The sequence below is a fragment of the Mauremys reevesii genome, linkage group 2 (assembly GCF_016161935.1).
Source record: "Mauremys reevesii isolate NIE-2019 linkage group 2, ASM1616193v1, whole genome shotgun sequence".
NCBI lineage: Eukaryota > Metazoa > Chordata > Testudines > Geoemydidae > Mauremys > Mauremys reevesii.
This window is the reverse complement of record NC_052624.1, coordinates 84872716-84944804: the sequence shown is the minus strand read 5'-3', so window position 1 is coordinate 84944804 and position 72089 is coordinate 84872716. Positions and strand designations below refer to the sequence as shown.

Genomic DNA, 72089 nt, shown 5'->3' with positions numbered 1-72089 from the left:
GCTTGGAAAAAAAACAGATGAACTGGTTACCCAGGGGTCTGTTCTAGCCTCAACCTTGTTCAACCTATACATCAATGACCCGTCACCAACCCAGTGACAGAAGTTTATCTATGCAGATGACTTCTGTTGTGGGCTACAGGCTCAGACTTTCTTTGGGCTGGAGAAGACCCTGAGTGATGATGAAGCAAAGCTGGCTGACTACTGCAAGACATGGTGCCTTCAGCCTAGCACCAGCAAAACAGTCTCTAGCACATTCCAACTCCAGCATGCTAACACTAAGAGGGAACTAAACACCATAACAAATGGCCAGAGGCTGAAGCATACCCAGTTTACTTAGGCGTCACCCTCGACCAACCATTGACATACAAGAGTCACCTGAGCTAGACAGCCTCAAAGGTCAAGACATACAACAACCTTCTCAGCAAACTGGCAGGTTCTTTATGGGGAGTGGATGCTCCAACCCTAAGGACCTCAGCCCTCACCACCTCATACTGAATAGCAGAGCACTGCAACTCAACAATGCGCATCATCACAGGAACTCTCCAACCAACTCATCTTCTGTGGCTTTCAGTTCTGAGCCACATTGCTCCCCCTTACATCAGGTGGGAGATTGCAGCTGGCAAGCTGTTTGAGAAAATACATGCCAACCCACGCCTGCCCTTGTTCAATGACTTTTTTAGCCCATCAGCTACATGTCTTTCATGATGATATCCACTGTGATCGAGGCTGCCACACCAAGATGTGACAGCTGAGTCCCTGTGGCAGGAAGACTGGTGCTTAACATCAACCACCAATCAGTTCCTCGTCACAGACTCTACTGCTCACCTACCCAGCTTCGACCTACCACGTTGTCAGGCCCTTCCTAACTGATTCTGAACTAGGCAAGGCCTCTGTGCAGCCAGCCAGCACCATTGGGGTCTTCAAGACAGTCCATCTGCACCTGCAGTGCAGGTTGAACAATGATACGCTTTGTCGAGGAGTGCCTGCTAACCAAATTCAGCGGTGGGCTCCGAGATCTCCACTTGGCCACTGAGAATGCTATTGTTTGGCTCGGTTAATGCGCAGACACCAATTAATTTGGCACACAATTTGGTCCCAAGACCAATCCTTGAGGAACTCTACTGGTAACCTCTCTCCAGCCTGATAATCCATCTTTCAGCACAACCCATTGCCTTCTCCCCATGAGCCAATTTCTTATCTAACTTACAATGCTTGTACTGAACCCCATCTTCCCTAATTTAACTAATAATTTCCCATGTGGTACTGTGTCAAATGTTTTAGTGAAGTCCAAATATATTAGATCTTGTTAGTTAAAGTCTCCCATTATGACACAATTTCTCAAAGTACTTATTTTTCTAATAATATTAAAAAAGATCCCTGTCCACATCCAAGTCTGACCAACTGGGTCCCCCAGGGATCTGTACTGGGACATGCTGGCTGCCACTTTCCACAGCTCCCATTGGCCGGGAACAGCGAACAATGGCCACTCGGAGCTGCAGGGGGCCGTGCCTGCGGACGGTCAATATAAACAAAATGTCTCGTGGCCACCAGTGGATTACCCTGATGGGCCACGTGCTGAAGGTTGCCAACCCCTGGTCTAGATTAGTGAGTAGCTGCATCACCTCTGCCCTCTAACCTTTACATTGCTTTGCTATTGTTGCCTCCACTCCTGGACTACTCACAATCAGCCTCCAGCATGTAAGTCTCTCCCAGTTATGTCTGTGTGCACTTGCAGCCTGACAGTCACACCCAGGCTTTTACTAGCCTGGATTATACTGCAGAGTGACTCCAGCACACTCCCGGTCCCAGATTTTCCCAGAAATGTACATCTTGTACTGCCTAGCCCTCTCCTGGACAATACAAATTTATACAAGTTCATTATTTCATCAGTGGAAATAATACACAGAGATTTTGTTGCCTCAAATGGAGTTTTCCACACACTTCAATTCAAACACACTGGATTAGATAAAATAAAAAAAATAAAGAACAAGTTAATTAACAGCAAAGAGAGAGGTTTCAAGTGAGTACAAATAAAAGTAAAAGTAAAAGTCAGAAATTGTTACAAGAAAAATAAAGTTAAAAACACAACTAATGCTTAACTTAAACTGTTAAATTCAGAGTAAAATGTTTCTCATCACATGTTTTCAACAGTCTTACTGGCCAAACTTGTTAGGCCAGGACCCCTTCTTCTATGTAAAGGCTGTTTCATTTGTTCCTTCTGGTGTAGTGAATCAATGGACAGAGAGATAGTTAGGAGGAGGGATGCCTTGGGGTGTTTGTCCATCATTTTTATATTTTTAGGACAAACAAGTTGGACAAACACCTGTCAGGGATGATGTAGGTGTACTTGGGCCTTCCTCAGCACAGAAGGCTGGACTTGATAACTTCTCCAGGTGTCTTCCAGCCCTGCATTTCTATGATTCTATGGTTCTATATAAATACCTTAGCTAGATACAGATAGATTGTCAGAGCTCAGTTTAACCATTGTGCTCTCAAATCATTACAGCATGGCTTTTGTAAAGAGAACTCAAGCCTCACAATCTATTAGAATTATATGAGGGAGTCAAAAGCATGTGGATAAGGATGATCCAGTCAACATTGTGTGCAAAAATAAAGGGACCTGCTCCTTAGACCATTAAAGTCAATAGAAAAAGCTCTCATTGACCTCAAGGGCTTTGGATCATGCACTGGATTTTAGATATATATATTCAGAATTCTATGATCTGGAAAACAGGTTATAAAGCTCTAAGATCAGACTTTCTAATGAGATTTCTACTATTTCTGGAATTCAACTGGTCTGGAAAAAGAATAAAAGTATTATAACTTACACTAAATATTCATAGATTCTATTTTGTATCTGAAGATACTGTTTTAATAAACTTTAAAACAATATATTCCTCAGCCCAAGTGCTGATCTACTAAAAACATCTCTAATATGAAATCTCAAATACCCTGAATAAACAATAAATTGGGTGATAAATAATCAGTAAAACAATAAAATCCTAGCAAAAATCTAAGACAAAGGATCAGATTGGTGGGCAGGGAGGATGACTGTACCATTACCCATCTGTGTCTTGACACAGGCATAATGAAAACAAAATGCTAAATTACAAGTTTGAGTGACAGATGAAAATTAGAATATGAAAGTGATCACAAATCATATACCTTACATCAGGGGATAGGGAAACATTCATAATATCACATTCAGGTACTAAACTGCCAAATGGAAAACTTATTTAGAAACAGTTCAATAAAGATGGTAATTAAAGACAATCATGTTTGCAAGTATATTTTCTGAACTGTTGTAACAAAAAGAGTATAATGTACTTGCACTGATTTTTTTTGCAATCTTATTTTAAGATTCATGCCACACTGAATTTATTCACTACTCTTTTAAAAAACAGATTTATACATTTTCCATGAAGACAATTTATTTAAACACCACCCAAAGATGCAAAGTTTGCTTTGCAACTGCAAAGCTTCTTGAAAAAGTGTGAAATAATGTATTAACATATGTATGAGCGAGAAAAATAACTCCAAATTTCCAATGAAACCCCAGGATAAATATCACAATAGCTAAGTTCCCACAAAAAGTTGCTAAACCCCCAGAATGTGATCATTACAGCATCACTGGGACTCCTGTCAAGATAGAGCCCACTCTGATACCACTCAGCCCTATGCTGAGGAAAGGAAACCATCTCTTCAACAAAAACTTTGGCCTGAAGAGGACCAAAAAGGCAAAGGAGAAATAGAGAGCAAGAGCAGGAAAGGAAATGCTAGAAAAATGGGCCTTTTCTCTGTAAAGGCACTCAGTGCAGATTTACACTATAGCCTAAGTCGATATAACTTGCGTTGCTCAGGGGCATGAAAAAGCCCCCCTGCCCCCAAGCAATGCAATTTTAACTCTCCCAATGACATAGCTGCCGCTTCTCACTAAGGTGTTGTAATTATGCTGCCAGGAGAGCGCTCTCCCGTTGGCATAGCGCATCTTCACCAGATGCGCTACAGCAGTGCAGCTGCACCAATGTAGCACTGTAGTGTAGACTTGCCCTCAGAGTCAGAGAAAGTGAGATACCACTTGTAGTGATATGATTCCTTGCAGAATATTATTCAGTCAAAAGATGACTATTTGCTATAAGGAGTTCTAGACAGGGAATAAAGTCCCTGGTAAACGAGAGAGAGAGCTGGAACTTGAGCTGTGTAGAAAACTGTTTGCAAGTTGTTTCTTTTAATAAATGCCTCCTGTTTAATGGACTGAGATTGCATTCATCATGAGACATCACTAAATTTTCCTCTGAACAGCAAACCTAGATGCTGGCTGATAGGTTGCAGATTACTTGGCTTTCCCCACAAGACAGACTTGCTATCCAGGTTAAGACTGGGGAGGAGAATGGTGGGAGTAATGACTATCTTGTGACCTACCTAATCTATCCATGAGCCTTAGCTAAGCTTTCCCATACTCAGAAAAGATTGGAGTTCATTTTAGTTAAAGGAATGGGCAAGGACTTGTTATGAGGTTGTTCATCCTATTTTTTACAGTTCTGTCTCTTGACTAGGTTGTTGTTGTTTTTTATTTTAAGATGACTATTCCCCCCTTCTTACAGCAAACATAAACTCCCCTCCCTTTTAAGCACTCTTGCTTGCCATGTTGACACATTCTCTTTTTACTCAGGATTGTATATGTGCCTTGACTTTGTCTACATGTTCTCACATTGGCTACTACTTAAGGTTCTCTTTTTTTTTTAAGTCCTATTAAAAAGTTGTAAAAATGCATTTTAAAACTTTTCACTGATATAATGGAGCAGCAGTGACATTATAACAACTTTATATAAAATAGCTTCATTAAAAATGTAACAACCCTTTTAAGCCAATTGGATCAGGGTCACAGATCTTTGGAAGCCATTAGGATGTCAACACATGTGTAAGAGACTTCAGCTGATATCATCTTGGGTCACTAGCAGAGTGTCAATGGAACAACTATCTCATTTTGGTGTGTCATGTTTGCCCTCTCAACAATGCATCTTTCCTATGAATGAAGTAGCAACTGTGCACTTACTTCAGGCATCTTTTCCTCTTTGAGAGATGTCCTTTGTTTTAGGTTTAAACTTACCACTGCCCCAGACAAACTAGTGTTCACATTTTCCTAATCGGGAGCCCTGTTTTCAAACCGCCGGGACAGAATTTACAAAAGAGGATGTGCATTCCAATTCCTGAATGTCCACAATGAACTAATTTTCTCCTATTTTATATTGATTTACATGTCACCCTTAATTCTGTATTTACATTTTGTTAATAATTTGGGCCCCGCTCCCATTCTCACTGGCTGATGGCAAAACTCCCATGGCCTTCAGTGGAAGCAGGACAAGGCCCTTGCAATTTAAAGAGTTACAAGATTAAAAAAAAACCCTACCAACTTCTCATTTCACCCAAAACATCTGTGATTGTCAAAAGTGCTCAGTGTTGGTTTAATTTTGTTCCCACTGAAATCAGTGGGAGTTTTACTATTGACCTCAATGGCAATAGAGATAGACTCCTACTGAGCACTTTGGAAAATACCACGCTCAAGCCATGACATACTAAGCAACTCAATTCCCACCGACACCAAGAGTTAAAGATACTCAGCATCTCACAGGATGACTGGTATAAAAATCTCCTATTTATCATTCCTCTAACCCAGAGATCGGCAACCTTTGGAATGCGGCCTGACAAGGTAAGCCCCCTGGTGGGCCGGGCCAGTTTGTTTACCTGCCGCGTCTGCAGGTTTGGCCGATTGCAGCTTCCACTGGCCGTGGTTCGCTGCTCCAGGCCAATGGGGGCTGCAGGAAGCGGTTCAGGCCAAGGGATGTGCTGGCCACCCTTCCCGCAGCTCCCATTGGCCTGGAGCGGTGAACCGCGGCCAGTGGGAACCGCGATCGACCGAACCTGTGGACACGGCAGGTAAACAAACCGGCCTGGCCCGCCAGGGGGCTTACTCTGGCGAGCTGCATGCCAAAGGTTGCCGATCCCTGCTCTAACCTCAGTCTACTTGTCTATGTGCTTAGACTGTGAGCACCTTAGACAAGGGGCAGTCCTTTCTTAAATGCCTGGGAAGCTCTTAGCACATGGTGAGTGCTATCATAGAAGATGATGATGATTATAATAATAGGCTCTTATTGATAGAAACTCAAAAAGATGCTGGCATGGTGACTTCCAAAGCTGCTTTCTTATTTTTATTAATATTGTCTTCACAGAGCACTCAACGTGTTTTAGCGCTGCAGAAGATTAGAAGACCTGTGGTTGTTATTTTGCAGCAGACAGGACTGCTAAGCGTTTTTTTTTCCCTTTCCTTTTTGGAAGAGAGATATTTTTGGACATATCATCCTCAGTGTGGATCAATGCCATTAGTTAAAGCTAAGAGACATCTCTCAGGCACTGTGGAAGAATCAGCTGGGTTTTAATCAATAAGTTACCTCTGACATTTATAAACACCCTTTAGAATCAGAACATTATTTTAAAACATTTAATATCATTTTGTGAGGATGGCTCATCCTTTAAAATCTCTCTTTGCCCCTCTTGAGAACTCATTCAACATAATAGACTGCAGTTTCGGCTAGATCATTCAAGAGGGGGAAAAAAAATTTTAATGACTGATTTAACCTCACTGTAAATATTCGAATTGTTATTGGTTCTATTGACCTTTTTTCCCCTTCTCTCTTTCCCATAATGACACATAAAAGGCTCCTTTTTCAATGCAGAAATTGCTTTGCTAATGAAAGCAACTGCTCAAGGCTAAAAATAGACCTAGAGAAAGAAGAGTGTAGGTTCATGGATTTTAAAGCCAGACGGGACCATTGTGATCCCTTGCATAACACAGGCCAGTAAACCTCACCCAGTAATTCCTGCATCAAGGTGTCGGTATTGCTTTCAGCACAGTGAGTGTGGAGCAGAAGAGTAGAACATATCAGCAAAGGCTATCTGCATGCACAAAAAAAGCTGTGGAGACCCATCAGCCCCATCTTATAGAGAGGTGGCATTTAGTGGGCATAGAGTGACGCAACTATTGAGCTATATGCCAATTAGAAAGATCAGCCATAGAACTGAGAAAAACTTCTTGTAAAACTTGGCACTAGCTTATTGCTCTAAAAGTAGTAGGGGCTTATTGTCTTTCCCCAAATTAGAACAATGCTTCAACCTTTTGGACACTGCAGATGTACACTGCACAGGAATCCTCCTAAATGTTTGTATGTCTTCGACTCTGGCCAGAGAGGAAGGATGGTCCAGTGGTAGGATACTAGCCTGGGATTTTGGAGAGTATTCAGTACTACTAAGAGTCTGTATCTCTGTACACTGCAATCAAAGGTGTGATTTGTATCTCAGGTCGGCATTCCCACACTCGCTTTAATCTACCTAGCACTCTAAAAATAAAAATGAAGCCACAGCATCACAGGGTTCAGCATGGCCTGTACAAGGCCACTGGTCCCCCTGAGGATGTACGTGCATTGCTAACCCACAATGAAACCTGTGCCACCATATCGTTACCACTATTTTGGCCGTGCTAGCTAGATTAAATCTAACACAGGTGTTCCCTCAAGGCTGCAAATGTACCTCCAATTGCAGTGCAGACATACTTTAAGTAGAAGTCTATAAAGTCTACCATGGAGATGCCATCAATAATTGGATATATTAGTGTTACAATAAAGTAGAATTTGAAAGGTATAAGGCAGAGTTTAATACACCTCCCTCACATTATCAGCACTTTTTAGACAGCTAGGGCCTTATGTGTTCTGGATTTGTCATGCAGAGCTAGCTATCCGGTGCAGTCAAACTTTTCTTAAGAAGCACAATAAAACTATCCTAGTCCAAACTATATTTGCCAGTGTCCATCTGATGCCTTCATGGACAGCACTGTATGCTGTTGCCATGCAAAAGACTAGGGTTTGAGATTCTCTCTGCTCTGGGAGCACCATAGTAGTGATGCCTTCTGTCTGTGCTGGAGGGTGAGCCAGTGCCCTACAAAGAACTTCTTTGCTTTACACCAGGAGGCACAGACTCACTGACGCTATTAAGCAAGCGTTCCTAACACATGGAATGAAAATGTGTTTGCTTTTTGCTGAGAATCCCAAACCAATCTCTTATTTACTTTGATAATAAATCTGGCCATCATCTGCTTGAGAAGATCCAAGATGAAAAATGTATCTGATGATGTGAACTCTGTAATAGATCCAGCAGCATGAATGAGTAAACTTGCCTTTCTGAAACACAGGGTGACAAAGCCAAGTGACTCACTTCCCTGGCAAGAAGGAATCGGATGTTAAATTTCCTTGCTCCCTCTGTGGTGTAATAAGGCAAGCAAAATATTTCCATTGCTTCTGATATTAGAATGCTAAGTGGATGTTCTAGGATGGCTATGAAGGCCCATAATTTGTTTAAAGGGATGCTTAGGGGAGACCCGAGAACCCCCTCGTTATACAAAAGCCAAATAGTTCAAGGACTGTTGCTGTCAAATCTTTGTATATTTGATAGCGTAATAGTTTCATCCTTCCCATTTTGGGTTCTTTTCTATGGAGGTTTATAATATCACAACTGTTTACTGATTGCGTTCTAAAATCAAGCAAATGAGCACTTCTTTTCTTCCTCCTCCATCTACATAGAGGATGGAATAGATTCATAAACTGCAAGGCCAGAAGGGACCATTTTGATCATCTAATCTGACTTCCTCTATAACACATGCCATAGAACTTCCCCAAAATCCTTCCTAAAAGAGCAGCTCTTGTAGAAAAAACATCCATTCTTGATTTTAAAATGGCAAGTGATGGAGACCATACTAAGAGCCTTGGTAAATTGTTCCAGTGGCTAATAACCCTCACTGTTAGAAAAAAATATACCTTCTTTTCAGTCAGAATTTGTCTAGTTTCAATTTCCAGCCATTGGTTTGTGTTATGCCTTTCTGTAATAGACTGAAGAGCTCATTATCAAATATTTGTTGCCCTTGTAGGTACTTGGAGATTGTGATCAAGTCACTTCTTTACCTTCTCTTTATCTACACCAGCAACACCATCACAGGACCTAACCAGATCAGCCACACCATCACCGGTTCATTCACCTGCACGTCCACCAATGTAATATATGCCATCATATGCCAGCAATGCCCCTCTGCTATGTACATCTGCCAAACTGGACAGTCTCTAAGGAAAAGGATAAATGGACACAAATCAGACATTAGGAATGGCAATATACAAAAACCTGTAGGAGAACACTTCAACCTCCCTGGCCACACAATAGCAGATTTTAAGGTGGCCATCCTACAGCAAAAAAACTTTAGGACCAGACTCCAAAGAGAAACTGCAGAGCTCCAGTTCATCTGCAAATTTAACACCATCAGTTTAGGACTAAACAAAGACTGTGAATGGCTTGCCAATTACAGAACCAGTTTCTCCTCCCTTGGTTTTCACACCTCAGCTGCTGGAACAGGGCCCCATCCTCCCTGATTGATCTAACCTCGTTATCTCTAGCTTGCTTCTTGCTTGCTTATATATACACACCTGCCCCTGGAAATTTCCACTGCTTGCATCCGAAGAAGTGGGTATTCACCCACGAAAGCTCATGCTGCAAAACGTCTGTTAGTCTATAAGGTGCCACAGGATTCTTTGCTGCTTCTACAGAACCAGACTAACACGGCTACCCCTCTGATACTAGGTAATAATCAAGTGATCCATCCCCTGGCAAACAAAGGCCAGGGACACCATCACTGCCCATCCTAGCTAATACCCATTGATGGACCTATCCTCCATAAATTTATCTAGTTCTTTTTTTACCCCTATTATAGTCTTGGCCTTCATAACATTGCTCCATATGGCAGAATCTATAAAAGGCACTGGAAACATCTCCATTTTGCCTCTTTCCTGCTCCAGCCTCTGGACTATGGATTTACACCAATGGGAGCAGTCTAACCAAGGGACTGAGAACCTTCCAATGATTTGGAAACAACTGGAGACTTGAGTTAAGCCAGCAGTTTATTCCATCACAGCTACAAGCCTGATCCAAGCACTTTGCAATTATTGTATGCATTTGATTCCTTTAACCAATTATAACTCTCATTTTTCTTTCTTTCGTTTGATAAATAAACCTTTAGATTTTAAATACTAAAGGATTGGCAACAGCGTAATTATTGGGTACGATCTGAGTTATATATTAACCTGGGTGTGTGGCTGATCCTTTGGAATCAGAAGAACCTTAAATTTGATTAAATTGATTGCAAAGAACCACTCATCTTAAAGTCTAGTGTTTTTTGTGGCAATACAAGGACTGGAATGCCTAAGAAAACTCCAGTTCTGAGGTGAAACAGAAGTTTACTTTTGTTGCTGGTTTGGTATATCTCATGGGAGAATAACCATCAGTCTTGGGGTTTTGTCTGCCCTATTTCTCAGCAGTTTGTTCTGAACTTGGTATTCTCAGTTGTGACCCACTCAGGCACGGTTACAGAAGTAAAATAACCTCTCTACTCCTACTTCAGAATCTCCTGTTTATGCATCCAAGGATTGAATTAGCCCTTTTGGTCACAGCATCACACTGGGAGCTCATGTTCAGCTGATTATCCACCACTACCCAAATCTTTTTCAGAGTCAATAATTGTGTCTAGAAGGGGTACAAAGCAGAAATATTCCTGTAATTATTTTAGGTACCAATTACTTACAAGATGCTATTAAAAATGTAATTGTGATGTCACTATTTGCTAATATATATTCATAATATATTAATATGTAATATATTTAGGCTTGGAAGGGTTAGATTTTTATCAGTAAATGTCAATTTCACCATATACACACAAACCACTGAAGAAATATTTCCATCGATAATAGATAACCAAAGAAAGAAAAATGCTGCTTGAGAACTTTTTAGTTTGATTTAAAGAAGTTTACTTTGTATATTTTGACATGTGAGGTTGACAATTTGTGTTTTAGTGCTGTAACTCAATGAATACAAACGTCTTCTCATTAAATAATTATTGTCTGGCATCTCTCCCCCTAATCTACCACAACAGTGAAAAAGTGATTGATAAAAATAGAAAAAATGCTTAAAACATTATTTTTGCAACTGTGAACATTTAAATTTATAAAAAAAAAAGTTTAAAAACATATCCATTAAAATCGTAAAAAAATCTGCCAAGTCTAAATATATTCAAAGTTCTGAGCAAGGCTTATGGAGTAAAGCAATAAAAATCAATTAGCAATAACCAAGAGAGAGACAGACAGACAGACAAGGTCAACAACTATTTACTGTAATGTTCATTCAATATCGGGCTCCAAAAAGGGAGTGCTAATGCACTAAAATGGGTAGTTTAAGGAGGAAGTTAATGTCTGAGAGAGGCCTATTACAAGTGTATAGACTGGCTGTTAGAACAGAAGACTGTGAAGCAGGAGATTCTGAGCGTAGCTCTGACAACATGGCCTTAACAAGTCACTTAAGAATTCAATTTGTTAGAACATGGGACTGATTCAGATGAGCAAGGCTTGCTGTATTGGGTCCTGAGACCCACTGTTTCAGATTCCAACAGACGATAAAATAAGGATAATTAAGCTTACGTACTTCCCAGGGATGTTGTGAATATTAATTAGCTAATGTATTTAAAGTGTTTTGAAGATGAGAAGTTTTCAGTGTTACTGCTTACCACTGTCTTTATACATACTGAAAAAAAAACCAATAATGATTAATTTTTAAAGCTATAGGAGGAAAATACACTAAAATGTGGAATCCCAAGGAAATAAACTTTCCCCTAATGCAGCTTTTCGGAATGACCATCAAGAAGTTAGGGGTACAACAATTGTGTATTATTGATGCATTTATTATGAAGAACTGCAATGCTGTAAATCTGAAATGATGTATAGGTAGGGTTGCCAAGCATCCAGTTTTCGACCGGAACACCCAGTCGAAAAGGGATCCTGGCAGCTCCGGTTGGCACCATCAACAGGGCCGTTCAAAGTCCAGTTGGCAGCTCCGCATGGCTCCTGGAAGCGGCCACCAGCTCCTAGCAACCCCTAGGTGCATGGGCGGCCAGGGAGGCTCTGCGCGCTGCCCCTGCCCTGAGTGCTGACTCTGCAGCTCCCATTGGCCAGGAACCGTGGTAAGCGCTGCCGGGACCCTGCACCCCAACCCCCTGCCCCAGCCCAGAGTGTCCTCCCATACCCAAATTCCCTCCTGGAGCCCACACCCTGAACCCCCCAACAACACCCAAACCCCTGCCCCAGCATGAAGCCCCCTCCTTCACTCTAAACCTCTCATCCCTGGCCCCACCCCAGATCCCCTAGCCCCAGCCAGAGCCTGCACTGCCTCCTGCACTCTGAACCCCTCGGCCCTCATCCAGAGCCCTCTTCTGTATCCCAAACCCCTCATCCCCAGCCCCACCCCAGAGCCTGCACCCCCAGCCAGAGTCCTCACTGCCCACACCCCAATCCCCTGCCCCAGCCCAGAGAAAGTGGGGGGGGGGGAGAGAGTGCACGATGAAGGGAGGGGGGGGATGGAGCGAGCGGGGGCAGGGCCTCAGAGAAAGCCCTATTGTGAACCAATAGCTAAGCCAGAATTACAGCTCAGGAGTTCCTGATTCCCAATCCAATATGAAAACTCACCCAACCACACTGCCTTCCTTCAAAGGTCTCTACTGCCTCTTGGCCCTGAAACAGTATTGCACCGACAGAAATCATTACTTAATCTGACCTGCATAATACAGAACAAAGAACCTTATACAGTAATTTCTGCATCAAGCCCATAACTTCAGTTTGAGCTACAGTATATCTTGTATAAAGACATCGAACCTTGATTTAAAGACTCAAGTGATTGAGACTCCACCATGTTCCTAGGTAAGCTGTTCAATGGTTAATTACTCTCATATTCTATATTATTCTCAATAACATGTCAATAACATTAAGATTTGTATGCATCTGAACACCTCATTCAGGGCACTGAATGACTGCAGCTCTTATGGAATTCAATGAGCATTGAGGGGGCTCAGCTTTTTGTAGAATTGGACCTAGGGGGCCCTCTGCTTGACTTGAAGCACAACCTGAAGCAGTTGGAAATAATTTCATTCAGTGAGACCAATGTTAATCCATCACTATAGGCCATTCCTGTACAAAACAGCCAGAAACCTATAAATGCCTGATTGAAACAAGTCATTCTGAAAGGGTTTTATGATTCACGGCATCAAAGGCCTTATTAAGGTCCGTAAATAGTCCAAGCAGAGTTTAAAAAAAAAAATCTTTATCTGCTGCTAAAGAAAAATATCATTATGAGCGTTAGTAATGTCAGCAGCAGCATTGTGCGCTTAGTAGGAGCCTGATTGGAGAAGGCTCCAAGAAGAAAGCCAGGTTGATTTAATCCTTGTATGCCAGGTGTCAGATTTTCCCAGCACAATGTACCCTGTGGGTAACTGCCACAACGACACTGCCAGCCTCACAGAATTCAATACATTTCAAGTTGTTTTTGTGTCAAAAGGCTGCATTTATACAAGCTGAGTTGACTCAAAATTGGGAAGCTTGAATTGTGTTTTTGAGACACTGGAAATTTCTAAATGGATTTTTTTAAAGCAATGACCCTTCCTTGAAATGGGATATTCATGAAGCTTCATTAAACTGTCTTTATGTCTGGGTGGATGGAGGGGGGGAGCATGGATGTGGACGGGTGTCAGTGGTGCTGTCTTCATATTAACTTTTCATTATATAAACAATGTTCTAAAATGTTTAAGTGTCTTTAGAACACTGATCAGGTTGGACTTCTCGCCCAGAAATCTTTTTGATATAATGGTAGCATTTAGAGATCCCAACAGAGATTGGGGCCCCACTGTGCGAGGCACCATACAAATACATTAGCGAGAGACATTATGAGAGACAGTCCAAACTCTGAAGAGCTTACACTCTAAACAGACAATAATGGCAACAGGTGGGATGAGAAACAGAGGCACAGGCAAGTGAACGAACTTGCCCATGGTCACACAGCGGGTCAGAGGCAGATCCAGGAATAGAATCCAAAACTACAAGGCCCCTTCCCTCGGATCATGGAGATTCCCAATTTTAACTCCCATATCCTGGGTGTTAGAACATGAGGCATTCCCACATAGCCTTACCCTTATCTCCTATCTTAAGAGATGAAAATGCAATAAGCTCAATTAAGCCATTATTAATGTGGACTTCATACCAACAGATGTTTTCTGGTACTTTGCAAATTGCCTGATTTGTCTTGTGTCTTAATGTGAAATTTACAATGTTGCTGGCATCAGCTAGTATGGTTGGAACAATAGAGGTGATGACTGCATAGAATTAAGCTATATATTCTGGCTATGGCCCTGATAAGTTATTTGTCTAGCAGGACCAAGCCCATAGTAGACCAACAGAGCTGCTTTGCCTAACAGCTGCACAATAGCCAGTCTTAATTTACTTTTATAGAATAAGGTTTCCTCTGAAAATGATGCTCAAAATAGAGTTCTGCAGATCATAGAATAGAATCATAGAATATTAGGGTTTGAAGAGCTCTCAGGAGGTCATCTAATCCAATCCCCTGCTCAACGCAGGACCAACATCAACTGAAGCATCCCAGCCACAGCTTTGTGAAGCCGGGCCTTAAAAACCTCTAAGGATGGAGGATGTAGTCTCAGGGAATGTTTGAGATTAATATTGTAACTGTTACCACCAATTTATAACCTGTTTCTCTCATCACAGGCTTGTCTTGCAGGACACATGTATCCTTTGTTAATAAAAAGGCAAAATATGCATAAAGAATGTGTACCTTAAATTCTGACAAATTTTAATTTGGAAGAGGTGAAAGTTATTAAAATTCCAGATCTGGAGTGGTACTGAGCCATGTCCAATTTCTCCTGGGTGACACACACATATAGTTCCAACAATTCCAACCAACTCTCCATTCCGTGCAGCCAAATCATAGCATCACTAGTCCCCAACATCCACATACCAGAGTCAGTCCTCTAAAAATCAGGAGATTGTCTTAAAAATCAGGAGCTTTCAATTTTTTAAAATTTTTTTGAGACTTTAAGGTTGTGTTTTCAAGCTTTTCTTCACAACTATGAGGACTAGAAACTTACATTTTTTTAAATAAAACCTAAGAATCTCAAAGAATGATGACTTCAGGGGCTGGAAGTTAAAAAAAATGGTAATTGGTAACACAGAAATGGTGAGGGGAAGAGGGGTCAGAATTCATGTAGTTCCAATTAGCAGCTTTTTAAGGGTTTCCTCAGTTCCCTTTCCAGTCTAAATATGGAACCCTTCAATGTTGTTTTTTTACATTCACTTTTCAGGACATGACTACAATAAGTTCTGCCAATATGTGAACAGGCACAGAGATACAGAACTAAAACGCAAACCATTTTAGATTCAGAAAACTATATAAAACTGATCTATCCCAGATTTAGGCCCTGATCCTGCAAGTGGATTCATTTGGGCACAGGGCCATCCAGGCCTTAGAAACCGTAAACCACTCCACAAGACTGCACCTTTCACTAACCCAAAGTAAAACCACTCTGCTCAGTTGAGAGGTGTACGTTAGAACCCAATTTGCAGAACCTTCACAGAGGCTCTCTTGTAATTTTATCACCAATAATGTGTTAAATGAAAACAAAATATTAGAAAAAAAAAGTTAATTTCCTTAATGTTTGCATCTCTGATATGGAAGACTGGGGGTGCCCAGAGGCTCTGCAATGTGCTAGATTTATGAGCTGCTAAAAAGGTTTCTTAGCAGGGGTTTTTTTTAGCCTCTTTTTCTCACCACAAGTCTCAGTATATTTTAGAGAAAGTCTGTTACAAAGAAAGCTCTAATGGATTAGTTTGTTTCCTGAAGCCATTAGGCACTTTATTAATATTAAAGGTTGGCTGGTTCAATAGGAGTCTGTTTATAAAACTCAGATACATTCCCAGGTTAAAAAAAAAAACTTTAAGGTTATGCACGTGTACCATCAAGTTTTTAAAGAGGCATAAACAAGTGTTATAACAGGGGTAGGCAACCTATGGCACGCGTGCCAGAGGCGGCACATGAGCTGATTTTCACTGGCACTCACACTACCCAGGTCCTGGCCACTGGTCCGGGGGGCTCTGCATTTTAGTTTAATTTTAAATGAAGCTTTTTAAACATTTTAAAAACCTTATTTACTTTACATACAACAATAGTTTAGTTATATATCATAGACTTATAGAAAGAGACCTTCTAAAAACGTTAAAATGTATTGCTGGCACATGACACCTTAAATTAGAGGGAACAAATGAAGACTCGGCACACCACTTCTGAAAGGTTGCCGACCCCTGTGTTATAATTTCCTTTGAAATCCTACACTCTTTAAAAGGATGGAAAGTCAAAGCGACGGTTCTACTTATAAAAACAAAACAAAACTGCAACCTCTGAACATTATGGAAAAGCAAAGTTTGGTCCACAATAATTTCCATGTGCACTCAATGTCACATACATACACACTTACATGCTCAATCATTTGCATACTTGAATGCACAGATTCACATTCATATACATAGCTATGCTTATTTATTTTACATGGAAGGTACTCAGATACCACATGATGGGCAAAAGTATAAAACCCTAATATAGATACATATTCACTGACACACACACACAGGCTTATACAAGGGCACCCTCACATAACTTTTATACATGCAAGTAATTTGCCCCAACAGCAATTGTTGGAATGAGACATGAGTTTGGATGCTTTGTGCATTTGTTTTATTGCATTTTTAGCATTTGAAGTGTGGCTAGTGAAAGTTGTCCTGTTAGGAACGGGGGTGGCGGGCAACCCTTTGTTGTACTGTGTTAGAGACAAAGACCTGTGTGTAGAAGATTTTGCTTGCGTGTCCAGAGAGTGGAAGACTCTGCCTGTGTCAGATGCAAATGGGTCAGAACTTGGTTTGATAAACTTAACTGTCCATGAAGCAAGCCTCATTCTTGAAGAAGCAACATTAGCACTGCACTTTTGAGGGACTGGATGCCTCGGGGCATTGTTCATGAGCTCCAGAGTTTTTTACCTGTAGATCACCAGCTTGACTCCAGCCCAGCTCAGGGCTTGCCTACACACAAAGATTGTACTGTTTAACTATAACAAAACAGGTAAAGCAGTACAACTCCCTAGTGTGGACTTAGTTATACAGGTAAAGTGCTTAGACCAGTAGAACTTATTCCCATATAGAAAGGGGAAGAAGATATAACAATAATGGCACTTTTATATTGGTATAACTGCATCCACACTAGGGGATACACCAATATATGTATGCCAGAAAAATTGACACGTTTAACCAACATACTTATACAGGCATAAAAACTGCCTACAGACCAGGCACAGTAGAGACTAAATATTGTTTCCAGCAAATGCATGTTGGGTAAGCCCTACATTAGGTGACTTCGTCAGTCCCAGTTCCCACTCCCATGTTTCATTGACATACCATACTTTGCACTAGAATGCAAGTCCTTTGGGGCAGGAAATGTCTCTTAATGTAAGTTTGCAGAGTGCATAGTATAGCCATGATCTCAGCTGGGCCTTCTACCGAGAGCTCTGACAGCACAGAGCAGTTTCATAGAATCATAGAAATGTAGGGTTGGAAGGAACCTTGAGAGGTCATCTTGTCCAACTCCCAAAATGAGGCAGGATTAAGTATATCTAGACCACCCCTGAGAGGTGTTTTTGTCTAATCTGTTCTTTTAAATTTCCACAGATAGAGATTCCACAGCCTCCCTTGATAACCTATTCCACTACTTAATTATCCATATAGTTAGAAAGTTTTTTCCTAATAACTGAAATCTCCCTTGCTTCAGATTAAACTGATTACTTCATGTCCTCTCCTCGGTGGTGATGGAGAACAATTGATTACGGTCCTCTTGATAACAGCCCTTGACATATCTGAAGACTTAACAGGTTCCTCTCTCCTCCCCCCCCCCCGCCCCCCCATCTTCTTTTTCTCAAGACTAAACATGCCCAGTTTTTTTAACCTTTGCACATTGGTGAGGTTTTCTAAACCTCTTATTTTTATTGCTCTCCTCTGGACTGTCTCCAGTTTATCCACATCTTTCTTAAAGTGTGGCACCCCAAACTGGACACAGAACTCCAGCTGAGGCCTCACCAGTGCCAAATAGAGCGGGACAATTATCTCCAGTGACTTACACACAACACTCCTGTTAATACACCCCAGTCTTAAGTTGGGCACCCAAAAGATAAGAAACTCACAATCAGGGACCACCTGTCAAAAGTCTGGTACAAATGATTTACCTAGCATCACATAGAAACTCTGTGGAAGAAGCAGGGATAGAATCCAGTTCTCCAGGGCAGCGTTCAGCTGCCACAACATGAGATCATCCTTTATTTTCCTGCAATCCCCTTCCTCATTCACTACACACCTTCCAACTTCTGCAACAATAAGGCAGTGGTCTCACAGACAAGAGTATCCTTCATTACACAACCCTGATTCATTCCCAGAGCAAGGTGGAAGTAATACTATTTGACTACATAACTAAAGACTAACATAATTGGGCTTGGAAGGATTAGATATCTACTGATAAATGTAGATAAACATCAGTTTCACTGCACACACTCAAACTGACTAAAAATATTTCTATCAATAATCAAAAAATTTACAGACAGTAAAAGAAGAAAGATGCTACTTGAGAATGTATGAATTTTTATTAGAGTTTGATTTAAGGGTATTTACTTTGTATATTTTGATATATGATGTTGACAATTTGTGTTTTAACAGTTAGAAAGCTTTAACTTTTTGAATCTCAACATCTACTGTCATTAAATAACTATTGTCTGACCCCCCCATAATTTCCCCCAATGGTGAAAATTTAAATAGAGAAAAGTCAAAAAATGCTTAAGAGTAAACATTGATAGTCTCCTTTGAGATGATTAAAAAAAATAAAAATCAATTTCTGCCAAGCCTAATCATGATGCATATGGACAAGGGGACCAACTGAGGTACTAGACCCTCACATTTATTTAAAAACAGAAGGAATGTGGTTTATGTGAAAAATATTTTCCAAATAGGCACACTAGCTCATTCAATAATTTGCATAAGATTATCACCCCTGGAGCTGCACAAAGCTTGGCAGCTATGTAAACAAGCTGGTGGAGCTGCTGTTTCAGGCTTCAAGCTGTGGCTGAGTTGGCCTGTTGCAGTGCACTGCCTTCTGTGGTTCAGCCCAGCACATCAGCCATGGCTGCTGCAGCAGCCTAGAGCCCTCAGCTCTGCACTAATGTGATCTTCATCTGTTTGGATAACACAGAATCTCCGCTGGCTTTGTTGACAGAGATTTGCGCAGATTTTTTTATTCAACGTAAATAGCTTAAAGATTTTACTACTGCTGCCTTCGAAAACTAGCTCTTGCAATAGCCAAAGCAAAGATCTACTCCATGTTGTAAAACATGAAACTACCACAGACAACTCGGAAGAAACCAAAATAAAACAAATAGAAGCCACCCAAGAAGATTGGCTGGAACACACCCACAAATCATACTTATCTGGGCATCAGCACCATTATTTTTTGTGGGGTTGGGGTGGGGTTTCAAATGGCATTATTTAAGCACAGGTTGCAGTGCGTCTGGGATCAGAAGGACTCGCATAAGGAGTGTCTAAAATCCAGAGTGATAAAACATGGGAAATAGTTTTGATGCATGGGGTTCCAGGCAGGTTTACTCAGCCAGTGTAATCAAGACTCTGTCACTACAAATGAAATGCTTTGTCCGTTCTTATGTTTGAAGTTAATTTAGCAATTACGAAACACTGTGAAAATCATTTGGGTCCATTACCCCTGCCCAGAGATCGCAATGGATCCCCAGCACAAACAGTTGGAGGTTGTTTTTAAAAGTTGCAGAAAACAGGGTCAGGCATAGTCATCATTTGGCTCAGAGGTTTCCAAGGAAGACTCAGAAGGCATAATTCTGCGCTGCACCTCTGAAAGGCACGGGATAGAATTCACACCCCAGGGAAAAGTAGGCTAAGGCATTTTACCAGCTTTGTGCTTTCCCAATCCTGGGCTGCTCCAGGGGTTGCCAAGGCCATAGTGCTGCCCAGAATTTCTGCGAAGCTATAGGCTTCAGCCACACCTTGAAATGCCTTCACCATCCAGGATGTTCCCTATGCTAGGGCTCGTGAGAGGCGCCCCAGAATGACTGCCTTACAACTTTCCTCCCCAGTACCTGTGGCTTGGGGAATCCTCCTCCAGACGGAACTGGGGCTTTTAGGACCCCTTTAACCCAGCATAAAGGGGAATGCGTGGGGGTGAGGCTCTCATCCCGGACACTGAAGAAAGAGATGGTGGTAATTCACCAGGACGCACTCTTCCCTCTGAGTCAGTGCTGCAAAGGCACAAGACAGTCAGTGGCAATGCAGGACCTACAGCACAGAGTGGGAGACTCCCTTCTGTGGATCAGTCCTGTACCCCTGAGAAGCCCCATTGCCTATGATGGAGGTCTGCTTGTGCCTACAGGATCAGATTTATAGGATCAAACCATGAATCGGGGACTTTGTGGTGCAGAAGAGAAGTGAGTATATGACAACCCGGTGAGCAAGGGGTTAAATGAACAGAAAATACAATTAAGCTGAAACATTGTTCCAGGAGGCTAAAATACTTATTCTAAAGTCCTTCATGTTATTCTGTAGCCGCACATCAAAGAGTCACCTTTTCTTTTCTTTTTTTAGTTAGAGATGACAGACAATTAGTTTAACAGATGCTTAAAGTGATGCCTTCAAAGCTTCATTTAATTCTCTATGTCTGAACAGTTTCATTGCCCACTTTTTAATTGCTGCTTCTAATGGAGGTGGGAAGGTAAATCAAAAATTCTAAGCTGTATGAGACATTAAAGGCTGCACAGATAAGTAATTTCTATTGTTTTTCCATTTATTTCCATACTGTGGAAAATTCCATAATTTGTTCTACACCTTTCTGCTACCTGCATTTGGAACCATTTTCTTTAACTGTACTATTGTAATGCCACTAAGAGGACACACACATATTACATTTTTAAATATTTTGCTCACTGTTGCTTATGATAATAAATCTTGGAATAGTCTGAGACTGAAATCTTTCCCTTCAAATTAGGTCCCAAACCTGAAAACTGTGGACTTCTGAGCTCACACTGAACCCCGCTAAAGCCAACGGACAACCTAAACATACTGGCCCATTTGCAGGACTGGGGCCTTTTATTTCCCATTATGATATACATCTACTGGTTTGCTCATGACTTTTGATGGCCAGCACTGGTTTTCTTGGAACTGCATGCTGGTTATGTTAACAAAATTAAAAACAAACAAACAAACAGAGTAGTGACAAACATACATTAGGTTAGGGGAATAGCTCTAAAGAATTTTGGGGTTGATAAAAAAAAAAAGATTTTTCACATGTGGGTGTTTAAACTAGGAATACATGGAGTTGGATTTTCCAAAAGTGCCTAGATGATCTGGGAACCACACGCCATGGCACTTTTGGAAAATCCCCTCTATCAATTTACAATGAGACTTGGGCTTTTAAGTCACTTAGGGGACTTGGAATTCCACACCCATATTAGGCACCTAAATAAGTGACAAGAGTTTTCAAGTGAGGAGTATCTGGCAGTTTCCATTGACTTCTGTATAACCCAGGATTTGACCCTGGGATAATTATGGCTCTAATGGCCCCCTAAATTGGATGATGCTTCCAACCACTGGACTTTAGCTTCAGGCAGATACCAATATATAAAGCTCCACAGCCACAAATCCTTCTGTTTATTCAACAGCATTGTCTGTTTAGATTATTTATTGATTGTTGCTACTTACCAGGTATTAGGAAAGGAAGGATTCCCAGGAAGCTGCACAGTTAAGGCAATGGCTGAGAGGCCCATCTTTCCATATGCTTGACTTTTGTTTGGTCAGGGAACCCATGAAAGGAAACTCCATTTTTTCTCCTCTTCAAGAGACTGAGGCTATATCCTTTTACATTTTTTAGTTCCAACACTGCAATGAACATTTATTTTTTCATGGTGTGTGTGCTATGGGTGCTTTATGAAAGATAATTAAAGCTCTTTTGCTCTTTCTTTCCCCCTCACCCCCCATCAGCTGTGACATTCTATTTTTCCATCCTCTCTCAGTACAGGAGAGAGTCCAATTGCCTTTATTTTTCACTTGAACAGATTAAGGGTAGAACAGCATGGCTGCAACGCCACAACAGTTCAGAAAAAAAATACTAGGTATAAAAAGCAATCCCTTAATCCAGTTTAGCTTGTTTCTCCTTTTCTTCCACAGCACATGATGAAAGCTCTCACCTTGGGGAGAGAATAATAGTTTAATAATCCCAGTTTATTCCTAGGAAGGAGAATGAGTCTGTAAGCAGCTTCCTGTCAACTGGATGCTATTAGGCCACAGGCAACCAACCTGTGACTAATGTAAAGAATCACAGGTGTAGCAATCAGCCAGCAGGCACTGAGGCAGTATGGGTATTCTGCTCCATAAAAGTCCTGTTGTAGATACTTGAATCACTTCAGGTAGTTGCTTTTAAAGAGGCAGGATGGTGGAAAGAAAGTTCCACAGAAACAAACCAAACCTTCGCAGTTATCTCTCACTTACGTCTGGCTGTCTTCTGGTCTCTGGGGAGACTACTCTATGTTTACAGTACACCTCTACCCCGATATAACGTGACCCGATATAACATGAATTCGGATATAACGCGGTAAAGCAGCACTCCGAGGGGGCAGGGCTGCACACTCCGGCGGATCAAAGCAAGTTCGATATAACGCGGTTTCAGCCTATAACATGGTAAGATTTTTTGGCTCCCGAGGACAGTGTTATATCGGGGTAGAAGTGTACTCTCTTTTTTCTTTTAATAAATTCTGCTCTTTCACACGTTTGATTTTTTCTGGTCCACCGTTATTGTTTGGAATGCCTACTCCTGTCACTCAGTGGCTGATGTGCAGTCTTAAGCCTTGATCCTACCACTGCCTCTGCAGGCTTTACCCACAGTGGAGTCAGTGGGGTTCCATGTGGGTGCATGGGCCCACATCTGCAGAGGAAGCAGAGGGCTCCTGCAGTACCTGATTGAATCATGTCTGCTGAAGTGTTTAGACAAAACCAGACCTGTATACTAGTATCAGACTTTGAGTATTGTGCCAAAGCCATGAAGGAACACTCTCCAGTCCTCTTACAGTTTTTAATGTGTGCGTTTTGCCTTCCACCATTTGCAACACCTTTTATGGAACATGAGAATATTTCTCCCTTATTAGTTTCCCCACCCCCTTTCATTTGACAAACACTATTCCAAACCTGCAACCCTCCCGCACAATACACATCACCATCACCCGTTCCTCATTCAGAACAAGCCAAATAGTAGTGCTGGCCCCACGTGTTCAAAAAGAAAAAATCCCAAGACTGGCTTAAAATTCATGACATTTTAAAAATTATCAATAAGGCAGGGGTTCCCAGGCTTATTGCCAGCACAACCCCATTTTAATGAATTATTTCCTTGCAGAACCCCAGACAGCATGTCATTTTGTAGAGCAAAATGGAGTCCCTTGTACAGCATGACCTTGCACACATGGTATCTATGCTACAGGGAGGAAGCCATTTTGGTCTAAAAATGGCTTCCTTCACACAGTGTGACCTTGTACATATGATGTGTGTGAGATCATGCTGTGCGGCGGACACAATTTTGTAGAGCAAAATGGCATCCTTCATGCGTTGTGACAATGAAGGCACCATACATGCGAGGGTCACGCTGTGTGGAGTGAAACGGTGTCCTCCGCACACTAGGGATCGCTTTTACCCCATCTGCTGATGGTGTGACCCTATTTGAGGCCATGACCCAGAGTTTGGGAATCACTGATATGGGGCAGTTCTTGTTATTTGCTTCCTGGGTTTTGAGACTCTAGGGTTTACATTTTCAAGTTTTTCTCTGCAACTGCAAGAGCTAGGAATTTTTTTTTTCAATAATCCTTTTGCTCTAGGAGCAGAACTTTTAAGAAAAACATTATCATGAGATTTGTGATGAAAATCACAAGCTGACAACATGGCTCCGCCTCTCTTTGTTTTCATCAGCATCACTAATGAGACTATGGAGTTGGGAGTTACCATCTGTGCAGGCTGGCTTTGCAGATTCTAAGTAAAAACATTAGAGTCATGAAGAAACAATGACTGCTGTTTGGAGGAGATTATGGGGTTTCAAGTTTCTTAATGAGAGAACGATACATGTAGGAAAGAAAAAGCCCTTAGGATATTTTCTGCCAATTTATAACAAATTCACATTTAATCAAATTGTGTACCTAAGTTACTTGACAGTGTCTCTTTAGCATTATTTAAATGTAGTTATTTTAGCATTTCGTGTATTAATAGTTTGATTTCTCACCAATTATCTCTATGTAGAAAATTTGCATGTAAATGCTCACACTAGAGTACCAAAAGTGATTTTTTTAAAAAAATTCACTTAAAGGCATAGTAGAGGGATGTAATTCAAATTGTTGAAAAAGACTGAAAAAGTATTATTCTCCTTACCCACAAATAAGTAAGTATACATTCATTTTATTGACTAAAAGGTGTAGTTCGACTACATTAAAGTTCACTCTTAAAAATATTTAAGAAACCAAATAACTAAACTTAGCCAAATATATTTTCTAAAGACAAAGCAGTACAGTACATATTTACATACCCTCCTTCCAGGAAGCAATTCTTATCTTGCAGCACGTTCACCTTACACAGAAGGCATGCTTCAAAGATACACCAGTGCTATTTATAATATGATTTTGCAAGTTACAAAACTTTCTACATCACTACAATCCACCCCACCAATTCATAACAGTTCCTTAATTTGTTTTGTTTTTACTTTTCTCATTTCCATTTTGGATACTACATTCCAAGCCAGTTGGTCATAGAGGTACATCCCATTCATGTGTCTTGGCTTTGACAAGTTTCCTATTTTCTAATGCCAAATCTGCTTTCAGCTTTGCAAAGTGTTGTGGGATACTTGAAATGGGCCAAAAGAATTGTGGGGAGAGCATTATATATTCTGTTAACATAACTTCCTAACACATACATTATATATGTAATGTATATTTTATTAACATAATACCCATTAATGCTGTATGCCTAACATATAGGTATTGGCTAACAGTTTTCTGACAAAAATTGATGCCTTTTTCAAGTTTTATGCAAAAGTCAGTTTAGGAAAGTGAAACAGTGTTGTCTACTAATTACAGCAGGAGGTCTGCTAGGTTTGCTTCCTCAGCTTTTCTGGTTCCAAGCTCTTACAGGTGAGCCCAATATAGGGTCAGAGATGTCATTTTTTTCTTTTCTTTTTTTAAGTTCTGAAAATGTCTCTTGGGAGACAGGCCAGTCCTCGCTTATAGACAGCCTCCCAACCTGAAGCAAATACTCACCAGCAACCGCACACCATACAACATAAACACTAACCCAGGAACATATCCTTGCAACAAAGCCCGATGCCACCTCTGTCCACATATCCATTCAAGTGACACCATCATAGGACCTAATCACATCAGACACGCCATCAGGGGCTCGTACACCTGCACATCTACCAATGTGATATATGCCATCATGTGCCAGCAATGCCCCTCTGCCATGTACATTGGCCAAACCGGACAGTCTCTACGCAAAATAATAAATGGACACAAATCTGACATCAGGAATCATAACATTCAAAAACCAGTGGGAGAACACTTCAACCTCTCTAACCACTCAGTGACAGACTTGAAAGTGGCAATTTTGCAACAAAAAAACTTCAAAAACAGACTCCAAAGAGAAACTGCTGAACTCAAATTAATATGCAAATTAGATACAATTAACACTGGCCTAAACAGAGACTGGGAATGGTTGGGTCATTACACTAATTGAATCTATTTCCCTATGTTAAGTTTTCCTCACACCTTCTATGGGCCATCTTAATTATCACTTCAAAAAGTTTTTTTTCCTCCTGCTGATGATAGCTCATCTCAATTGATTAGACTTTTCCTGTTGGTATGCATACTTCCACCTTTTCATGTTCTCTGTATGTATAAATATCTCCTGTCTGTGTGTTCCATTCTATGCATCCAAAGAAGTGATCTGTAGCTCACGAAAGCTCATGCTAAAATAAATTTGTTAGTCTTTAAGGTGCCACAAGTACTCCTGTTCTCTCTACCTTGTGTCCAACATACCCACTGCTGGGGAAAGGAGCTGAAACTATAACAATAAAGAGAGACAAAGCCCATCATTCTCTTTTTGGGGGGTTGACCACCACAGATTATGCCTTTTAGTCCTTAGAAAGCAAGTTGAAGCCTTCATCACCATGGTCTCATCATCACAAAGCCCAACTGTTCTTTCAAACTGAAATGCACTACAAATGTCATGTGCTCAGGACCCAACTTAACTCCCATTGACTTCAATGGGAGCTAGATCAGGCCCTTTACGTTACTGTGTTTTTGTGGGGATGAGAGAGAGTAAGTGCATTAGCTAAATTGAAATGTTCTTTAGGGCAAGGTCCCATCTATTCTCTGTTTGTACAGCACCTAGCACAGTTGGATCCTGGTCCATGACTGGGGCCCAATAGGCACTTCATTCATGCAAATAAGAAATAAGAAGAAGATTTATGGATAGCAGGAAGCAAAAGCGTGAACTTTCAGCTCCACTTGTTTCTGTGACAGAATGTGTAAATTACAATAGGTGACACCAGCCTGAATTTAAAAAAAGGATAATTAGTTTAATTACACTGATATTTTTAAATCCTGCTTGAGAACAATTTCACACAATTACTATCATGACTACAGTATTACTTCATCTCCCCTACAACCATAAATCAGGGTAAAGAATAGCGTAAGACAAAAATGTCAAGATTTCCTTAACTCTATTGTTTTCCAAGCTTCTAATTATATTGGTCCTTTTGCTGACCATTTGTTATAAAATTGGAATAAAGAAAATCTTTAATTTTATATTTCCACTTCAGATATCTTTTTATTCTTCTTTTGTGACTTCTTGAAGGAGAGTAAAATATGTTGCTACCTTCTTGAACAAGGGAATGAGACGTTTTCTGTGTAGACCCTCGTCTCTCCTAATAAAATTTCATGCGTAAAGATCTTTAAAGTGCTTTACACCAGCTATGCCACACAGAAGTCTCTGAGGCAAGTATTGGCTCTGTTATTACATGAACAAACTGCAGAGCGGGCACATTAAAGGCCAACATTTTCAAAAGAGGCCTCTGACTTGAAATGCCTTAGTTCTGAGACAACTTGGCCCTATTTTCAGTGGTGTTCAGCACCAAAAATCCAGCTGCAGTAAGCTGGAACTGTGGGTGTTCCCTGGAAATCAGGTCTGTGGGCTCTCATCTCAAGATGAGCACTCAAAACCTGAAGTCACAAAGTGACTAGCCACTATGAAAAATGTGGTTCAGCTAAGATATCACAATTGGTAGCAGAGATGGAAACAGAACCCATTTAATCAGTGCAGTATACAGAAAGACTCTGAAATTTCTAGTATCTGAAAACCAATGTTCAGCTGAGATCAGCCATTTTGGCTTAAGACTAATATGAGATAAGGCAATTGGAAAGGCTGGAAAGATTCAGTGACAGTCCCGTGCTAGGAGACAGTGCAAATATTCTGGCTGGGTGGGGAAATAGACAACTGCATTTGGTTTGCTAGACAACACTCATGCATCCCTGCTCGTACACAGAGGCAGGATGAGGCGCTCACTGCGTCAGTAGCCAGACCACCAAAGGGCAGCTGCCTCAGCCTTCACTGAGGTAGCAGCACCTCGACATTCAGAGGCTGGAATCAATGAACACCTCAAAGACTTGTGGTGTAGTGAGGCCTCTGTTGGAATTACAAGCTATTATTTTAAGGGGTGGGGGGAGTTTCCCTGGCTTTGCTTGAAGGGTAGAGGGCACTGTAGCAAAGAGTGCCAGTGCTGCCAGAAGTTGTCAGTCAGTTGTTGTTGCCTTGTTGTTGTAGGAACCAGCCTGTCTCCCCCACCCCTGTTTCGAGGTTCTTGTTCTGCATTCTAAAAAATAAAGCAGCGTTATGTTGCAACTTTCCAGCAAGAGTTTTTATCTAATTTCTCTGTGTGTATGCTGTGAGCATATGCAGTTCTCAGTCCTGCTGCTGGAATAACAGCTGCTGCCTTGGAAGCAGGGTTCGGTGAATGCTTCAGGTCAGAATCTAAACCTGCTGAAACCAACAGTGTTGTAGATGCCAAATCAAATCCAAACCCCTTCAAGTTCCAGTGGCGGCCTAGCAGATCAGCCTAGATAGCTCAGCCAGTTTTTAAGGAATGTTGGAAAGGGCTTTAAATGCAGAACAGAAGCTGAACTCAAGCTCAAGTCTGTAAAGTTCTGGTTGGCTGCCAAACTTGAAGCCAGAACTACACACATCTCTAGGTCAGCCAGCTGCATGAAAAAAGCCTACAGGAGTAGGAAAGAGGAGTAAAGAGAGCTGGACATCGGCTTTCCTTGGTAAAGATAACTATCTAATGTTAAAGTGCTATGTTAATTTATTATTCACCTTAGGCAAAGAGCTTTTGCCTTTTTAAAAGTCTCCAGTGTATCTGTATTAAACAAAAGCTTTGCTTTTTGATCTGCCCCTTTTTGTTAGTCAGCAGTGGCCAAACTGCAGCCCTCCAGGTCTTCTAATGTGCCCTTGGCAATTGCTCGGCTCTGCAGTAGAAACACTCACCTACGGCTCCCTCTCCACAACAGCTGTTCCACCATGTGGCAGCCAAGCAGGAAACTGCACCAGCTTCCGTTGGTTTCTGCTTTTGCCATGGGTTAATAGGGACAGAGAGTGGAGAAAAGCCCAGATCAAAGTGGAATTAATGGAGTGTGTTATGCCAAAAAGGATTACAAGACAAAACTATGGAGGTTGGGCAAGCAAAAGATTCAGCAGGTAAGGTGTCGAGAGAGCTTGCTTAGAGGCTGAATTAATCTCCGAGCTAAAACATAATCTTCAATCATTTTGATAGGGGAACTAGAAACCCGGAGGGGGAAGGGGCAATTGAGAGAGGAATCTGGCTTTTCTGAGCTATTAGTCTTCTGTCTTTTCATGAGCCAAGGGGCCAGATCCTCAGCTAGTGTAAATTGGACTAGCTCCACGAGAGTCAAGGGAGCTATACCAATTTACACCAGGCAAAGAACTGGCCTCTCAGTTGTTTCCAGCCTGCCACATCTCTGCCTACAGTAGAGCATTTATTATGTTCATGATGAATGCACATCGCTGTGATATGGGCAGGAATCCATACATCACCAGCAACACTGGGCAAGGTGGGGGTGGGAAGGAACATTTCAATTCCTCTTATGCCCATTGGTTTTGAAAACATTTGTACTGAAATAATTATTGTTTTATTTAATAACGCACTTAGATAATTACAACTTTGAAAACAATGCATTTATCCTCCAGTGAGTCAGAAAAATGTGTATAAATCCATGTAATATCCAGACATGTCTCCAAAGGGACCGAAGAAAGCAGAAGAGGGAAATATCAATGGATTTTTTAACCACTTTGCAAAGGGAGAACAACAACAAAAATCTCTGATGCACAATGAACAGCAATAAAAGTCAGCTCTTGTGGAATGCAACACAATGCCCCTGGATGAGTTATTGGCAATAGGAATTAAACCCAGGCTCTCTGACTCTGAAAGCATGTGTCCCTACTACCTGAAATAAAGAACCTTGGCCCCATAGCTTAAAGGCTGTAGCCAACTCATAAATCTCTCTGTGGGGACTAGCCAATGGAGGTACACAATGAGCCATCACATGGGAGCAGTTTATATATTCAAAGAACCGGAATTAATTCATATACACTATGGTAGTCATGTATTATTAGCCCACTTTATATGTCGTGAAACAAAGAAGTGCAAGGAGTCGTCTTGGGTAACTCAGGCTAGGTCTACATTAGAGAGCTTACAGGGGCACAGCTGCACCAATGCATCTGCACCTCTGTAAGCTCGCTAGTGTAGCTGCTGTAAGCCAATGAGAGAGAGCTCTCCTATCAACTTAATCCACCCCCAACAAGCCGACGATGTGGCGCTGTCCACACTGGTGCATAGGTCAGTGTAACTCATGTCACTCCGCTAAGTGTCCCTCACTATCTCCTTTCATTAGTGACTTCCACTTTGAAGTCCAGCTGAGGTATTTCTGCTTCCCTCAACTCCAGCCCCCCCCAAAGGGAAGTATAAACAAGTCTCTGTTCCTTCCCACTCCTTGCCACTTTTTCACCCCACTCTCCCTCCCTGAGTCCAGTTGGGCTTTTCCTTTCTACATATTATTTGAGTGAAGGAGAAGCATTTCTTGTCCTCACACTTTCCCATTCAACCATGAGGAGCTATAAGGTATGTCTACATTACAACTAAAACCCATGGCTGGCCCATGCCAGCTTACTCGGGCTCATAGGGCTGTTTAATTGTAGACGTTCGGGCTCAGACTAGAGCCTGGACTCTAGGATCCTGTGAGGTAGGAGAGTCCCAGAGCTCAGGCTCCAGCCTGAGCCCAAACATCTACTCCACAATTAAACAGCCCCTTAGCCCAAACCCCACAAGCCTGAGTCAAATGGCACAGGCCAGCCATAGGTGTCTAACTGCAGTGTAGACATACCCATAGAGGCCTGTCTCTCCCTCCCCTCTTCAGACAAAAGGTTGTAACTGTTTAGTCTGGCAACCACACTTGGCACAGCTGGGCTAGGCCTGGAAGCAAAAGCACAAATTCATGCTCTACTAACTATGCCTGGCCTTTGGCTGGACGATGTTAGTGGAGTGCGTGTCAGTTATTCCATGCACTCTCAACAGCAGTAGATTCTTGATATAACACTGAGGCTGGTGTTGTCAGCTGTGGTTGGGGGCCTGCTCCTAAGTTCACCTCTGAGGGTTAAGCAGTGCTGGAAAACTTGAACCAGCTTCATTCCCTCCAGGTATTGTGTCAGATAACAAGAATTGACTTACTCTACTATTGCTATTTCCATCATTATTGTAAATACATACGGTCCAGTGACAACACATTCAGTGAACAGACCGATCTTTTCCTTGGATGATTGTGTATAATTGATTCCCTAGTTCAACACCTGTGCCCATGCATCAGCCCAGCACTCCCAACTCTGAAGGCAAAAGAATATGTGCATGGAGTGGTTATTTAGTCTAGTGTCTGAGGCACCCCAGCTGCTGGGGGAGGGGAGAGTTGTGCATTGGGAGGTGGTGTTCCGGACTAACTGAAAGCAATCTGATAGTCAGTGAACCACAGTACATTGTCTGCCAGCTCATGCATACCATAGGTGGTGTCTCAAATTATCCACTACATCTATCCATGGCATCTCTCATTTATACCATCACATCGCATTATGTCAGGTTACATCGTGTCAAGACACTTCATTTTCTCTAAAGGAAACTCATGTCAGACAGACTCGCAGAAGATAAATAAAACACCATAGAAATTATATTTAATATGAATAGCCTGTCTGCTGTGGGATTCCTGCAATAGTATCAGTGATCCCAAAGATCTCTCTTATTTCAAATACTGGATTCAAATGTCTAATTCTTATGTTAAATGTATGTTGCTGGTTTAATAAGGGCCCCATTATCTAGTCCCACAGAAAAGGCTGTTTACTTTCAAATCAATAACAATATTTTCTATTCTACAGTGTGTTTCATCCAAATCTCAAAAGACTTCTTTGCAAACATTAACCATTTAAGCAATCAATTCCCATATAGAATCAGAATTGTAGGACTGGAAGGACCTCAAGAGGTCAGTTAGTCCAATTCCCTGCATTCATGGCAAGATTAAGTATTATCAAACACAAACACCCTGACAGATGTTTGTCTAACCCACTGTTAAAAATCTCCAATGATGGAGATTCCACAACCTCCCTAGGCAATTTATTGCAGTGCTTAACTACCCTGACAGTTAGGAAATTTTTCCTAAAGTCCAACTTAAACAGCCCTTACCATGATTTAAGCCCATTGCTTCTTGTCCTATCCTCAGAGGTTAATGAGAACATTTTTTCTCCCTCCTCCTTGTAACAACCTTTTATGTACTTGAAAACCGTTATGTCCCATCTCAGTCTTCTCTTCTCCAGACTAAACAAACCCAGTTTTTTCAACCTTCCCACATACATCATGTTTTCTAGACCTTTAATCATTTACTATGCATTTGTCCTAATTGAATTTCATCCCATTTACTTCAGACCATTTCTCCAGTTTGTCCAGATCATTTTGAATTTTAATCCTATCCTCCAAAGCACTTGCATCCTCTCCCAGCTTGGTATTGTCCGCAAACTTTATAGGTGTACTCTCTATGCCATTATCTAAATCATTGATAAAGATAATGAATAGAACCGGACCCAGAACTGATCCCTGTGGGAACCCACTTGATATGCCCTTCCAGCTTGACTGTGAACCACTGATAACCAGGGCCGCCCAGAGGGTGGGGCAAGTGGGGCAATTTGCCCAGGCGCTGGCCCTGCAGGGGCCCCCATGAGAATGTCAGAGGCTCCCCCTGGCCCCGGCCCCACCTCCACCTTCCCCCGGCGCCTCAGTGCACTGCGTCCAGGAGCGGCCCTGGAGAGAGCTAAAGTGGTGTGGCTTGGGCGGGGCCTGAGCTCCTCCTGCTCAGAGCCGCATGGTAAGGAGGCGGGGCTGTGAGCTCAGGTCACACCGGAGCCAGCGCTGTCCAGGGCCGCTCCTGGATGCGGCATGCTGAGGCTCTGGGAGAGGGGAGAGGTGGGGGTAAGCAGCATGGTCAGGGGGCTGGGGCTGGGACTGTTGGATAAGGGGCAGTCAGGGGACGGGGGGGGCAGTCAGAGGATAGGGAACAGGGGGTTGGATCATGGGCATTCCGGGGGTCTGTCAGGACTCGGCGGGGGGGGGGGGGAATAGAGGTCGGGGCAGTCAGGGGACCGGGAGCAGGGGGGGTTTGTGGGGGGTGGTCAGGGGACAAGGAGCAGGATGGGTTGGGGATTCTGATGGGAGCAGTCGGGGGGCACAAGAGCCAAGCTGTTATCTTTTCCCTTAGGGCTACCATCCCTTTCACTTCTCAAATGCCAAATTATAGTCTACATTTAATTTCAGTGCCACAGGGAGAGTCATGTCAGGGGAGAGTAGCTTCATTAAAATTAGCCACTTTAGATTAACAGTGATAGAGCCAAGAGAGCCATGGGGGGAGGGATCACATGAGAAGAGCAATATCCTACACCACCTACCTCCTTCCCAACCCTACCAAGGGAGGCCCCCACCCTCCCCTGCATTCCCTGAGGCTCCAGAGGGGTTAATTCAGTGGTTCTCAAACTTTTGTACTGGTGACCCCTTTTACATAGCAAACCTCTGAGTGCGACCCCCCTCCTTATAAATTAAAAACACTTTTTTATATATTTAACACTGTTACAAATGCTGGAGGCAAAGCGGGGTTTGAGGTGGAGGCTGACAGCTCGCAACGCCAAGTAATAACCTCATGACCCCATGAGGGGTCCCAACCCCCAGTTCAAGAACCCCTGGGTTAATTTAATTTTAGCACTCTGTGTCCATTCACATGCATGTGCTATTTTGAGCGTTTCAGTTTTCACAACATAGGCTCATCCCAGATTCTGGAACAAGCTCAAATGCTCAGTTCGTGGAGTATGTACATAAGCTATACTAAAGACAAACCCATAGTAACCATCTCCAGTTTGTGAAGGATCCCATGGAGCCAGTCTCTAGGAAACAGATACATTCATGGAGGTGAAGGCCATTACTGGCTATTAGTCAGGATAGGTAAGGAATGGTGTCCCTAGCCTCTGTTTGTCAGAGGGTGGAGATGGATGGCAGGTGAGAGATCACTTGATCATTACCTGTTAGGTTCACTCCCTCTGGGGCACCTGGCATTGGCCACTGTTGGTAGACAGGATACTGGGCTGGATGGACCTTTGGTCTGACCCAGTATGGCCATTCTTACGTTCTAACCTAAATAAACCCAAAGTTACGAGACAGATATGAGTCAAGGAAGCCAGCAGAGTATCAGAAACCTGGAAAAATCTCTGATTGGATGGGCTCAGGCGTTTGGTCACAAGCTGAGGTGGTTCAAAAGTTTTGGATTTTTTTTAAGCAGGTTTTTTTTATTGTTTCTTTAAACAATCAAACACAGCAAGCAGCAAATATTTGACCACACACTTCTGAAACCCCAAACCATGTTCAGGTTTTGGCAGACTAATTTCAGCTTTTCAATTAAAAAAAAACACAACAGATTTTGAAGGAAAGCAGACATTGTCTGTGATATTTTCTGCCTTTTAAAAACCCCTAATTTTTTATCCAAAAAAAGTTTTGACAGAAAATATTTGTCCAACGCTTTTAATGAGCTTTAGTGCCTTTTAGCACTAGCTGATGCTGAGAACCAGTGATACCTTGTAAAGGTGACTTGAAAAGAAGTATTCTTAAAACTGGGTTTGTGCCGAGATGCAGAAGGTTTTTAAATGATTATTTTTCCCAGGGCCGCCGGGGGTGGGGGGAGAGAGCGGGGCAAGTGGGGCAATTTGCTCCAGGCCCTGCAGGGGCCCCCACGAGAATGTAGTATTGCAACTTTTTTTATGGAAGGGGCACCTGAAATTGCTTTGCCCCAGGCACCCTGAATCCTCTGGGTGGCCCTGCTGATAACTACTCTCTGAGAACGATTTTCCAACCAATTATGCACCCACCTTTTGGTAGCCCCATCTAGGTTTCATTTCCCTAGTTTGTTTATGAGAAGGTCATGAAAGACAGTATCAAAAGCCTTACTAAAGTCAAGATATACCATGTCTACTGCTCTCTCCCAACCACAAGGCTTGTTACCCTGTCAAAGAAAGCTATTAGATTGGTTTGACATGATTTGTTCTTGACAAATCCATGCTGACCATTACTTATCACCTCATTATCTTCTAGGTGTTTGCAAATTGATTGCTTAATTATTTGCTCCATTATCTTTCCAGGTACTGAAGTTAAGCCGACTGGTCTGAAATTCCCTGAGTTGTCCTTATTTCCCTTTTTATAGATGGGCACTATATTTGCCCCTTTCCAGTTGTCTAGAGTCTCTCCAGTCTTCCATGACTTTTCAAAGATAATCACTAATGGCTCAGATATCTCCTTAGTCAGGCCCTTGAGTATTCTAAGATGTCATATATTTCATCAGGCCCTTCATATATATATATATAGAGAGAGAGAGAGAGAGAGAGAGTTCATCATATAGTTTAGTTTGAAAATACTTTGGGGCTGCACCCCTTCTTGTTTCCATTGGAACAATGCTGGAAGTGTAAATGCTGACCATTAAAGCTACATAGATGGGCTAAAACAGTGAGTTGACTTAGTAACCCCAGAATATTCCACCCCTGCCAACATTTCATTCCACCCTGCCTACATTCTGCTATGTTTTATTTCTACTTCCCATGTTATGCCCTATGTAGGCTGAAAGCACTCTCTCTTACTCAGAGACTTTAAGGTTAGAAGGGACCATCATGATCATCTAGTCCAGGTGTTCTCAAACTGGGGGTTGGGACCCCTCGGGGGTCACGAGGTTATTACATTGGGGGGTTGTGAGCTGTCAACCTCCACCCAAAATCTCACTTTGCGTCCAACATTTATAATGGTGTTAAATATATTAAAAAGTGTTTTTAATTTATAAGTGGGGGGGTCACACTCAGAGGCTTGCTACGTAAAAAAGTTTGAGAGCCACTGATCTAGTCTGACCTCTGGCACATTGCAGGCCACAGAACCTCACCCATCCACTTCTGTGTACATACAGCCCACAAAGGACAATGAGGCTCCAGCCTGGGTGGGAATGTCTACACTGCTATTTTCAGTGCTTTAGTACAAATCCCCAAGCCTGAGTCTGTAGTCCCAGGCTCTGAGATTCCCTGCCACAGGTGTTTTTGTGCAGTGTAGACATACCCTTAGGCATCAAATGTAATACAAATAATATGTCATTTCAGACTGCCATGGCTGCAGTGAGGGTAGGAGCTCAGAGTACCAGAGGGGGCTGATGACGGAGCATTCTCTGGGAGGTCCCCTTGATTCTGGAACTTATGCCAGAATAGCCCAGACATGTTAACCTTTTGGGCTTTCTGCAAAAGCCATCTTTTGACAGAGCTTTTGGGGAGGGCTGACGATCTGGAATGTTCCGGGGGAGGTGAGACAGGAGTATTTCTACTGCTTTGATGCACTCATTGCTTATGTTAATCTAATTCTTTGCAAGTTGCTATTGTTATTTTGCTGATTTGTTCTGATGGCTGTAATTGTGAACTTAACCTGGATTTAGGTGGTACATGAGACCAGTGCTGACCCTTACCAAAGGAGTCAGTTCCACCTTATGTAAATTGTGAGTTTACTTAATTTGCAGAGTACTCACAGCTGTGCATGAGCATTTTTATTGTATTTAAAACTAATCAAATACTATTTTACTTTAATATAATTTTTCAATAATCCACAAATTTCACTCATCAAGAAGTGATACTGTGAAGGATTAACCAAAGCCCTAAAAGCAGAAGTTAACTTCTACTTTTATTTAGCTATAATATGATGTAACAATACTCAGGTGAAAAACAGAGATTTTATTCCCTTCAGGATATTGGAGGAGTTTAATTTCTTGTACCAACTTCATTCTCCAGCTTTAATTAAGGCCCTGTTGCTTATTGATCCAGAAGGTATAATGATTTCTCTTGGAGCACACACAAAAAATCTTATTCATTGTGAACAATAAGAATCTTTGCTAGTTATAAAGGATCAGAGAAACATGGGATACTTGCTCAAATAGAATATTAGACATGTAACTTTGCAAAATGAATAGCAGTTACTGTGTCTTTCACTTCCTGGTACTTGTATGTATTAAATTAAAAGCATTTTCTGCCCACAGAAATCACTTTCCATTTCTAAGAAAAATACAAGGCATAAAACATAAAAATGATTCATTTATTTTTAATGTAAATTGTGAGGAGGAATTTTGTAGGTGTAGGTGTGGGTGTGGTTCCAGCCCCCCTCTCCCCCCACCCCACCCCCCACACACCCATACCTACACAGCTCTTCTCAATGAACGTTTGAGTTCAAAACCAACTTGTAAACTATTAAAATCCAGTGGATCAAGATCTAACCTCCATTATACATATCCACATGGAACCCCACTGAAATCGAAAGACATGCACAAGTATAATGGAGGATACAATCTGGCCCAGAGTCCACCTGGACAATTTCACCAATAGGTGTGATTTTGAAATCATACCAAAGCCAAAACAAACAAAAAACCCCTGCTGTTCTTTGCCTCTTACAAGGATTAAATGTCTGCTTAAGAGAACCCAAGAGAACGCACTAGGTATAATTTGACAACATTGCTTTGTTCATTTAGTACTTGTTCCTGCAATGTGTGCTTTGCTATTGACTTCAGTGGCATAAGCAGAATGCTTACAAGATGGCAATGCACAGGATGTTCCTGTGATTTAATAAAATAATCAGTGCATGTTGGCTCCTAAAAAATAACCCACAGAGAACAACAACAACTTCACATGGGAGAATCTCATAAGGTTCAGATAAGCACCCAAAATTTGGCTATTTATTACAAACTTAGATAAATATATTAAACCTTTTGGATCTGCAAATCTGGCCTATTCTGTTGAGATTTCTAGCACCTACTGCTGGAAAGATCTGTCAACAACCCAGAAATATACAAAAACCACTAAATGAAAATAAGGGAAAAAAGTTAACCAAACATTTTCCAGTCACAAAAAAATAATACACATAAATACATAAAATTAAATAGAGTTTTGAATTAAGGTTTGAGGTAGAGAGTTCTTATTTTGTCTAGCCTAATTCAACCATTCATAACAACAATCTTGATAACCACAAGAAATACTGCTATTGCAAGTCCTGTTATGTATATAATCAACATTCCAAAATCAAGTAAGAATCAGGACTCAGCTATTCACATAATTAGCTCTGATTCTATCCCTTCTTCCGCCATAGAGTTCCTATGTGATGCTGGGTATGTCACTTAAACCAAAATGCTCACAGGTGCCACTAATTGTGTGTTCCTCATTTTCTGGGTGCCAAATGTGAGGGACCTGGAGCCAGATTTGCAGAACTCCTGGGCATTCACAGCTGCAACTAAAGGTGACTGGAGCACTGATGGACACAAAAAGTGCTGTAAAATGAAAAATAAGGCTCTAAATGTTTCAAGTTGGGCATCCAAAGGTAGTGACATTTACCAATTTTGGCCTCAATCTCTCTCTCCCTCAATTCCACAGCTGCTTAAATGGAGATAGTACTACCTAATCTTCCAGGGGTGTTGTGAAGATAAATTCACTAATATTTGTGAAGCACTCAGATACTCTGAGATACTCACAGTTATACCTGCCTCTGGAAATTTCCACCACATGCGTCTGACGAAGTCGGTATTCACCCAAGAAAGCTTATGCTCCAATACTTCTGTTAGTCTATAAGGTGCCACAGGACTCTCTGTTGCTTTTTTCAGACACTATGGTGGAACACCGTAGAAATGCGATGAGGAAATTAATAGTTTGGCATTCAGTGCAGGGTTTGGATGGTGTGTGCTAAATAAGGGCTGGACCACACATTCAATGTGGAGGATAAAAAGAAATATTGAACACGTGCCCATTCATTGAATGAGGCAGGGGGTCCTGTGGAAAAAAATATTTTGAAAAATTAATGTCTGTCATAAAGCATATGCACAAGTGGGCTGAATTAAGATTCTACAGACAATTTTTGGAAGCTTGTAACCGTGCCAAGATTGGACACATTTTCACAGGAAACAGCAAAAGGTAAATCCCTAATAGATGCAGCAGATATTCTCAACAAAACAGTTGTATGAATTGTTTTTTTAACATGAGCAAAACTACGTATTTCCCTCCCCTCCCCTCTTGTTCTCAGAAATAGCTGGACCTTTCCAGAAAAATTACGCCCAAGATTGAGACCTGGCTGACATGAAGAACTTCATCCCAAATTCTTAAAGTTTGCCAAAGTTATAAGTAACAGCAGAAAGGGTTTTATAATGGAAAATGTTGGACAGTATTAACAATAAGCATCACTACTAGCTCCTCCATAGAATATAAAGGCTGGGGAACAAATTCATTCCAGGGACACACAAAGCCCTAGGCTCTCTCTTAATTCCCACATCACAGCTCACCACAAAGTGCCCTAATGTTGATGTCACACCAGTTTTACCCTTGTGAAACGCCACTGACTTAATGAAGTTACTCCTGATTTGTACTAGTCTAAGCGAGAGAAGAACCAAGCCGTGTATATCTGGGGTGTTTTTATGATTCAGCTATCTCAAGGAATGCATCAAAATGTCAAGAACACATCAGCCTGTCAGCTTTATTTTTCACAAGCCAAAATGGTGTATTGAACCACAAAGAGCTTACGGCTTAGCAGAGCTCTCTTCTGCCATTTAGGCTTTGATTCCTTCCTTGTCTCCTCATTAGAGTGGAGCGCCTTATTCGTCTGGCTGTTGTTTATACCAATAAGACATGTAATAAAATTTGAGTCCCATGGTGCCAAGTATTGGAAACAGAGAGGGAAAAAATATGCTGTGGAGGCTTTTGTCTGTTGTTGCTGGTTTCCCCCTCCCACCATTCTCCCCTGCTCATTTTACTGAAAATTATTGCTCAGCGGCCCTTTGCATCATGAACTCACTAATAGAAGACCAAATTTTTCTTACTCAGCTAAGTCATCTAGATGCAAAGGATGTGCTTATCACAAAATAACAATGCTACACTTACTACACTCCGGCTAATAGGACATCTCCCTCACCCACTCCAGAATTCCAACACGAGCTGTTTCATATCACAGGTAGATTATTTGTGTGTGTGCAAGAGAGAGAGAGAAAAGGTCAGAGACCCACCATTGTATTTATTACAACTTTTCTTTTGGAGCTGGCAAATTTAATTTCAGTTCTAGCCAAGGTATCTAGAGAGAAGAGTTAATAAGGAAAAATCTAAGTTGTGCGTGAAATAGGGGAAGAACCCAGCTTTGAATATATGCCAGGGGGAGTTTGTAGGTGGATCGGTTTTTTGTTTTTTAATTTTCAGACACATTAACTTTTTATGATATCTCTTGTAAAAGTGTGGTTAAAAATAAAATTGTAATAAAAAAATGTAGCTGCATTATCTTCCCAATAATATACTGGATTTCTTCTGCAACAATGTGTAAATTTCTGTTTCCCAAAACATCAGATACCATATCATCTTTAAAGGTCATTTTTATATCATAATGTGAAAAAAATACATGGTAAGAGTCTCTAATGATGCTTTATATCTATGAATTCAGGCTTTAACCTTTCCCCCCCCCATTAGAACTCAGTAGAACCTACATGTGGATATAGGTAAATATATGAGACAGACCCTTAGCTGTAAATCAGCATAGCTCCGCTGACTTCAGTGGAGCTACACCAACTTATACCTGGTGAGGATCTGGTCCTAAGTTATTAATCCCTTCAGTATTTTAAACCAATTGGATATGCCTATTCTTGACTAGCCACAGACTTTTCCTTAAACAGTGTGACACGAAAAGCTGAATCCCCATTCACCAAACGCCCTGTGCTCCTTAGAATCATTAGTAAGCAGAAGTAATAGAACCAGAACAAGACCTCTTGGCCTTTGCTTATGCTCACAATTCAAACAGATTGTGTTAGAGCCTACCTAGGTGTGGCGTAAGCTGCAGGGCAAAAGTCAACATCATCACTGTCATTCAGTCTGTGCACACCTGGAGACTTTGCACAACATGGTGGCAAATTCCTCCCAGAATAGTGCCCAGAAGGACAGCCTGACGTCTTCCAAGCTAGAAGATCGCTCCAAAATTGTTATTTTTTTTTACTCTAGCGATCTATTTTATGCCTTAAATATGTATGCTCATAACAATCTAATCCCCCTATCTAGGCATCTATACTGCACTCATCACAATGATATCTGAGCTTTGAAGTTGTTGGATCTTTTGTGCTTGAATATTTATCTGCATAAAGTATTCAGTGCATAAAAAATATCCTAAAGGGTCTGGACAGACCATCTTAAGGGAAAGTTAAATTCCAGATCCAAACTTCACAGTTAGCCCCTTTCCCAATAAAGGACTGAACCAAACTGCTGGATCCTAATTATCCATGAATTTGAAAATTTTTGGATTGGTCCAAACTTTATAGCTCAGGCTTATCTCAAACTTTGAGGCAAACTGTCAAAATAAGGAATCTGGGTTATTTAAGAAGCTGAAATATATCCTCCAATTTGAGCCTCTAGACTTGCCCAAACCTCATCTGGGAACACATATTGTATGATGGCAGCAAGATCATTTCCCCCACAGTAATATTAGATGGCATTTGAGAGACAATTTTAGTGCATCGCAGACTAAACATCTTTCATGATTGTCCCAGTGCTGTTTTGCTCCTGTGCTAAAATCAGAGAAACAAATGAACCTCAAGCAGAAATAAGACAGGCTTCAACTGAACGAGAAAATTGTATGTGTGTTTGAAATCAGACCCAGGTGGAACTGAGCGCATAGGATTACTTCTCTGACCTGTGTTTGTAATTGGGTAATAGTAACTGTAACTGCTGAGTTTCAGCTCTCCATCCTCATCTAAATTTAATCTCACTCTCCAGGGTGCTCGCTATATTGCTGAAAATCCATGCTAATGGGAGACTTTACAGACAACACACAATATTTTGAATGCTAGACCTGAAAGCAGAAGCCCAGAGTGAACTCAAAGAGAGGGAGAGAACAAGGTAGAAGCTGTGTGATGATGGTCAGTTGGCTCACTGAGTTCTGCTAGTTCTAGGGTCAGCCCAGTGAGTTACTGCAATTGCGAAGGGTGTTCTCATCTACTGCATACTTGCTACTTGAAGTTCTGCAGGTAGGCACCTTCACCTGAGCACTGAAGAGTTAACCACACCAGAGGGAAAACACTTTAGAATAGAGCCAGGTGAATACTCAAAAGAGATACCTGGGAAAATGTTCCACTAATTTTATCATGAGCCATTCTCACACCTCGTTAGTTCTTGCACATTCATCCAGTTAGGGAACAGAGATAATACAGGCCAGATTCCCTACTAGATTAAATTGGTACAGCTCTATGGTCTTCCGTTAACACCAGCAGAGAATTTGGCCCCGTGATTCTTGTTTGCTAACATGGGACTTTTCTGACATACACAGCAAGCCAACACAGTAGGAATACTGTACACTTGCAGAGAACTGTTTGCAAAAAATTCACAGCGTTTAAAAGAACTGTAAATAATTTTGTCAAGAATTTCTAATAAATTAGAGGAAACCGAGATCTCTTTATGGATATTTACAAACAAAATTATGAGGCAAAATTTATTGGATACGTTGTGGGGTTGTTGTTTTTTTTCCCCCCTTCTTTTTGCTAATTATTCACTTAGCTCTGCACTGGAATGTGATCCATGCTTACAGCGTTTGGAGCTCATAGACTTTAAAGCCAGAAGGGACCATCATGATCATCTAGTCTGATCTGCTGCGCATAGGCCACAGAACCTCACCCACTCACTCTTGTAATAGACCCCTAACCTCTGGTTGAGTTACTGAAGTCCTCAAATCATGATTGCAAGACTTCAACTTATAGTGAATCCACCATTAACACTAATTTAAACCTGCAAGTGACCCAGGCCCTGTGCTACAGAGTAAGGTGAAAAAAACCCAAGACTGCCAGTCTGACCCAGAGAAAAATTCATCCCAAACCCAAATATGGCAGTCAGTTGGACCCTTAGCATGGGGGCAAGACCCTGCAGCCAGACACCAGGGAAAGAATTCTCTGTAGTAACTCCCCACCTAGTGTCTCATCACTGGCTGTTGGAGATATTTGCTGTTAGCTTCCTATGCATAGGGGGAGAGGGATAGCTCAGTGGTTTGAGCATTGGCAGCATAATCCTTGAGGGGGGCTGTTTAGGGAACTGGGGTAAAAATCTGTCTGGAGATTGGTCCTGCTTTGAGCAGGGGGTTGGACCAGATGACCTCCTGAGGTCCCTTCCAACCCTAATATTCTATCTATTTTGCTGAAAATGATAGCTCAGAGGTTCAACACAGAAGGCTTAAGCTACCAGCACAGATTTTCTCTTCACTGAGGGCCATTTTCTGAAATCCTTTCTCAGGCTGAGTACTCCAACAAGTAGTCCTGTCAAAGTGAATGGGACTACTTGTATGCCCAGATCCATAGCTTATGTGAATTGGCTTAACTATATTAAAGTCAATGGAGCTATGCAGAGCCCCACTAGCTCAGAACCTGGCCCATGGAATAAAATGCTATTTAGCGTGAGTAAAGGAATCATCTGATGACCCTGAATCAGCAGTAGGTTTGTGGAAGATGAAAGAGTGGGAGAGGAGTAAGGAAGCTATAAACTCATGTTACCCAGGTAATTTCAGAGTTTATTTAAAAATAATTTCCAGTCCAATGTAAACCACAAACTGGTTCAAAGAAATTCATATGAAATTGAGAAGGATGATGATCTTGTGGTTAAGGTACTGGGCTGGATCTTAGAAGATCTATGTTTAATTCCCAACCCTGACAAAGGCTTCCTGTATGACATTATGCTTAATCTCTCCATGCCTCTTTATAGAGTAGGGATAATGGTACTTTCTTTCTCCCACACTTTGTCTTGTCTATTTAGAGTATTGGACTAGGTCTAGACAGTCTCTTACTACGTGGGTGTACAGTGCCTTGCACACACAATTTTGTCTGGGTCTTCTAAGCATTGTGGTCATTTAAATAAAGTTTGATCTAGCAATATGAATGACTACATCAATTCCAGCAACTATGGCAATATTAATCCTCATTACTTCAGGTGATAGTTTTCTCTGTGTTTTTTCCCATGGTCATTGCATGGAATCTTTAACTTTTAAATCAAGGGCCCTCTAGAAATTTAACACAAAACTGTAAAAATATGATGTTTTAAAAAATATTTTTGTGAATTCTGGCAAGAATTCACCTCAGAACATGTGAGACCCTTCCCCTTCATCATCCAACAAAGAACAGCTGGACACTGAAAGTCAAAATGAGAATTAAAATGCTCTTCTTTTGCCTCTTACGTTGGGAAAATGAGAAAAGGATGGATGTAGATTTTGCTGTTGGAACAAATCTTCCAGATAGTAATACCATTGGCTGGTTTCATCCTACACAACAGCTGTCCTCCCTGTCATCTGTGCTAGTAGTACCCATGAGAGATTATATAGACTCATCCTCAATCTTTCCCTCAGAAGTTAGGACCTCTTCATTTGTGGCAGAACACACTGTCTCTCCGTCACACCCACTCTGCCTCTCTGCTCTCTCTCAGACCTCTACTGACAGCTTTCTGCCTCATTTACCAGAGAAACTGACTGCAGGGGAGAACACTGACAAAAAATAATGGTATACATATGTACTCTACATGGGTCCCAATTTACATAAGCACAGTTTCCCCAATAGTGAAGGATAGGCAGGACTTGACAGTAGCAGGCAGAGAGAAAGGAAATTCACTGGGAAAAAAAAAAGGAGTCAATGAAATTACTCTGAGAGACATTTTTAGTTCTCCAAGGGTGTTAACATGCTAAAAACAAGTTTGGCGGTGGTAGAGTGATTCTGAACTGACCCTTTTTGCCAAGGGGCTTCTCATAAACAGTTTCATAGCAGGAAGTCCTGAAAAGGCCTAGAAATTTAAACCAGGACCTAATTATAGAACTTATATTGGCCCATGCAAAGGCTTAAGTTCAATATTAATAGAGTAATAATAATGGTTTGCATCAATAGATGCTGCTCCTCACTTCTCTTATAAAGATCTCAGGATTTGCTCAGCCAAGATCAAATTACAGTTCTCTCTTGCTCCAAGCTCTTGAACAAAGTCAGAGTTTCATAAAAAAGAAGTAGCAGAAAACATAGTATTGGCATCAGTAGGGTTGAGACCAGACTGGGGGACTCAATAGGAATGGGGTGGGTGTCTATGTGTCAGAGAAATTTTTAAAAAATTGGAGGCCTAAACCGTGCCTGGAAAATATGCACACTCGTATACAAATAGGAGATTGTGTAGACCAACTGGGCTGCCTATTAATTTCATGAGGTGACTCCTGGTTCTTGCGTTATAACATTTCCATATTCACTTTCCCCACACCATTCATGATTTTATAGACCTCTAGTATATCCCCCTTTAGTTGTCTCTTTTCTAAGATGATCAGTCCAAGTCTTTTTAATCTCTCCTCATATGCAAGCTGTTTGATATTGCTAATTGTTTTGCCCTTCTCTGTACCTTTTCAAATTCTAATATTTTTTTAAGAGGAGGCAACAGAAACCGCATGCAAGTTGTTGGTGTACCATAGATTTTATATAGTGGCATTATGATATTTCCCTGCCACTGCACATTGAGCAAAATGTTTTCAGAGTACTATTTGCGATGATTCCAAGATCTCTTTCTTGGGTGGTAACAGCTAAGTTAACCCCATCATTCTGTATGTTTAGCTAGGATTACTTTTTTTCCCCAATGTGCATTACTTTGCATTTATCCATACTGAATTTCATCTGCCATTTTGTCGCCCAATTTTGTGAGATCCCTTTGTAACTCTTCACAGTCAGCTTTGGACTTAACTATCTCGAGTAATTTAGTATCATCAGCAAACTGTTTACCCCCTTTTCCAGATCCTTTATGAGTATGTTGAACAACAGTCCCAGTACAGATCCTTGAGGGACCCCACTATTTACCTCTTCCCATTGTGAATACTGACCATTTATTTATTCCTACCCTGTGTCTTTTAACCAGTTACTGATTCATGAGAGACTTCTAAGAATACAAAATCCATATTGACTTTTTGTCAAAAAGCCCAACAACATCTGAAAACCAAACAATGTGATTTAGACGTCATTCTCTGGACTTGGTTTCTTATCTGGACTACATTTCCTGTGATTCACAGGAGCAGTTCAGCCAGAGTAGAGTGTGTGCGACAGCATGAAAAATGTATGTCCAGTCAGAGAGCCTGGACCACAGCAGAGAAAGGGCTCACAAGGCACCTGGCACTACAATTCCTATGAAGCACAATGGTGGTAATTCTGAATTCAAATTTTCAGTTTTCAGATACGTTTTCAATTTTTCACCAAAAAATTGACATTTTCCATGAAAAAATATGCATTTTCTGATCAGCTCTAGTATTGACATCAGAAATTTCCCTTTGGATTAATCCTAAACTTAAGACTTTCTTCTTTCCATTTTTTTGCAGTTTTAAAAAAACAAACAAACAAACAAACAAAAACACCCTAAATTTTAACTCTGCTGTGGAATACCATTTTTATTTTAATACTGTGATATGGTAAGGCACTTTGAGATGCCTCAAATAGTGTTCTCTACAGGATAAGTTGTTGATACTCTCATAATTGTGGTCTTAATAAAAGGCAGCTGCACACTGAAAGACCAAATGGACTGAAACATGACAGAGGATGTAGTTAATGAAGGGTACATCTTGCATGCACAGGAACAAAGTCACATTTTAGCTGCCCTTCTCTCTTCTTTCAATGGGTTATCTTATTGTTGGAGGAATCACACCACAACTGAACTGTGGCAACAAGCAATGGACAATGCTGCAAAAGTCTGAATCTCTGTCATCTCAAATGGATAGATTTATGGCTGACGCACTAAGTTTTCTTCTCTGTAGAAACACGTAATAGGTACTTGGATCAGACAATCATAGGGTAAGTTGTCAGAACCTACTAACCATAGCAGTGTTAGTAGCACTGATTCTGTCTGAGATATGTTCAACTATTTAAGAGCCAGATTCTGATGCCCTTATTGATACTGAAAGTATCTTACTCCATGTTATCCTACTGAAGCACTGAGTAATTTCAGTGGATTAATACTATCCCTCTTTGTAGCATTCTTTCGCTTTACAGTAAGATTTCCTGCAGGAAATTATGTTAATAGATTTGGCTGTGGTTCTACTCTGACACTGTTGTTTCTCATTGCATTTTTAAATAAAAATGATCAAAACGTGTTCTTTGGGAGCAGACCTTTTGATATAAATTGGAAAATGGACTTATGTTTGATTTGCCCTTTTGCTGCCACTCTAAGGTATATTTACCATATTTAAATGGTGCCTGCTCATTGCAACAGACAAAGTAATTTTATAGATTTCATTTGAGCTTTCTGACTTTGCTGTTTACACAGCTACAGCATATCCCCCGGAAATACATATCCGTGGAACAGCAAGTTGTTTAGTTGCCCATCCTGAGACGCTAGAAACTACAAATAACAAAAATAGTTGCAAACTCAGGTTAAAACAGCTGGACACCCTAGATATGAATCACACATTCAACAAGTACAAAACTTCTGGCACTGCTTTGGCACTCAATCTGTCACTCTTTTAAAAATGATTCATTTTTAAATACTGAGCACAGAAAACTCAGGAGACACTCAATTTAAACTTATTAGCAAAATATCTAGAGTCAGATTCAGAATCGTACAGACATCCCTAAATCAAGAGGATACTTTAAAGTTATAAAAGCAGAAGACACTTCTGTCATGACTTACTCATGCAGAAGCATTAAATTTGGCGATAGGGATAAAAGTTTAACTTTTAAGAGATTTGGTTGCGGCAGCAGAAAGAATACTACAGAGAATCTTCTGAGGAAATCAGACCAGGGGAGTAATGAGTTCTAAATGGCAATCTTGTTATTAATGATTAACTATGACCCTGATCCAAAGTGCATTAAAGTTAACTGAAAGACACCCTGACTTTAGTGAGATTTCATAGAATATCAGGGTTGGAAGGGACCTCAGGAGGTCATCTAGTCTAACCCCCTGCTCAAAGCATTACCAATCCCCAGACAGATTGTTGCCCCAAATCGCGCCCTCAAAGATTGAACTCACAAGCCTGGTTTTAGCAGGCCAATGCTCAAACCACCAAGCCATCCCCCCAATACACTTTTCCACTCCCTCCCTGGAACCATTCTGTTTGGAAGTGAGGGTGGGGGTAGAGAGGGGAAATATACTGGGGACTCGGAGCCATTGTGGGGGACCCCAGGGGATGCTCCAGGTATGGGGATGAGCCCTGTAGCTCATTCCAATGGAGGGCAAATTTCACCCACCCCTAATGGATCCCAATATTGATGACCCCCTGGGTAAAAGAAATTGTGAGTCAGCCACAAAAATCATGAGATTGGCTTGGAAGTCATTAGGTTTTAAAACAAATGCTAGGTTATTTTTATTTAGTTCTGAGCATTTGGGGGTCATATTTTCAGGCTTTTCTCCACAACCACGAGGGATAGGAACTTGCTTTAAAAAAAAAATCAAATCTGAGATTATTCCATAATCAGGACTCCAGGAACCTGAACTGGAAAATATTAAATATCATGACAAAAGTCACAAGAGTTAGCAAAACTGGGATCCTCACAGAATCATCCTTTTCTTTTACCCTGTCCTATCCAGGCCTTATCTTATCTACATGGAAGGCTTCAGTTTGTATGTTTCTTCTTGATTTAGGAACGATAGCTGAATTTTTTCTCTCATGCAACTGGTGTGATATAATACCTGAAATTATAGAAATTACTCCTTTTAGAAGATTAACTCATTTAGAGGCTGATACTCCCACTCTTACTCATGGAAGTTAGTCTAACTGAAAATCATTGGGGCTAGTAGTCTAGACTAGAATAGCGTATATTCCATCTGTCTGTATAAATCCGAGGTATTTATAGGGTGCCCAGCCATCACCATTGCATCTACGTGCTGACTAGTCACATAAGGACTCCAAGATCAGGGTCCTAATTTTGGGAATGGGGTTTAAAAAGTAGGAAGATGCTAGCCAAAGCCTCAGTTTTTCTGTTGTTTTTGTCCAGCAGAACAAGGAATCACTCAACCCCAGTTTACGTCTAACGTTTAAGCAGGGTTCGTTTTGACTCAACATCTGGTCCATAGTTATGTGCATGGTTCCTTTAAAATCATTGGCAGATGCAAATCTTCTGTGACACTTCACAACACTATTGCACCACAAATTACCCTAATTCTGAATTTACAGCTGCAGGCACAAAGAGGGGAATGTGTTGTGATGATTTCTTCTGTCCTCTGTTAATTACCGTGTGGAAAGATTGTCATCCCTAGGGCAGGATGGCTGGTGTCTGCAAGGCAATCAGATTGTCTAAACAAGTCCAGCTGCAGATGGGCCAGATTAATTTTTCTTTGACAGCAAATAAAAAGAGGGAGTCAAGGAGCTGCATTGTTTACAGATGGCTCATATGTGAAGGTCTGCAGCACTCACAATAAAGCTGATGCAGAACATGTAGCTCATACAGGGCGACAGCTTCTTAATGTCTTCGGACCCCATTAATATACACAATTAGTGCTGCTGACAGGCAGCTCTTCCGTTAGTTCATTAAAAATAATACCAGGACATGCCAACGTGCAAATTTTATAGCATAATTCTTCTTGACATGGGCAAGTGGGTACTGAAATAATAACACAAGGCTAGGGTGCTACCGAATATCCCACAAGCAGTCAGGTATTCCATACACCATAGCGTGAAATAGGGGGACCATGCAAGAGGGCAAATGCTTCCGTTAACGAGTATAAACACGTGGAAGGGAAGCACAGGCATCCAGAGAGAGACAGTCTCTTTTGAAATCCACCACATCTCCTCTGGGAGGTGGGGCCGTTGCCAGAGCAGACTAGTCAGAGGGTGGGGGCACTGACTCTTACAAAAATGAGAATCATCCCAAAGGTTTTAGCCTATTTGTGATTGCTTTAGGCTTCCCAGCCAGGGAAATAGCCACATGGGTCTTATCCCCTGCCACACTGCTCTGGTTGGGCCCATGCCATTCAGTCACACATACTCCTTTGCAGTCTGTTCAGCCTACAATGGGGAGTTATTGCTGCTCATGACAGCAGTAATTTCTATATTGTTCTTTACAGTCATGAACCTTCTTTGCCCTGAGAAGTGACCATGCCATGCAGAATGCCCAGACTTGCCTCCATAGTGCAACCACCACCACTGTATCTTGGAATAACACTTACTGAATACACAACATGTCAGAGAGCAGGAATGAGCCCTAAGGGACACGTTTTCAAATGTAACTATAACAGCTGGATTTGAAACAACACACAGACCTTTGCGTGTGCAAACAACAAGGGCATCTTTAGAATTTGGGAACCGCACCACAGTTATGCTTGGGGACCTTCCATTATGTACAATGGAAATTCTCCCACTCTATGTTTGTGCAGCACCTAGAACAACGGGACCCTGATCTTATTTGGTATCTAAGTGCTACCATACTAAAAGTAAATAATATAATCCAATCAACCTCTCATTTCTTCCCCCAATCCTCTCAATCTTTCTTCCCTCCTCTACTTTCTCTCTCTGCTAAGAGTAAGTACAGCCAGCAGACTGCCAATTAATGCATTCCAATAGCAGCAGAACCCACGGTCAACAAGCTGAATGTCACAGTCACATGCCATTAACTGAGAAGCCCCCATGGGATTTGGATCTCACCAGCCCCATAAACCGATTCTGACAAATGGCTATCAGTACATGCAAACTGGCTAACTGAGCACCTAACTAGCCATTACTGATTTCACTATACTCATTTTTGTGGGTGCTGTCTGATGGAGAGAGTACAGGGCTGGAAGTTGGGAGACCAAGTTCTAATCCCAGCTCTGCCACTGAGCTGCTGTATGATCTTGGGCAAATTCCTTCACCTCTCTGTGGCTATTTGCCCTCTCACCAGAGGTCTGTCTTGTCTATTTAGACTGTAAATGCGTCTGAGCAGGGACAGTCTTTACAAGGTGTTTGGACCGTGCCTAGTATAATGGTCCCCGGTGTGTCAGCTGGGGACCCTAGGTGTGAGTGTAATACAAATACTAAGTAACAGCAGTAATAATAATACACCCACATTTGAAAAATTGGCCCTGTCGATACGTTGCAGGTAGTTCATGTGTATAACTTATTACTTCCAGTAGCGTAGCCGTACTTCAAAATATAGCCAAAAAGTTACACAATTTGCAGCAGTTAATGCAAAGACCTAGTGTATGGGGGCTTATTCTCCTCTCATTTATACTAGTTTTATGCTCTGTTGACTTCAAAGGAGTGGCTTTGGATTTACACCAGTGTGAGTGAAAGGAGTATTGGACCCTTTGTCTCTAAAAGTGATGCAGCCAGTATAAAATTCTGCAATTTCTATGGCAACAAGAATGAAACTGCTAGCTGTCTGGGATTTGTTCACTCACATGAGAAAGAGAGAGAGAGAGAGAGAGAGAGAGACTATTTAACACACATAACCAATTTAGCTTCACCAAGGGACAAATCAGTACTATAGAAACATCACTTTGGCTTCTTCCATGAATGCTCTTTCTCATGGACTCACAGGGTACCTGCTTGTTTTCTATAACGAATGATTACGTGAGACATCAGTGTTCTTCATGTGAATGAATGGTGAAAAATGGACTTGCCATTGACTAGATCATTTGGTAACGTTCCCAGATGGCCGTGGCACTGATCCTCACACAACCCTAGCCCAGTACACTACTAACCTCAGGTCTGAGCCCACAGACACTTACTGCCAAGCATACATTCTGCCTAGCCATTTATGTGGGTGCACGGGGGGAGGAGGGGGGAGAAAGAGAGCCTTCTCTGACCTATACAGCTCACATAAGGTTAGGGCCAAGTAGAATTCCATTCCTACGCTCAAGAGAGTTCCACTGGGTTTGTTCCATTCCTTCTCTCCTGTGCGCATGCAGTGCCCCAACGGAGGCAGGGAATGATGAGGGGCAGGCAGGGCCACAGCTCCACGCCCTTATTCAGCCAGCAGAGCCTACTGACCATGTGGACAGAGGACGATGCACCTCACAAAGGCATTCCTTGGGGCAGAACGCACCCCAGTGCTCCCTCTGGGATGGTGCAGCTCCACACCATGCCCAAACTGAGCCCAGCGTGTCCAATCCAAGGCCCAGTGAATAGACAGACTCCCATTGACTTCAATGGGCTGTAGGTCAAGCCCACAGGGTTTTGTTACTGTAGTACTATTGCTCTGATTAAGCAGAGCACTTAGGTGTGTGAGAAGACCGATTGACTCCAATTGGGACTATTCATGGGCTTAACGTTAAGCACAAGCTGAAGAGCCTAAGCACAAAGTAAGTGCAGGGTTAGATCCTCACACTGTACGAACAACTCATGCAATACAGTCAATACAGTTAAATGATGTGAGTATATGAATCATTTTTTAAAAGGCAGGAAAGGACCTGATACTGCAGAACTCATTTTCACAAGTCACTAGAGTTTTGCACAAGTAGAGCCAGTCCAGCTCAAAACTAATATCTTGACTGAGTCTCATTCATTTTGTGTAAAGGAGGAATATTCCCCTTTCCTCAGTCCAGCACCCTGAATTCTTAAATGATAAGTAGCACTCTAAACATGAATGAATTCAAGGTTACTGTACAGTACATATCATATAGCATCATCTTTTAAAACTGCACACTTGCTGGATGAGCAAGATGGCTATTTTACTAGTAGGTGTTTTACAATACTACCGGGGTGTGAACATAACAATGTAAAGAATTCATCCAAAAACTGAGATAAGGTTTCAGAATTTTGTGGCACATCATGAACATGCTTTATTTTATTTTATTGGCTGCAATGTGCCACCTAGGCAGCGCCACCTGGCAGCAGTTTAAAGGCACAGCCTGCATATTATAACTTACCAGAGCCAAAAACATGTGTGTGACACAATTCTTTTGCTTCATTGTTATGCAGGCAGCATGCCACAAAACGCTATCTTCCCTACAGCACAGTCCTGAAATGCATTGTAGTTAAGTATTTTGGACTATTAGGATACATACTCCTGTATGTGGTTGGAAACATAATTATCTGATGTAAACTATCTCTGTGTAAATGTGAAGTACTTTACACAATCTGCTTAATAAATAATAATAATACTGAGAATAGTGATAGATTGCTATAGGGATAAAGGAAACATCCAACATCCCCACATTTTTACATTACTTTTACCATAATAGTGGTGCTACAAAAGCACTTCCTATTACATTACCGTTGGGTACTGAGTGAACACTGACAATATTGGGCCAAACTCTCAGCTGTTGTAAATCAGTTTAAAATGGGCCCTTCAATGGAGCGAAAACAGATTTTCGTGGTCACCCATTTTCCAAAATATAAATAATCTGCAAAGGGTGATGGGTGAACATCAAAAGCCTTGGAGTTTGGGAAAAGAAAACTGCAAGCTTCAAGTGATGAGATATAAAGTGGATGAGAGTAGATAGTTCAATACTACAAATATGCGATCAGGCAGCATGATCTAAAAAACAGAATGAGCTGGCATTTGGAACTCCTATATTCTAATCCTAGTGCTTCCAGAGGTCACCATGTGGGTCTGAGCTACTCATTTAATCCGTCTCTATAAAATGAGGACACTAGTTTTACCCACCCACCCTACGTAGGTATTTTTGTACCGTGCTCTGAAGATGTAAAAATATTTGCAACATTATTCTGAAGTCAGGCCTTCCACGATACTTTAGGTTGTGCGTGTACATTTTTGATGCTGGTGCTCTTTATCAGATGTGCCTTACCCTCGGGCCGTACATGTGTGTTGCACTAGAATCCACTGCAACCAAAAGGTGTCTATAATCCATATTACTATTATTTATACTGCAATAGCCCGGAGAGGCCCCTGTCAAGACTCCATAGTGCTAGGCACTGTCCAGACATGCAGTGAAAGGGGGTGTGGCAGGAGAGAGAAATAAGTTACTGTACATTAAGCAGAGACCTCAGCTCACTACTTGCCTAGCTGCTGTCAGCTGGCCATACCTTGTGAGCATTGCGACAATATTGTTTTAGGAGGAACTATTACTATAGTATCTGTACAAGGACAAAGACAGAGGGTGACGGGGGAATAGATAGTGTGGCCTTCCCGTGGGTTCTGCTAGCTTATGCAATGAGAATGGTGGGGGGGGGGGGAATAATCAGATTCTCACATTAAGATTCAGAGATGCCAACTCACAGAGCTAGTCAGCACGAGCCAGGAATGCTCAGTGAAAGTGGCCAGTCTATTGATTGCTGTTCTTTTCATTACCTGGTGTACACAGCTGATTAGATCTCAACAGAATCAGATTTCAGGCTCAGGTTCAGGAAGCAGGTCAGCAGCCTGCACAAAGAGAAAACACAATGATGGGCAGCTGAAGCTGGGCAAACGGGAAACAGACAGACAAATAGCTGGTGCTATATGGACCAGACTTAAGAGATCATTATATTTAGAGTCTCGTGCAAAGTTAAAGCTCAAGTGTAAGAGGTGCTTTATTAAGGCAGAATTGGGTTTAAGATTTTCAAAAATGGCTGCCTACAGTTGGGCTCCCACATCCATATTTAAGTGGCCTCATTTTCAGAGGTGCTGAGCATTCAGCACATCCCCCTCACTTCAACCAGACAGAGCTGTGGAAGGGCTGCACCTCTGAAAATCATGCCATTTACTAATATGAATATAAATGGCTATGTTTAGACACCCAAATTGTAAATAATTATATGTTAATTAAATATAACCTTTAGAGTCACTATAAGAAAAGCATTTGAAGTGAAGTGTAAGGGCCATTGAAGTGCCCCTTTTAAATGGATTTACACCAGCTGAGAGTCTGGCCCATATTTCCTCTGCCCATCCAGTTCTATTGTATCATGGGACAAAATGGACAGTGTTGGTACAGTGGGTCCTGTGCTTTTCTTGTCAGGGGGCCTAGGACACACCCCTTACCTCTGCTCTTGGGGTGCCAAGGTCCCCACTAGTGGCCCAGGAAGGCGGTAAAGGAGGGAAGGAGTCTGGGTTTGTTACTCACTCTGAGCCCCAGCCCCTCTCCACCCCTGTGGGTTTCTAACCCTCTTCCCCCTTGGGTAGCGTTACCCTGGGTCTTTGATACTGCGGGGGGGAGTTTCCCTTCCTCCAGCTCTCTGGTCTTTCAATTCTCAGCAACACCCCCTCCAAGTTCCAGTCCTCTCTCCTTCCTCACTCCACCCTGTCTGCTTGAAGCAGGAGGTTTTTATTAGATTCCTGACAGGGCCTTAATTGTCTACAGGTGCTCCAATTAACCTGTAATAACCTTCTCTAATCAATAGGGAACCACACCTTAATTAGCCTAGGGCTTATATATCTCCCCTCTCCCACTGCTCCCTGGCCCTGTTGTATCACAATATGAAATGCACCACTATGGTCCTTCATTGTATAATAATGATATATGTTACACCTACTCTTCCATCCTGTATCAGGCAACAGGGAGCTCTCAGCTCAGGATTGTGAGTGTAAGAGATTGGACTGTTAAGGCCTATCTGCATAGGCTAAACACAAATATTTGGGAGGGTAAAAGGTTTCTCAACCCATAGCAGGATGGTGGATGAGGCACAGTATATGAAGTGTGTAAGCTGCTCTCTCACCCATACCAGGTGGCCAGGGAAGGTGGTACTGTACCTTTGGGCCATAGAAGATGAGATTATAGGTTGCAGCTCACTTAATTAGACCCCACTTATGGATAGAGGTGGTTTGGGCAAATATCTGACTATTAGATGGAGAAGTGCATCCAAGGATAGTGATACTGAATGAATGTTTGGTGAAGGGACCTAAATTATGGATTGCCTCATTTTTAAATATTTGGTGGATATTTTGTTTGCTTTATTAGAATTTTCAGGTTCTAAAACTGTTACTCTACATTAATAAATAATTACCACCTTAATCAACTCTTAACTATGCTCATTTGAGAATATCCTTAGGTTTTATATTTTCCGATATATGGATTTTTAAAAAAATATTTATACTATGAACTATCAGGACATATCCTAGTTACAACCAATCTAAACCTACCAATCTTCAAAGTGGTTGCACTGAGGAAGAGAAAAATCCTAAATTACTGCTATGGATCTCAGGGTACACCTATACTTTTCTAGTAGAGTAATTTTCCTGATCAAGCTTTGATTGAGCTAGTGCACTAAAAACACCAGCATGGCCCTGGCTACACAGGTGGTGGCACAGTCTAGCTGCCTCAGGTACAATTCCATTCAACTCCCCCAGGTATGTACTCTGGCATCTAGCCCATGCTGTCATCCTGGTGGCCATGGCATACTAGCTCAATCAAAGCTACTGCAAGCACATTTGCCCAAGGGGGAAGTTACACCTCCTGCCACAGTGTAGACCTTAAAAACCACAGTAGCGTCAGTTTAGAGTTTGATTGCTCCAAGCAATCACCTTGGATCTCCCCATCTTCACAATGTTAACTCTGTAGCATTAGGCATAGGGTATGTCTACACTACAAGAGTAGTTCGATTCAACTTAATTCGAATTTGTGGAATCAACCTTACGAAGTCAAATTTGTGTATCCACACTAAGGACAGTAATTCGACTTTGTGATGCCACACTAACGGGGCCAGCGTTGACTTTGGAAGCGGTGCACTGTGGGAAGCTATCCCACAGTTCCCGCAGTCCCCGCTGCCCATTGGAATGCTGGGTAGAGGCCCCAATGCCTGCTGGGGGAAAAAATGTGTCAAGGGTGGTTTTGGGTAACTGTCATCATTGAACCATCAATCACGCCCTCCCTCCCTCCCTGAAAGCGCCTGCGGGCAATCTGTTTGTGCACTTTTCTGGTCAGTGACACAGCGCCACACCACAGCACAGAGCAGCATGGAGCAGCAGTTAGTGCCGGCTCGCACCTCCTCGCACCTTCCCACCCACAGTCAGCTGCTGAGAAATCGGGCTACTTTTCAATAGTGCTGCAAGCACTGGTGGACCATAGGGGACGTTTTACCAACATCAACGTCGGGTGGCCAGGCAAGGTTCATGACACATGTGTTTTCAGGAACTCTGGTCTGTTTAGACACCTGCAGGAAGGTAGTTTCTTCCCGGACCACAAAATAACTGTTGGGGATGTGCAGATGCCTATAGTGATCCTCGGGGACCCAGCCTACCCGCTAATGCCCTGGCTCATGAAGCCCTATACAGGCGCCTTGGACAGCGACAAGGAACTCTTCAAGTACCAGCGAGCAGCGTGACCTGTGACTGTTCAGTTTCTTTACAGAGAAGCTGAACCTGCCCCCCGTTTCTTTACCCAGTTACTGTTGACTATCCTCTGCAGTTACATACCTCATTCACCCCGTTTCCCCCACTTCCAACACATGTGTAAAAATAAAATACATGTTCCATTGTTACTTAAGAAAGGTTTCTTTATTAATGACTTTGCGTTAAAGGGTTGAAACTGGGACGCAGATTGTGCTGGGTAGGGTGTGCGGTGATGTAAAGACCGCCTCTAAACTCGAGGAATGACAGGCTCCTGCTCCTAGAGCGGTCCGCAGTGCCGGACTGCTTGTTTCAATGGAGCCTGCCATCCCTCCTTTTTGGGATTCTGTGTGCGGGGGCTATGTGACCTTGTGGCGGAGGAGGACGGATACAGACTCCTCTGCTGCATGACTCAGCGGTCCAGGACAAGGACCACTGCATAAGATCTGTAACCGCCCTCCCCCGCTACAAAGTCACATCCCCCCCACCCACACAGAACCTGGAAACCACCTCCCATACCGACCAGGGTGCCTACTGACTGCACTGTGTGTGTGACCTGCTGCTGATCCTGCCCCCGTGTCTGTACCCTGGTAAAGGTGATTGTCCTGTCCAATTACCAACCCCCTTCCCGCCCTTCAAACACAGTCTCCTCTAAAAGAACATGACAGAAACAGTAATTAACAGAAAAGTATTTTTTATTATCAACTAGCCAGTTAGGGGATGAAACTGGGACGGGGGCTTGGGTGAGGCGGGAAGGAAAGGACTTCTCAAAATTTAGGGTATGAGAGCTTTTGGGTACTTGAGCACTCTGCTGGGGTGCAGTGACAGTTTTAACGCCCCCTGGCGCCCCTCCTTCTGGTTATTTTGGGTGAGGGGGGTATGGGACTTTGTGGCGGGGGAGGGCGGTTGCAGATACACGGCAGGGGGGCTCTGTCCTCCCGGCTGCGGTCCTGCAGAACATGCACAAGGCGCCGGAGCGTGTCCGTTTGCTCCCTCATTAGTCCAAGCAGCGTTTGAGTCGCCTGCTTGTCTTCCTCACGCCACCTCTCCTTCCGTTTGCTGTGTGAGTGCTGGTACAGAGGGAGGGTCTCCCTCCACTGGCTCTGCTGGCTGATGTGGATGATCAGAACATCCAAGCTCAGACTGCTGTCCAGAGCGTCAACAGAGTGGTGCAGTGTGGGATAGCTCCCGGAGCTACTAAGGTTGATTTCCGTCCACACCTAGCCTAATTCGACATGGCCATGTCGAATTTAGCGCTACTCCCCTCGTCGGGGAGGAGTACAGAATTCGAACTAAAGAGCCCTCTATGTCGAATTAAATGGCTTCCTGGTGTGGACGGGTGCACGGTTAATTCGAATTAACGCTGCTAAATTCGAATTAAAGTCCTAGTGTGGACCAGGCCATAGACTGTCTCTATAAACTTTGTAGCTCATGGTGTGGGTATTTATAGCTCTTGCATATCCCAGACTGTGCTTGTAGGTCTTGTAAACATCATAACTGTAAGCTTACAAAATATACAGGGTGAAATTCTGGCCCCATGGAAATGTTACCATTCACTTCTGTGGGTTCAGGATTTCACTTTATGTCTCCTAACTACTAGGCTTATGGCTAATACTCCAAGGTGCACGTCAACTCTTTGAGCCTCAGTTTCCCTTTACCATTCCCTGATGTTTACCACTCTTGCATGAGTTACTTAGGCACCGATTCAGAAAAGTAAGTACCTAAGCACATGCCTAACTTTAAGTATATAATTTGTACCATTGACTTCAGTGGAACTACTCACATATGTAAAGTTATATTTAAGGTTAGTGCATAAGTATCTTCCTGAATCAGGGCCAAAGTGTGGCCCTGCCTAACTCCAGATTCATTCATAAAGAGCAGGATATACAATTTGTACAGTTCCAAAGCATTCATAAGCACAATGCACATAACTCTAGTGACCTGACATATCCAAGATTTGTCAGACCTTTGTTACATTTTAATATATTCAGTAGACTATACCCAGAGATAATTTGTCTGTTTCTAATCTAATCGTAAATATTTTCCTATAAGGAACAATATTTTGAAGTCTGTATGTCATCATATTTTAGCTGCCAGACACCTCCATTCCATACTTACTGTCCCAGTGTCAGTAAATCAATAGACTTGGGCCTATGAATGAATGTTTTAGGATTAGACCAGAATGGATTGTACCTAGTTCTGTTCCCCATATAGACAAGGAATTGACATGCTGCTTACATTTTAAATTAAAAAATGAAACCATTCTGTACATTTGTCAGATGCTTGAGCTATAGATAGCCCTGTTAGGATTTAAGTCTGAAAAACTAAAACAAAACACAAATATTTTCTAAACGTTTTAATTGTCTTATTAAGAGCCTTCATAAAAAACAATCAAAAACAGAATCCTCCGTTGAACAACAGCTGAACAGTCATTGACTCAGTATAGTCCACAATGATAACACATTCTAGTCTCTGTGCTGAGAGTGCGCATGGATACTTAGATTTTATCTGCTGTATATCAGCTTGATTTTGGACAAAATGATACAATAGAAGGATAAGAGACTCCTTCCTCATTGCGGGCTCCATCTGTAAGGTGCCTGAACACTGTGGCACCAATCCTGCAAAGCACACGGACACACAAATGCTTTGCTGATTGGGACCAGAGCATTTAGTACTCTACAAGATTGACCCCATATTCCCAGTCCTCTTCTCTAGCAGTTGTTATATCTGCCTCTTACCTGCTCTGCCAGTTCCACTTCCTAAACAGGTAACACAAGTGAAAAGTTGGGATATATTAATAGTGCAGACACTGGCTTCCCCCAAGGACTGAAAACCTCACATCAGTGATGCCCTTAACATTTGTCTCTTAGTCTCCAAGCAAAGGACCTGACCCTGCAAGCTTTAGCCCATTGACTTCAAATGAGTATCTCCTTGTTTTACTATTGCCAGCCTACTCAAAACTGCCTGCACAAACACTGGAGAAGGCTTTACACCTACACATTGAAGTTTGCAATGGGAAAGGCTTATTACATCATCTGGTCCATGCCCATGTCAATGCAGCACTGTCCCCAACAATATATTCCAGCTTTAAATAACTACTGTGATTGGGTTCTCTCTGCTTCCTTAACCTCCTTGTTAATCAGTCACTTGGTATTCAGGCTACATTTTCCTTTGGTCGTTTGCATCATATACCTGTTATATAAGGCCAGAATGTGAAGTTACTGCTCATCACTGTTAGTAAGGTGCAACAGTGCTCAAACACATTCTGGCCCTCAATGTTTTGAACCTGCTGTGCAATTTTTCATTATGTTTCCTACATATTAACTTGCTTGGTCATTAGAGCATCCCCACGACCTCAATCCTTTTGCCCAGAGCTATGTGAAACAATTTGTTTTCACTTTCCCTGTTATTAACTATTGAACACTATGTGTATAAAGTGAGGTTTTTTCAAGTCAATGAGAGAATTCACAAGTTTGATCAAGCCAACATTTCACCATTACTATTGACACACTTCTTTTCCCTTCAACCAAAATGCTGAATATCCAAATATGAAACACACACATGCATCACAAATAAAGGTTGGCCACCGTCACTGAGAAATGTTACCATCTTGCAGCAAAAGACAGGTTTACACCTGCAGAAAATCCAGTAAAACAAAAAATACCTTTCTCCATTGAAATCAGAATAAATAAGAAAATAAAGGCCAATACCACGTGAAAAAAAGATTCTCCATTGGCAGTGCAAATTCTTACTTCACAGCTCTGTTACTATATCTTCTGTTTGGAGGAGAATAAAATACCTCTGACCTGGTTTTTGCCTCTTTTATCTCAATAGTGCAGCAGGTTATAGAAACATCACAGGAAGCTATCAAGAGGTCTAAAGAGAGGACTTTAACCTTTTTATTACAAAAAATGTTCTATGTGAATTCTTGACCTCATGCAGCAAATCATTCCCAAATCAATCTCCCATTCATGTCAGAAATCAAGTGTACAGAACTACTGTAGAGGATTTGAGTCTATCCGTCCATCCATCTGCTGCATCCCTCCCAAGAGGCAATGGGTATTCAGTTAATTATCAGTAATTGTTAGAATATTTTAACAGAGCAGCCATGACTATGAAAGCCACAAACAGGAAAAAAGTTAACAGAGAGAGAGGAGGTATAAAAAGGTTACTGAGGTGTGCTTATCTGAAGTAAAAAAGTGATGAACATTATAAGATTCATATAAATCATTTTAGGACTATCCAAAGATTGAGAAGGCTTCCCTCCTCCCCGTTATTTAAAAAACGGAAGATAGAAATGTTCCATTTCAGTTTATTGCAAATCTAAAAACACAGCAAATCTGTACAAATATATATCAACACCAGGTACAGTGAAAGGTATCATTGCCAGCAGAGATTAATTCAAACTGCAAAATAATAATGCCGATCATTCAAACTTTGACTTTTCAATGTAATTTTTCATTGAGAATTCAAATTCCAACAACAGGAAAAAAAAAAAACCAATCCTCCAAAATGTTCATCAATATTTTTGGGCAGTGGACTATGTGGCCAAAATTTTTCAATATTTTTGAAAAGTGTCATCAAAAATTAAAAACAGTAGTAAATAGATGTCAAGTAGTATTTGAATAATTTTTATTATTTTTAAACCAGTTCTACTTTCAGATAACCCTATGTCTGTGATTGTTCAGATCAAGAACATTTGGTTTGGCCCATTCGTATGATAGTGGTGGTTTGCAAAATTTAAATCCATGTACGGGTTTGGATTTTGCTGTTGTCAATAGCTGTTGTGATTGTTCCTGCTGACCTGGATGCTGTGGTTGTGACTGGGGAAGGCTACAGTTGCAATCATGGATGCCAACCCTTCTTTAAGTACCCATTGTTCAAAAATGGATCTGTTTGCAAAACCCATTTTGTAAGTGATGAGGCTCAGGTGAGAACTGTGTATACATCGCTAAAGCTAACATGAGAGAGACAAAATTTGGCACCGATGTCAGTGGTTTATTGCTGGGCCACCTGACCGAAGGGGTGAGACCAAAAAAAAGGAGCTAGGTGCTAGAGCTAAGGCGGCTTGAACCTACTGGGGAAAGGGTTAATCCCTCTCATCTCATTTTTAAGTTACAGCCTCTTGGTATATTTCAGATTCTTTAGTGCCCAGCTCACTGCACCTCTCTGCAGAGAAAAAGGCACATGACTCACTTCCACTGAGGGTCAAATTATCAAAGTAGATTCCTCAGACCACTTAGAAAAATCTTGACAAAATGACACAAGGAAAACCACTGTGTGCGTGTGTGTTTGGTGACGGGGAAGAGGAACTGTGCAAAGGGGATCTGCTTTTTATAATTAGTTTAGGAGATTTTTTCCCCCTCCCCTTCTCCTTAGCAGCAGCTAGTTGCTATTTTCACTACCTGCTAATTACTTAGTGCTGGTTTGTGGGAGGATTCTGCTTCACACAGCATCCCACACAGGTTGTCATTTTGTCAAGAATTCCTTCATTAACGAGCTGTCAATACACTGCCAACAGCCACCATTTGGTTTATTCAGGGAACGGGGGGCGCTCTGGGGTGGAGAGTTGGCTCCATGGGGTTTTAAAATAAAATAAAATAAATAAATAAGGCAAGAGGCAGATGTCTGACAGTCTGTTCCTCTGTGACACGTTGCAGCCATTTATTTTAAAGATCCAGGCAGAAGGGGGAGGAGAGAATTGTACAGACTGTGCAGGTTGTACATCAAGCCATTCCTCCCCTCTCGCACCACTTCCGAAAGAATTTCTGGGTGCCAGGAGTGTGCTTCCCACCCATCCCCTAACTTTAAAATAACACTACCAGGAAAAAGCTTCTAGAGCAAAAAGGCACAGTTTGCCTGTAACCTTTGAGAAGAGTCATCCGAAATGAAATATGAAGAAAGCCTGCCAGTCACATAGGTGCTTTCAGAGGAGTTTGTCCTTTCTTACTAATTAAATGGATTAACAGAGGCTGATAGGAAGACATGGCAAAGCCTATCACTATTCTGTGGAGATACTAATGATTTAGAATGGCTTTCGGGAAGGGAGCGGCACAAAGCCATGCTGTATTTGCACAGTCATCTTTTCTCATCTATTAGCCCCTGAGATCAAATCCCAGCTTGGTTTTACTGATTAGTTTTTGATTGTACTGTGCCTACCGGGTAGGCTTTTAAGGTTAACACAGCTGCTGAAAGAATTAGTGCATTTGTCCATTCTATTGGGTATTTCTGTGAACCTGTGATGCTGCTATTAAAATCAAGGTTTGGTTCCAAAATGTCAAGCTGGATCTTAGCTGTGCTGGCACTGATAACTGGAAATGAAAAGGGAAGTGGGGAGAAAGGAAGATAAATCTATGGAGTTTCCAGCAACCAAGGAAATAAAGCATCATTTGGATTTCCGAGTGTGAAAAATGTTGTTTCTTTTCCCAAGAGGCATCTCTGTAAATGTTAGGCAAGTTCTCCAACTGGCTACCTCAGGAAGGCTCCAGTTATGTCCAGGAAAGACTCAAGACAGCTTAGGGGAAATGAAAGAGAAATATATTTTGTTCCTGCATAATTATTTTCACTTAGGCCCCAAGAAAAACAGGCCCTGTTTTCACCTGGAAAAATATGCCCACAAAACCCACATATGAACACACAAAATGGGTAATTACCCACACAACACTCCTACTTTTATATATATGTCATTACCTGATTTGCATATGCAAACACAGACTTGTAGGCCAATGTAACTACAAACTGCAAATATTGGACTTAAAATGGAAACTCAGTTCCAACTTAAAGGTGGCTCAAAAGGTATTTAGGCAAGTAGATTTCTCTAAGACAAGACCCAAGACTCTTTGCTTCATCATTACAAGAACTTTTGCTCTAGGTCCAACAAATAGAAAAGAAGTTTTCATGTGAAAATGACTGCACGATTGAGGAAGGAGGCAGAATAGGCCACCTGCAATTCTATTACAGAAAGCATATTTAAACTGATGTCAAAGGCAGCACAGCAATTGCTTTAAAACATTCAAGTGCAATTTAAAATGCTGCTGTTTGGATGAACAAGCCACTTCCCTTCACAATTGGAAATACCTCCCAAAAACTCACTTCCATGAAGCCTTCATGAGGGGAGTGGAGGACAGATAGCAATAATACAAAAATGGAAATGGTACAATATGTGTCATTTATCCTCCACTTTGCGAATAGGTTGCATCTTGTCCTTTCTTTCTTCATTTTGCCTTTATTTTGTTGTTTCTCTATTCAAATTGTAAGCTTTCCAGGACAGAGTTCTTCCTGTACGACTGTACTACACCAAGCATATTTTGGGCACTACCATCAGTGCTTAATTTGTAATGAAAGAGATGCCGGGGCTCAAGCAATTAGGTGTTGGGGCTCAAGCACGTTTTTTTACATTCATAACTGATGCAGCAAACCCAGAGGTGCCAGGGTTATGAACTGCCCAGCCCAGAGGTGCTGGGGCTCAGTCCTGGCACAAATGAAGCACTGATTACCATATTACAAATCGAAAACAGCTGTTCCTGACATGCTTAAACTCATCCAAACCCAATCCTGCCATTTTTCCATGAAATTTCTCATTCAGGACTAAATGTAGGAGCACTGTAGCTTTTATAAATGTAGCCACAGAGAGATCCAGGAGTACTTTTTCATTGTAGATAAATGAGGCAAAGGAGTTTATGCCCACACTCCTAAACACAAGTGACCCTCTCCTCTCTTCTCACATTAATCTTTTAAAACCTGAAGAATAATTCTGAATGAAAAAAAAACCGTAAAATGACACAGCTATAATCCGTTTATTCAAAAAGAAAAGGATACGTTTGCATTTCAGAATAATTCACAGCATGCAAATGAAAGAGTCCCCACTGTTTGCAAACATTTACCTTAGCTACTCTCTTTGGGTGGAGGAAATATTGTAGGCAAAAAACTCATGAGCAAAGATAAAGCTTCAAATAAATAATGTTTATAATGATGCCTTGCTACATCTTTACAACATACAAGGTGACACCCTGTTAGAAGAACTTCTCCAGAAGACCCATCTCCACAGTAGTTTGAAATCTAAAACTGTGGGACTAGGATTTGACCCAGAATTTGGCCTTGCATATCACTTCCCCCCCCCCCCAGCAATCTTCATCAGTTAAATGCAGAAATAACCACTTGAGAAGAGGTTTGAAAGAGAAGTACTGAACAGTGTTTTCAGCATCTCTTAGCCCATTGCCCATACAATCCTCTACACTTTTAAAGTGGTGCTCAGGGAGGGCGTTGTGTGGTTCCTATCTACTTTCATGGGAGTCATACAGCTAAATCCCTGAGGTAACACTTTGAAAATGTAGGAAAATATGTCAAGCTAACCCACCCAGACCGATCGCTGTTCCTGGCTATAGAGCAGAGAACATTAACATAAACCATTGCATCAAAAGGAAAAATCTACCGGGCTTTACATTTGACTATTATACAAATATTTCTTCATCAGACTAAACGGGGGGGAGAGAAAGAGAGAGAGAGAAATCAGCAGAGATAGTACCGTGACAGGACACAGCAATTATGGATGGCAGACATCATCATCGTTATTTAAACGCTGGCGATGTGCTCGGCGCTGCGCAAGGCAGAATAAAGACTGTCCTTACCAAGAAGAGCTTAAAGTAGGATAATGAGACAATCCCTCTAGCAGAAGTAAGGGATCAGGAATATTTTTATATCAGATTCATCAGGGAGAATTTAGTGCCATTGGGCTACTGCTTCTATTTTTCAGCTGTTCAGGAAGGGTGCAGGATGGAGCCTAATTACAGCATTCACTTTCTGGTGTGGAATTCAGGTAAAAGCTATTGTTGCTCCCACGCAATCAGGATCCACTAAAGCGGAAATAGTGGATGGTGCCAGTGCTGAGTGACGCTACTTTAAGAGCCAACTCTTCAGCTGCTGTAAAAAAGCCCAGTCCCATTGACTTCTAAATAGCTATGCCAGTTTACACCAGTTTAGGATATGGCTGTAAGTGTTTATTTCATTAGTACAGTGTCTGGTTAAATAATATGGGAACAAAACTGTCATAGCCAGCTTAGCCCTTGACACAGCAAGTGAGTTTTTCTTTAAGTTGAAACGTGCACATTTAGGATATTTAAAATGCTTTTTAAATAAATGATAAAAGAGACAGCCTGGTTTCTTGGAAGTGCGATTAAACAGTGAAACTGATGAGATCTGAAACCCACATAATTAACTTCTGCAGACAAAGTCTGGAGTTAACTTTCTGTACATCATATGTTTCTGTAGAGTGGTTCTGTTTTGATGTTTATCTGGGATGTTTTATTTGTACTGTTTTATTGTTAACGAAATAATAAAATATATTACATACATAAAAGGCAGTCAATGTAAGGCCATATTATGCCATTGAATCTTAAGCAGTTCTTACCGTTTGTTTCAAACGAGGAGCTTGGCTCAGAAAATTTTGGTACAACATAATTTATTGGAGACTGTTTTTAGATTGGTAGAACAGACACTGACTTCAGTGAAGATGATTCTGACTTTCTCTTTTCACATCAGTGTATCAGGTTCTCATTTTGCAGCCCTCACAAAGGCAAACTTCTTTTGAAATCCATGGGGGATTTACCTGCCTGAGAAGGTCGGTCACACACATACACACACACACACACACACTTGCATTTGCTATATGACCATCATGAAGAATCATAGTGAGTCACTTTCTTCTGACACTGAATAAGAAGTCTTTATTCTCACAAGGAAAATGGTATTACCCCTATAGATACTTTGTCTCTTTCTGCCACTGTAAAACTTTGCCAAGCTGCCTTGTTCCTGGCTTCGTACTATAGATTTAAAGAAACAGTGCCTATATAGCCTCACATCATTTAATCTAAGGACAAACTAAACATTTAGGGACAAATAATCAAATACAATTTAAAAACAGTAGGGCTTTTGGTTCTTCATTAGCAACTCACTCCTTGGAAGTCTGAAGGTTCAGTATTCAGGTGATTGTTATTTAGCAACACAGAACAATTCATGATGTGTATTTGAAGATAGACAGTAAACATAAGTGAATATTCATAATGACAAAAGCACATTCTGGAAGCTATTGCAGCACAGGCATAGCAAACAGAATCTATTGCGCAGTCCTAGGATCTCCGCCATACAGTCCAAGCTGTAAACAAGACTCTTAAAATGGTACATTAGGTAGATAGCTGTGTGAATCATTGTTATTATTTGTGCTGCTGTCAAAACTACTATGGGATGGAGAAAGTTACATCTGTGACACTTTTTGGAAATAGTGATACGAGTCATCATTTGCCACAAGAAGCTAAAATAGCAACTTTTTTCCACAGAGGACAAAAATGGTCTGATGGTATCTGCATTGTCTGCCAATGAACTTTATTCTAGGCTAGATCCCCTCCTGGCTCCCTTCACAGTTCTTCCAATGTGCTGCAGTCCTAATCTATAGTGCCTCTTAAAGGGGGGAAGGGGAGCTTTTTGTTTCTTTGACATGTACAGAGGTAGCCTGAAAAGTTTTGGTTTTGATTTTTAAAAAGTTGTTTTTCCCTCCAGTTTTTACATTCAAAATTCAGGTCTTGAGTAAAAATTTCAAAAGCAGCGCAGGGTACTGTGACAGGTTGCCCACCCCCTCTCTGGGGTGCCACCTGATGTATTGGGGTACAACTGAGCCCACCAGTTCCACCAGTCTGAGTTCCCTTACCCTGCCCTGCTGAACCAGGCCTTCAGGCCTCCTCCAGCACACCCAGGTAGGGCCACACCCAGCTGCAGAAAGACACAGACATGGAGATCAGCTCTGCCTGGGAAGACTCAGCTCGGGAATTGCCCAGCACTCAAGTGCACACCCCCTCTGGAGTGTAAACCCCAAATTGTATTGTCTTGTGCTGCACAGAGAACTGTACAGCGTAAGCTCAGAAAATCTGCCCCCTCCCTCAATGTGGAGGAAGATATGCACTCTCCTCCCCCCGCCCCTCTGTTATGAGTTCCACAAACTGGTTTTAGAATAAACAAAAACAAGTTTATTAACTACAAAAGGTAGATTTTAAGTGATTATAAGGGATAGCAAACAGATCAAATAAAACAAACACGCATACTAAGCTTAATAAATTAAAGAGACTGGTTACAAGTAGTCATTTCTCACCCTAAATGTTTTATGGCAGATTGCAGAGGTTCTTGAAGACAAATGGCTCTGGCTTGCAGCTTAAAACTCCATATATTTCTCCCACAGCCCAGATGACATCTTTTCCAGCCTGGGTTCAGTCCTTTCCCCCTGCCCCTTCGTCTTTGTTTCTTAGATGTTTCCAGCAGTCATCCTGGGCAGAGATTCAGTGAAGATAAACCTTGATTAACTCACTTCCCTCCCTTAAATAGGATTTACACATGGTGGGAATCCTTTGTTTCCCAGTTGGGTCCCCACCCCCTATTAGTGGAAAAATACTAGTAGTCCAAGAGGGAGTCCAGTACCAAGTGACATGATCACATGACCCTGCAGTGTCAAAGCAGCATCCCAGGAAGCTTTTCAGGAAGGTGGGAGATGAGCATCTTCAAAGTCCTATTGTTCTCCCTAATGACCCATCCAAGCTGATTGCATTTTGTCTGGTGGGCGTTTCCCAGGTGTAAACCTACTTGTAATTGTTACATAGTCAATATTCCTAACTTCAGATACAGAAATGATACATGCATACAAATTGAAAAGGTTATGATTTACTGAATATGAATATCCTATGATATCTCACATGACCCGTCTTGCACAGAATACATCTTTTTTATGCCATATTCACATCATAACAACTCTATGAAGAATATGGGGCATAGTGTCACAAGTACATCTACATTGCAATAAAAAAAACCCACGTCTCCACATCTCAGAGCCCAGGTCAATTGACTCGGGCTTGCGGGGCTAAAAACTGCAGTGTAGATGTTTGGGCTTGGGCTGGAGCCCAGGCTCTGAGACACTCCCCACTCATGGGGCTTCAGCACCTGGGTTCCAGCCTGAGCCCAAGCATCTACACTGCAATTTTTAGCCCTGCAGCCTAAGCCCTGCAATCCCAAATCAGCTGACTCAGGCCAGCCACAGCTGTGCCATGGGTCTTTTATTGCAGTGTAAATGTACCTTAAGTAACTTACGAGAGGGTAAGTTCCATTTTCGAAAATGACGCTCTCTAAGGAGCCAAAAGATCAATGAGCTTCAATGGAACTTAGGGCCAGCTTTTCAATGGTATTTAGTCTCCTGATGCTGGGCATGGAGAGAGATAATTAATGAAAAATAAAAAATAGATAGCCAGGGGAGGAAGCAGGGCCAGGAGCAGATGATAAAAGTGATGGAGGACCAAATGGAGATATTGAAGCCCCTAGGCAGAACACATGCATGCTCTTCTCTCACACCCCGCAGCCCAACAGAAATGCTTGCCATACTCTCCTCAACCTCCTCCCACACGTTCCTTGCCACAACCTCCTCCCACACATTCCTTGCCTCTCCCCAGCCCGTCACAGCACCCCATTCACTCTACCCTTTCGGACAGCTTCCCAAAAGATAGCTGGACTCACACACAGCTTTGAGAGCCTCCATCAAGAGAGTGCTCCACTCAGTGCTATGTCCCTTTCAAGAAAGCATTTTCTGTGTGTTGGTTATTGCTGTCTGATTATCTTTCAGAGAGTGTTTTTTTTAATTAATCTTTATTTGTCTCCTGTATGCGGTGGTTGTGGTTAAATTAATACACAGTGGCAACTGGCACATTTGCAGACTACAAATCATGGTCAGGAAGCAATCAAAGCTTCCGTGAAAGGCGGCAAGTTAACAAAGCCTGGCAGAATGCTTTATAGAAAGACACATTGCTGGTGCTCATTGTCAACATGTTGCCGCAAAGCCTCCCTGATTTGAATAGCTGCCCATTGTGCTGCTCTAATAGTCCTGGTATCTGGCTGCTCAAAATCAGCCACCAGGCGATCTGCCTCCATGCTCCACCCCTGGGGAAACTTTTCATGCTTAGACTCACAAATGTGATGCAGTGTACAGCAAGCTGCTATGACCATGGGAATATTTTCCTCATTGAAGTCTAACCTGCCATATAGGCAGCATCAGCACATTTTTAATCTGCCAAACACACATTTAATGGTCATTCTGTACCTGCTCAGCCTATTGTTGAAGCGCTCCTTGCTGCTGTCCAGGTTTCTGGTGTAAGGCTTCATGAGCTATGGGAGTAAGGGGTAATCTGGGTCTCCCAGGATCACTGTGGGCATTTCAACATCCCCCATTGGAATTTTCTGGTCTGGAAAGAAAGTCCCTGCTTACAGCTTTCTGTATAGGCCAAAGTTCCTGAAGATGTGTGCATCATGCACCTTCCCTGACCACTCCATGTTGATATCAGTGAAACAATCCAGGTGATCCACAAGCACCTGCAATACAATAGAGAAGTACCCCTTTCCATTGATGTACTCTGTCACAAGATGGTCTGGGACCAAAATTGGGATATGCATGCCATCTATCACCCTGCCACAGTTAGGGAGTCCCATTGCTGCAAAGCCATCCACTATTTCATACACATTTCCAGAGCTGCCAGCTTCCACACAGTGATCACCACATGCTTCTCCACTGAAAGGGCAACTCTCATTTCGATGTCCTTGCACCGCATTGCTGGGGCAAGCTCTGCACACAGTTCCAGGAAGGTGGCTTTCCACATCCGAAAGTTCTGTCGCCACTGCTCATCATCCCAGACCTCCATAAGGATGCGATCCGACCACTCAATGCTTGTTTCACAAGCCCAGAAGTGATGGCCCACCATGTGCAGCTGCTCCATGAATGCCAAAAGTAATCCATGGCACACAACAGGGCTAGCAGCACATATTCCTGTTCAGATTCAAAGTTCATGAAATACTGTATGATCCACCATGTTATGTTCATAACATTGACCACAAGATTAGAGAGCAGTGCAGGATTCAGGTTTTCAGGCAGAGAAGGCAGGTGCAAAGTATACAGGGGCTGTTGAAAAATGGTGTGAAACTTAGTCTGAAGTCCACGGAATGATGGGACAGAAAAAACTGCATCATGTGACATTGAACCCGCACCCATGATGCACTGTGATCCACTCTGCCTTCCCATAACTCCTAGCTGCACAAGGTGGCAAGTACCACACTGGGATAGCTACCCACAGTACACTGCTCTCACTGTCGATGCTAGACCACCAACTGTGGATGCGCTCCGCCAACACAAGGAATGCTGTGTGAACACACACAAGCAACATAATTATAGTGGTTTATGATCGTTGGCGTAACTTGTGTTGGCTTACCTCTGTAGTGTAGACATAGCCTCTGAGTGAGAGAATTATGACATTTCACCCCAGGAGATGTAAAAACATGGAGGCCTCAGGGCTGTGGGGATGCACTCAGAGAGACTAGAGAAGGGGTCAGAGGTGCAGCTAGCCCTGTACCCAGGACACCTTAGACCCGTCATTTTCCTTGTATTTTATTCATTTGATATTTTCTGAAACACAATCATCCCCATGTAGGGCTTTTCCCTCCCCATCCCCACCCCACACACACCAAACTTATTTTAGAGATAGATAACAACATGTCATGAGATTATATGCTCAATTAAAACTTAGAAGAAACATATATTGGAATGGCATAAGATTGACATGAGGTGCTATTCACTTCTGCCGTCTTTGTATCTCTAAGGAGACTGAGCTGTCTATTATAGCCTGTGTCACTGTACGCCTGTCTACTGTCCAGTGGTATGGGACACTTGTCATCTTCCTGTCAGCAAAACTTATTAAAGGTTTAGGGGAAGAGAACTGCTTCCCCCTGCCTTGAAGTTTCTTCAATGCAGGAAATTCTCTTTTTGTATCTGCTTTTCTTCAGAGATAAAAGCTTTTAGCTACAAAAGCTGCTCCCTTGAACTAAATGCCCTTCTGCTGTTGGCAATGCCAAAAATAAGACTTTTACATGTAAAAAATATTTTTCAAATTCCTATAACTCAGATATTATAATTTAATAACTTCAATTAGTTACCTCTCTGCTTATATGAGTACATAGCCTGCCTTTCTCTTGTTTTAGTTTTGGGAAGTTTAGAATTAGAAGGACCATGCCTTAGAGAAGATTGCAGAGAAAACGCAGAGGTTGGGGCTTTGAAAGGAACAGCTGTTTAAAGGTATATAAAATTGTAGTT

General features: G+C 41.8%; 1 long non-coding RNA gene across 1 annotated transcript; it reads right to left on the bottom strand.

Moving 5' to 3' along the window:
- Positions 1-27785: 27785 nt before the first annotated feature.
- LOC120398530 lies at positions 27786-54891 on the bottom strand. Its single transcript, XR_005594502.1, has 3 exons — positions 54794-54891; positions 53978-54049; positions 27786-27978 (listed from the first exon to the last, which is right to left on the bottom strand). It is a non-coding gene; the product is annotated as an uncharacterized LOC120398530 (long non-coding RNA).
- Positions 54892-72089: the final 17198 nt, after the last annotated feature.